At 39.1% G+C, this 72089-nt stretch overlaps 4 protein-coding genes across 14 annotated transcripts; 2 read left to right on the top strand and 2 right to left on the bottom strand.

Annotated features, from left to right (window-relative positions):
• Positions 1-1614: 1614 nt before the first annotated feature.
• Positions 1615-6925, bottom strand: LOC112920197 (olfactory receptor 10D1B). The gene has a single exon (XM_072729461.1). It carries the CDS (start codon positions 5880-5882, stop codon positions 4947-4949), a length of 936 nt encoding a protein of 311 aa, XP_072585562.1. The 5' UTR covers positions 5883-6925; the 3' UTR covers positions 1615-4946.
• An 8016-nt stretch (positions 6926-14941) lies between these two features.
• On the bottom strand, positions 14942-38608 carry VWA5A (von Willebrand factor A domain containing 5A). Of its 11 annotated transcripts, none has more exons than XM_025999007.2 (18): positions 38410-38608; positions 35127-35184; positions 34805-35007; positions 34276-34498; positions 33980-34155; positions 33578-33692; positions 29847-30019; positions 29496-29584; positions 29146-29290; positions 28626-28705; positions 24568-24682; positions 23520-23684; positions 23141-23241; positions 22649-22902; positions 20207-20335; positions 18401-18531; positions 16544-16670; positions 14942-15984 (listed from the first exon to the last, which is right to left on the bottom strand). In XM_025999007.2, the coding sequence occupies exons 2-18, from the start codon at positions 35167-35169 to the stop codon at positions 15905-15907; spliced, it is 2349 nt and encodes a 782-aa protein (XP_025854792.2). In that variant the 5' UTR covers positions 35170-35184; positions 38410-38608; the 3' UTR covers positions 14942-15904. The 11 variants fall into 11 exon arrangements, with proteins under 11 accessions (XP_025854792.2, XP_025854788.2, XP_025854789.2 ...); XM_025999003.2 differs by lacking the exon at positions 20207-20335 and adding an exon at positions 20392-20529; XM_025999004.2 differs by lacking the exon at positions 20207-20335 and adding an exon at positions 20392-20529 and having other exon boundaries at positions 35127-35181; positions 38410-38597.
• Positions 38609-50155: 11547 nt separating this feature from the next.
• Positions 50156-51088, top strand: LOC112920198 (olfactory receptor 10N1-like). Its single transcript, XM_025998850.2, has one exon. The coding sequence runs from the start codon at positions 50156-50158 to the stop codon at positions 51086-51088; it is 933 nt and encodes a 310-aa protein (XP_025854635.2).
• Positions 51089-60614: 9526 nt separating this feature from the next.
• On the top strand, positions 60615-61553 carry LOC112920199 (putative olfactory receptor 10D4). Its single transcript, XM_025998851.2, has one exon. It carries the CDS (start codon positions 60618-60620, stop codon positions 61551-61553), a length of 936 nt encoding a protein of 311 aa, XP_025854636.2. The 5' UTR covers positions 60615-60617.
• The last annotated feature ends 10536 nt before the right edge of the window (positions 61554-72089 follow it).

Genomic DNA, 72089 nt, shown 5'->3' on the forward strand with positions numbered 1-72089 from the left:
CTTACATACAACACCCAGTACTCATCATAACAAGTGTCCTTTATACCCATAAACTCTCAACTTTTTCTCTATCATTAAAAATCTATTATGGTTTGTTTCCTTCTTTCTTTTTATACTTTAATCATGTGTATAGCTGCCTCCCATGTTTAGCTATAAGCTTCTTAAGAACATGACTTACAGATATTTGTAACTCCAGTGTTTAGGATAGTGAATACTCAATACATATATGTTTGCCAAAAGAACAAGACAGTAAATAAATAGTGCAAAGAGATACCTTTAGGGAATGGCAAGGACAGTCTAGCTAGAAAGGAGAGTGTATGTAAGGGAGAGATATGTGTCGCTGGGTGAACGTATGGCTTTGAGGAGACTAAAGAGATAGGTTGGATCTGATTGTTAATTCTACAGATACTTTACTAAGTTACCAAGTTATTTTATTTTTTTAAGATTTATTTATTTATTTATTCATGAGAGACATAGAGAGAGAGAGAGAGAGAGAGAGAGAGAGGCAGAGACACAGGCAAAGGAAGAAGCAGGCTCCATGCAGGGAGCCCGATGTGGGACTCGATCCCAGGTCTCCAGGATCACACCCTAAACTGAAGGCAGGCACCAAACCACTGAGCCACCCAGGGATCCCCAAGTTATTTTAATTCAGCATATAAAGCAACAAGCAATTGTGGGAGATCCTAAAGAATCAGAGTAGCTTCTCGGCCTTTTGGCTAAGATCAAGTGTAGAATCAGAATAGTATTGTGTGGTTTGAATTTTGGAAAGATACTAGTTTAAAGATTTTATTTATTTATTCATGAGAGACACAGAGAGAGAGAGGCAGAGACACAAGCAGGGGGAGAAGCAGGCTCCCCACGGGGAGCCCGATGCCAGATTTGACCCCGGAACTCTGGGATCACGCCTTGAGCCCAAGGCCAACGCTCAACCTCTGAGCCACCCAATGTGTCCCAAGATACTAGTTTAGAAGTAAAAGAATTAGGACCATGACAGTGCTTAAGACCTTGGTCTGCATCCCCTCACCCTAATCCAAATATCACCTTCGGACAGTGTCCTTACGTCCTATGGACTACCTATGTCTTCTTCCTGGCAGTAGTCTCCTGCAAGGAAGTTTTTTCAGTCTATATTTATGGAGCAGGCCAGACATGTCTGTCAATAAATGCTCCCAAGAATATCCACCAGCCAACGTGGGTTAGGAATTGGTAAAAAAACACCCCAGATACTTTTGCAACTCACTAGGACAACTTGGAGGTTGCTATACACCATTTTTCAGAGGCTCCCAGGTGCAATTGAATCCCAGTTCCTCACAGTGGTAACCTATTCATTGACACTTGCTTAATCATCCTTTCCCTGTGCCACTTTCCCTCTTTTTTTTTTTTATCATGATTCCTGGAATAAACTTCCAAAAAATTTGTTTAGCCTCAAATCTTTGCCTTAGAGTGTGCCTATTAGAAAAATCCAAATTAAATAAAATCATCATTTTCTCTTTTTCCTATAGAAAGAGGTGTGTCTTAAAGGGAGACTGCAGATAGTATCTTTGTGCCATCTCTCTATATATTGAAAGGTTTAAAGAACCCACCAAAACACTGTGGCTGTTTAAAAGGATTCTTATATTCTGAAAATTCACATTTATTTATGAGTAAAAACAACAACAGAAAATAAACGTTAATAGAGTCACACAATTTGCACTTTGGCAGTAATGAACTAATTTCAGACACATTGCAAAATGTCATAATTGTCAAAATGTCATAAATGTCAAAAGAGTAACACAAGGGAAAATGGCAAATTTCAATAGAATTAAAATAATATAAAGTTCAAAAACTTGCAATATGGTTTTGAGAGACACAAACATATGGGGTAAAACTTAAAGAGAAATAAGAGAATAAGCATAAAATTCAAGGGAGTGATGGAAGTGAGAGTATGGAATCGAGCTGGGATGTTGGGAGGACATCCAAGCTCTCTTCCTTATACTAGGTAGTAGGACCCAGGTGTTCATTATATCAGACTTCATTATAATTTACATATTTAATTAACATATTTTCTTATGGTTTACTATTTAATAAAAACACTGTAAAATATATATCCAACAGGGTGGTGATGTCTTTTTGATGTTGTCCTTGATGATGATGTCATTTGATATTGTCATTATGTTATTTCTCACCAATTTAGCATACAAATAACCACAGGCACTGTTGTTCTTCTTACTCCAGATGAACTACAAAAACATAAAAAATGCTATTCTTTTAAGCTTGAATAATTATTTTTGTAAAGGTAAATCCAGTGTTCTTGACCTACTGAAAATTCCAAATCAAGTGATGGAAGCATTATTTTCCAACTATTTATTCATTCATTCATTCATTCATTCATTCATTCATTCCAATCAATTTAATTTAGAACAAATCAGCAGAGTGCCAGGGAGAACAAAGAGTACACAGAATGGGCCTCTACTCCTGTGAACACTCCCTTGAACACTTGTCCTCACAATCCCCCTACACTGGGTGAGAGCCATCATCTCAGCTCCACTGCTAGTGTCCGTGTCATAGGTGTCCACTTTTGATGCTCACATCATAGTTTCTCTCTCCAGGAGCTGTATGTAAAACAACATACATAGGTGAAATTGAGCACAAGTGTTGCTCATATAACAAATTTAGAGAGGGGCCAAAAGGAACAGTGACTAGAGACAGGGATGCCATTGAAGAATCTAGAATCCACCTGGAGTCAGATCTTGGATGTCACTCCTAGACCATACTTGAATCCAGTGTTTCTGGAGATGTTGCTGCTGTAGCCACTCTGCTCAAAATGTTCTCTGAACCTCTGCTTTACACTTGTTCCTCACTGGCCTCCCTGCTCTTGGATATCGAATCTCTGTCTTTGCTTTGCCCCTGTAGATTAAATACTCTGCTAAGGGGTCTACCCCATTTGGGGTTTCTCAAATTGACATTTTTTCCCCAATTCCTCTTACATTGTCCCTTTAATTATAGAATACAGAAAAGTCACATTCCACCATCAAACCCAACCTGGTCCCCCACCCCCAGGCTAGACTCCTTCTTAGGCAGAAAGATGTCAGACACTGCCCAGAGACGTGAGAGCTGCCAACATCTCTCAGAACCCCTGGGACAACTGGAGAAGTCAATTGTTTAAGGAAACAGAGATAAAGTCCTTTTGTGCAAGGCAGTCCTCCAAGCTAGGAACGGAGAGCTGAGCTCAAGAAAGAACCCTAAAAACAGGTGAAATCAATTTTATTTTTCCTGCAAGAACTCATAGATGGCAAATAGTTAAGAGATACCCACCCAAGGAATAATCTCTCACCACCACCACCCCATCCCGACACACACACACACACACACACACACACACACACACACAAAACAAAGGATTGAGAAGTGTATTGCTTCTCCTTGTAAAAATCATTGTTCATCGCAGGGGAGGTGGGAAACAAACAAACAAAAACCGCTTCGATTTCAACACCTCTTCTGTGAGGTCCCTCCCCAGTCCCCAGAAAATGTACTCATTTTCTGCCTAATTTCATACCCTGATCACAGTATTTATCATGGGATATTCTAATTAGCTGTAAGTCTGTGGATTTTCTCCAGCAGATTCTGACTTCATTCAGGTAGACTCATGTCTTGCTCAGCTCTGTATTCCATAACCCCCCCCACCACACACACACACAGAGTTATCCCGCATATGACATCTGAATGAGTGAAAATGAAAGGGAACTGGGTCTCATCTTTTATTCTTCCAAGTTATTCTACTTTGACAATCTGAGCAGCTACAACAAGGAAACTGAGGAAAGGGAAGAGATCTTCAAATGAACTCAGAAAGGCTTGAGAAGGGTTTGGGACCCACTAGATTTGAAATAACTCCAGATGTATTACTACCTTCTCTTTTAGGCTCTTGTTTACTGAGAAACAAGGGAGAAACAGCACCGGAAGGGATTCTGGGAGCTTAAGAGAAGAGAGGTGACAAGAATTTGTCCCTGCTGCAAGAACAGGTGCTGGCTCACCCCAGTGATGGAAGGCAAGACCCAGCAGCCATGGTCTGGTCTGGCAAGTTCCTTGGCTGCTCCCTCTTTCTAAGGAGTACAGACAGGAGAAGAGAGCTGGTCTCTGCCTCTGCCTCTCCTCTTCCATTACCTTGCTCCCGATGGCCTTCTCTATATATATCACTGTGAGAATAAATTTCATAGCAACTATATTCCCCAAGTGGAATATTGTGGTCATTGCATTCGGCCATGAAAACACTAGTTCACCATACAGAAATAGTACGTCCACATTCTCATCCGCATGCTGCTGTACCACCGCCAGCGTCTGCTTGCAGGTCTCAGCCCAGCAGATAGGGTTGGTAGCAGACAGGACACCGGTCAATACCTCTACTTCACTCAGACACCTGCCTCAGCCCCCAGCGAGAGGACTTTCTCTTTCCACAACTTCATTATTTTTAGGGTGTCACTTGAAGCCTTGGGCTTGCGCCTCTCTCATTTTCTTTCAACAACTCCTAGACCAATAAAAGTCGGGCTTAACCAATGCAGACATTTAAGGAGACAATCACTGCAGCAGGGATGAAGAAGTGCCAGGATGAGGGGGAAGGAAGAGGAGGAAGGGAGGTGGAGGAGACAGAAAATAAATACTGGGAAGCAGAAGGTGCAGGTCATTCTGCCTCCTAGAGGGAGATCCCTCCTTTCTTCATCATCAGTATGAGATTCTCAAGAGAGCACAAGTTCCAGAGTCAGAAAAACCACCCTAGAGTCTTCACTCTGCCGTTCACTTTTTATGTGTCCTTTGATAAGTCACTTGAAGCTCCTAGAACCTTTGTCCCCACACTGTAAAATAGAGATAATTGTAATAATACTTGTGCATTCTGATTCAAAAATATCTATGAGAACAACATAAAATTGTTATATAAGCTACAAAGTGCAGTTGATGCCTTAGCCAGTGTTCTCTCTCTACAACTGTTCAGGAAGGAAGCCCAAGTGATATAGCACCTTCCTCAGAGATGACTTTACTTCCTTATTCCTGAGGCTGTAGATCAAAGGGTTCAGCATAGGGGTGACCAGGTTATTCAGGACCTGAACAGTTGCATCCAGCCAGGGGCTTGGGGTTGGCCTCAGGTAGATGAGGACCACTGGCATGTAGAAAAGCAAGATGGCAGTGAGGTGGGCACTGCAGGTGGAGAAGGCACGGCGTCGGCCCTCTGCAGAGCGGATCTGCAGGATGGAGTAAACAATGCGACTGTAGGAGGTGAGGATGAGAAGGAAGCAACTGAGGGGCATGAGGCCCACGCTGATGAAGCCCACCATCTCCAGGGCTGAGGTATCAGCACAAGCCAGCTTCAGCATCACCGGGATATCACAGAAGAAATAGTCCACCTCATTGGCGCCACAGTAGGGCAACTGGAAGGTGAGAGCGGTTAGAAAGGTGGCCTGAATGCAGCCAAAAAAGGAGGTCCCCATGGCCAGGATGGCACACACTCTGTGGCTCATGATCACCGTGTAGCGTAGAGGGTAACATATGGCAACAAAGCGGTCATAGGCCATCACTGTGTACAGGAAGCACTCGGTACAGCCCAGGAAATGGTAGAAGAAGAGCTGGGACACGCAGCCTGCATAGGAGATGACCCGGCTGTTCCCTGAGAGGTAGAAGAGCATCTTGGGGGAACTCACAGAAGGGAAAAATATGTCGCACACAGACAGTTGACACAGGAAGAAGTACATAGGAGTGTGAAGCCGAGTGGAGGAGATAATCGCCAGTAGGATGAGCAGGTTCCCCATAAGAGTGAAGATATAGAAGCACAAAAACAGGACAAAGAGCATAGTCTCTAGATCCTCGGTGTGTGGGATGCCCAGCAGGATAAATTCAGTCACCATTGATAGATTCCTCATCGCTTTGAGAAAGTCAGACCTCAAAAAGGAACCCAAGACACCAAAGTCTGAACACCAACATCAAATTATCAAGCTTTTCACCGATGAGTGTTTGGTTCTGTTTTTAACAAGCAATAGCAGCCTTTTTATGAATGGCAAGATGTATATAAAAATATCAGATAATAAGTAATGCCAACATCAGAGCCACACTTCATCCTACTCCTGGGAGGAATGTTTTGCAAGAGGCTGATGGTTGTCGTGTGTGACACGATCAGAAGTTTAGAGATATATCCAAAATATTCTTCTGTTGAGAAATCTTTATACAGCTGTTCACTCTCTCTCTAGAATTTCCTCTCTCTAAGCATCTTTGTATTTTGAACTCTCATGAAATCTTTGAGTAACAAACTTCCATTAATTCATTTTCCTCTAGAAAAGCAGGGGAAAAAATTGCATTAGAAATCAGATCACTTCATTTGAATCCTGGCTTTGCCATTTATTGACTAAACTAGTTAAAACCACTTTTACATCTTTCCTAGATGTAGTTTCATCACTTACAAAATGAAAATCATAATTATAACAACAGTATCAACAAGAAAAATACCTTGGTATCTTAGTAAAGTTTGTGAAATGTCTGTAGGAGTCTCTGGCAAAAACGTAAATCCTAATGAAAAGTGTTCCTTTATTTTATGCATCTTAAAGTTATTTCTTTAAGTGCTTTCCTTTAATGTTGGCATTCTGCAATTATTTGTAAATAAATGCTTATTAAATAAATTATTGAATAGACTTCAATCATATCCTCTTCTGATTACATCCCTCCAGACTTAAGATGTCTTATATCCCCATCTCTGTCGGGAGATATTGCTCTGGTTCTTCTGGTGCTTTTAACCTTTTCTAAGTAGACTAGAGGCAATCCTGTAATATTAAGCAAAAGAAATAATAACAATAGGAAAGCATAAATTTCATGTAACTGTGATGAAGAAATATAGGGACCCTTATAGCAAGGAGTCAAAGAACAGCTCACACAATGCAAGAGCAGGATATGGTACCTGGAAGACACAGAGGCCTCTTCCTCCCATTATTAATATATAGATATAGATATAGATATAGATATAGATATAGATATAGATATATAGATATAGATATATAGATAGATAGATATAGATAGATATAGATATAGATATAGATATAGATATAGATATAGATATAGATAGATATAGATAGATATAGATAGATATAGATATAGATATGGATAGATACCATTTAATCAATGTTTACTATGTTCCAAGAACTGGGCTCAACACTTTCCAAAGATAATACATTTTTTAAGTAAACTTGTAAGAAGAAGCCACTACTACCATTTCCATCTACAAATTAGGAAATTGAAGCTTGGAAAAATTAAGCTAGTTGCCCAAGGTTACAAAGTTTACATGTGATAGAGCTGAGACCCAGACCCAGCAGCTGACCTCCTGCTTTGTTCCATCCAGACTTCATGTTTGTGCTTCGTACGAGTAATCATTAGGAAAACTGTCTTTGGCCTCTGTTTTCTAAGACAAGCCTGTTCCACTACTAGGCAACAACACTGTTCTAGATGGGTTCATGTCATCATTTTATATTAAGATGAGAAACGCCTTCTTGTCTTTTTCCTGGTTACTTTCAATCTTGACTTCATAGCACACCTAGTTAATATGTAATTTAGTTTTGGAAATCAGAAACAGGCTTTCTCTATCCATTTGACACTAGACCTTAATATCAACCCCAATATAGGAGCTTTCAAGTGATAGAGTCACATTCAATATGGGGATTCCAATCATAAGCTGTGGCAAGTAACACTAAAAAAAAGTCAAAGAGAATGACCAAGCCAAAATGAGTCACTGATACATCACCCTACAATTGAGCAAAATTGAAGACTGCAAAGAGAGAAGAGTCACATTCTGGGAGAGAAATGCTGCTGCTAACCTGCTCCTTGTTACTAATTCTAGTCATACCAGACTAGTGTCCCCAACCAAAGCAAATTTTTGTGAGCTCTGGATCACCTCTCCTTGATCAAAAAAGTTTCTCAGAGGTCTGTGGTCCTTTCCTACAATCAGATATTATATAATTCTGTAATCTTGTTTGGTTTATAAGTCTATTTCAGGAAAAAGAAGTTCCCAGGGACCAGAAAAACCCTTGTGTGTGGACCTGCTGGTGTGTGAGAGGCAGAGGCTAACAATGAGACACAGGCAGTAGTCTGGACGTGCACACAGTCCATCTGAGAGCACAGTCAAGTTTTCCAAAGTGTTGTAACAAGACCTCACCTTTACTGTCTCTGAGCAGAGCACAGAGTGCTCTAGCCAAAGGAGCTTCAGTTCTCCTACTTATAAAAACTGAGTCCCATAGGGTTTGTACACTCAAGACTGGTACATACTCACTCTCTCTGGATTGCTTCCTTGGAAGTTTTTTCGGACTCCCTTAAGCCCTACTTGGGACACAGAGGTAGCTCTCAGGGAGCAATTAGTTTTTCAATCTTATTTATGAAATAATAGCAATAAGATCATCGGAAAGGGATGCTTTAAAGCAGGAAATACCTGTTCCTTCAAGATCACTCACATGGTAGAATGAGCTCCAATTATATCCCTTTTTTTGGTTGCCTTATACACCTTCAAGGCTTTGCTTATAATATCATCTGTCATTTGCTTTTGAAGTCATCTATACATTCATGCGACTACATAGTTACTTCTAATAAACATCACTATTTGAGACAGAAATGTAATCAGTTAGTAATTATTTATTATACATTTCCTATCATTATGTGTCCTTCAGGTTGGTACTCCTAAAGAGAAATATTTTTATACTGGACATCTGTAGCAGATAACTGGTATAAATAAAAGAACTGGCTATAACCTTTCTCAAAATGATTGACAAAAATGATTGACTAGCTAATCTTCAGTTAATCCATAGTAAGCATTTACCATGAGCTAAGTACTACACAAAGTTTTAAATTTATTACTACATTTAATCTCCAGTAGAAACCTTATAAAGTGGTATTATTTGACAAAGAAACTGAAAAGTCGGGGTGCCTAGTTGGCGCAGTCCATTAAGCATCCATCTCTTGATTTTGGCTCAGGTCCATGACTTTGGGATTGTGAGATTGAGCCTCGCATTGCACACTACACTCAGTGCAGAGTCTGCTTGGGATTCTTTCTCTCTGGCCTCCCCCCATTTGTGCATTTTCTCTCTCTCTCTCTCCCTCTTCCTCTCTCTCTCTCTCAAATGAATAAATAAATAAATTTTAAAAAAAAAGAAACTGAAAAGTAGATGAAATAGCTTGAGGGTTACACAGCTAGAAAGAGATTGAACTGAGACTGTAATTACCATGCTAATGCCTTTAAAGCATTGTGTTATGATGAATTCCAGAGATTTGAGTTTTGTACCCAAAACTAAGATGGAGATATAATGTGGTCCTCAAGTGCTTGCACGGCTGATGGTCTTGATATGTGGCCACTCCATGTGATGACTCAGGAATTAAGGGCGGATGAGGTAGATGACAGATTTATTCTCAGAGTAGAAAGAAAGTGTTAAATTATTAGAAAGTGTACGTAGATGAAATATGCAGGCTTATGATGTGATTAGCTCCTTGTCACTGGAAATATCCAAGGTGTGGAGAGAATCACCTTGTAGGTATGCCATTAAGAATATTCTCAATTTTAATGAATAACTTGAATTAATATTCTAATTCTAAAATTATCTGGTTTTATTTATAAAATCTGCAAAACTTTTCAATGATACTGACCTGGCACAATAAAAGTGGAATTTTTCTTTAATGATGATAATTCTAATTCCTATGCAAAAGACATTATGAATATGGTTACAAAAGTAACTATTGCAAGGCTGTTGTGAAAACATTTTTAAAAAAGAGAAACAAGTCATGAAGGGAGTCCAGATGCTACTCAGACAAGGTCTCACAAGATGAGAGTGGCCTGTTGAGATGTCTTAGTGAGTAGAACACAGTTTATTTTATTTTATTACTTTTTTACTTAATTCAATTTTAATTTTTGTTTTATTATTTTATTTTATTCTCAGACCACAGTTTTAATAACAGCTAACATTTATTGTGCATTTGCTGTATGCTGGAATTGTGTTGAGTGGCCTACATATATTCTCTCTTCCGGTTCTCATCAGAAACCTATTATTTCCCCATTTCGAGTAGGAAATTCAGGTTCAAAGGGTTTAAGCAATTTAATCAAGGTAATAAAGTTGGTTAATGGTAGAACTCTATCTGAAATCCAGGATAATATGACTCTTTCCTTTGAGACATAAAGAAAAATGTTCATAACTAATTCTGACTTTCAAATACTCATTCATAACTAATATCACCTTACTTTTGTCATTGCTTCAGTTCTCTGGGGCACTTTTATGTCATCTTAATTAATTCTATCAAGAACTTTGTAAGCTTCTTGGGCCCTTATGAGACGCATTTTTAAATGAGAACATTGGAACTCAAGAGCAACTCTGATTTTCCTAAAGTTAGACAGTAGATGAGCCCAGGCATTCCCAGGATTAGCCCTCTTTCCACTACATCATTATTGCTTCCAAAAATGACTTCATACACAGCAGCTGGCCCTGTATCAGAGAGGAATTATTAGTAGATTCATCCTAGAGATTTAGGAGAGCCTTATGTATCCCTCATAGTCATTACTGTTTTTATCTTGTATTATCTGACAAGATTATGGCCTTACACTATGAAGGAGAGTGAGAGAGCAAGAGAGAGAAGTTTGCTCACTCATGTTCTGTTTCATAGGGAATAAATCCCAGAAAGTTCAGTAGGTTATTTCATAAGCAAGCTATGGCATATTTGCAGGGAAATTAGCCTTATACTGAAATCACTCTTGTTTTAATCAGAAGAAATCACCTGCCTTGTTTAACTCCTTTTCCCTCTACTCCAGGAATTTAAGTAAGTCTCTGGCATATTCCAGAAACAACTGATTTCTCAACTAAGCATTCAGCAGAGCTTTCTGATTATAAATAGCAGGGCTAAGTCTAGGTATTCTTGGTCCAGTGGCAGGTGCTTTTGTGTTTGTTGGCAGGACTGGGGGCCTGGGGGGAATGGCCAAGCCAAAGTTTCCTCCCTTACTTCAAAAACTCTGGAGAAGAATTGAACTACAGAAAACAAATTGAGAGTTGCTGGAGAGGTGGGCAGGGGATGGGGTAAATGGGTAATGGGTATTAAGGAAGGCACTTGTTGTGTTGAGCACTGTTATGAGTGATGAATCACTAAATTCTACTCATGAAGTCAATATTACATGATATGTTAACTAGAATTTAAACACAAATTTAAGAAAAGAAAAATAAATAAATAAAGGTTCTTACATCATGTGTAAAAAAAAAGAAAAAAGGGATCCCTGGGTGGCTCAGCGGTTTAGCGCCTGCCTTAGGCCTAGGACGTGATCCTGGAGTCCCGGGATTGAGTACCACGTCGGGCTTCCTGCATGGAGCCTGCTTCTCCCTCTGCCTGTGTCTCTGCTTCTCTCCCTCTCTCTGTGTCTCTCATGAATAAATAGATAAAATCTTTAAAAAGAAAAGAAAAGAATTGGACTATGTGCCAAAATGAAAAAGAGCAGGATGATGGCTAGTTAAGGGGTGATAAATTTCTTAGGCTGCTATTTCTACTCTCTCTCTCTCTTTGTTTCTTTCTCCTAGTGGGACAGTGCTCAATTTCTTTGCTTAACTTCTTGACAATTTAATTTCTATGAAAGGGACGTGATCCACCTACAGATGGAGTTAAAGTAACAAATGTAGGAATAAAACTCATATTTGCTACATTTTGGTGGCAAAGAGATGGGCATGATAAAAAAAAAATATCAGGGACTTGAACCCCTGGACCTCTCTTGAATGATTTGATGTCCTCCGTCATCACCAATTCCTAAGTGATTTCTCTTGCTCCTATCTGGTCCCCATTCCCATTATCAAAGCCTTCAGGGAGCCACAGCAGGCTAAAATATTAGAACAGCTCCTGGATCAAGGAGAGCAGACAGATGCCAGCAGAGAGATCGCGCAACTCTAGCAGGGCCTGATAGAGCCCCATCTGCCAAGCAAACTACAGTATCCAATTTCCATGGCATAAGTAGACAAATAGGTCAAGGTTCAGAAAGAGTAAAGCTTTTAGTAAGCAGCAGATATCCTAGAAGATACAGTAGAGTATCCCTACAAAAGGAGGGAAAAAACATACATAGAAAGAAAACCCAAAGATGAAGCAAAAATCTTGAAACAAGCCAGAGTGAGGGAAAACATCTTGTCCATTATAAAAAGAAGAAGAAAAAAAGACAAGAATTATAGCAGATTTCTTGTCAAAAATTATACAAGCAAGAAAAGAGTGGAGTGAAATTATTTCAAGTGTTGAAATGTTTAAAGTATAGCATATAAAATTCTTCCAGCAAAATTTTCCTTCAAGGTAAAGAAGATTTGTAAACTTTCCCAGACAAAAATTGAAGGAATCCATTTCCAGCACACCTGTTCTGCAACAAATGTTAAATGGGATCCTTCACTAAGAAGGAAAATGATATTAGGCCAGATATTAAGATTAACATAAAAGAGTATTGGAGAATAAATGAAAAAAAGTGAAATAAAACTTTTCTTTCTTAATTGATTTAAAAGATCAATTTGAAACAATAGCAATAACAAAGCATTGGATAATCATAATACATGGGTAAGAGAAACAAAGGGCAGCAATGCCATAATGAGTGGAAGGGGTAATTAGAAAAACTCAGTTATAAGGTACCTGCACTACATATCAAGTGGTACAGTGCTATTTGAAAATAGACTTCAGTCTAGTTCCAAATGTATATTGCAAATTCTAGAGCACCAATTAAAAAAATTAAGAAATGTAATTGATATGTTAAGAGTAGAGATAAAAGGAAATCATATAAAATGTTTAATTACCAGAGTAGGCAAAATAAGATGGGGAAAAAAATGCAACAAATAGAATACAGTTTAACATGGTAGAAATATACCAAATTACATTAATAATTCCTTTAAATATGAATAAGTACATCAATTAAAAGAGATTGCCAGAGCAGATAAAAAAATGAGACCTAAGTATATGCTGTCTATAGGAAACCTACTTGGAATATAAAGACATAGGTAGGCTACAAGTAAAGGGATAGAGAAACATATACCATGTTAACGCTAATCAAAAAAAGCTAGAGGGGCTATACTCATTTCAGAGAAAGTAGATTTCATAACAAAGAAAATTATCAGAGATCTAGGCACTACATAATGATGAAAGGGTGAATTCTCCAAGAATATATAATAATAATCCTAAATGTGTGTACACCTAACAAGAACACATCACAAATATGTGAGGCAAAAACCGATGAAGCGGGAAGGAGAAACAAAACCTGGGGTTTTCTCATGCATGAGGTTTCTCTTGGTTTTCTTCCAATCAGATATGAGAAACACATGGACTGTTTTTAAGGAAGCAATGGTTAGGTTGGGAGAGGAACAGGACATGCTAAGTGATCCCCAGTGTATCTGTGCTGGATCTGGGGAAAATTGGCTCCGGGTTTCATTAATAAGTGCATGTGCAGCAGGGTACCCCCGAACTGGAGGTACTGAGCCCAGCTTGAGTGGGAGCATCTCGAGGCAGTGCTATCCTGCTCATGGCCAAGTCTCTGCAGCCAGGAAAGAGCTGCAGGGTGTAGACAACCAATGGGAGCTGAGCTCAGCTCTCTCTCCTGGGCAACTTGCCCAGATCATCAGTTCCTGAAAGTACAGATGGTGCTTTATATTTTCTGAAAACATGAGGCACCAGCCTTGAAAGTGGGCTTCAATAAATGTGCCAAGACATACTTGTTGATTACGAAGACCGACACTTGTTTAAATTTGAGGGGTTTACAGTTGGCACAACATTTTATCGCACGAGCCCGAATGGAAAAAATAAAACCATGCTACTTTAAAACTGTGGTTGGTTCTGCATTTTAAAGAAGACCAGTGTAGGGTTGCTTTTGTTGTTATTTTTTGTTTTGTTTTTTTGCTCTCAAAGTCCATAAGCCCTGGCCTAGTCCGCCAGCTGAAGGATAAGAAAAAGGGAAGGAACAATGAATGTAATGAAAAATGATCCATGTAATAAATGTAAAGGACCATCTCCTTATGTGCACATGGTAGTTCTACAGGTTGCATGGTCTTTAGGGAGCTGTCTCTTGTCATAGCATCAATAGGATCTATCTAGATGGCAGCTGTGAGCACAAGACTCAAGACTGAGCCCCCAAAATTTAATGTGCACACGAACTACCTGGAAAGTGGTAATTGGCAGATTTTAAATAAGTCTAACTTCAAAGGCAGACCTTGATAGTTTTTGGGGTTGCCTAAAACTCTGCATTTCTAGCAAGCTTCCAGGTGATGCCACAGCCCTATTGCACAGGTCAGACTCAGCCATAAGCCAACTTAGAAGAAGATCCTGGGAAATCAATCTCCACTCTGCAAGTCAGGCTAATGTTCACTCAACAGCTTAACAGAACTCAGGTCTAGGCCATTCTCTACCTAAGTAAACAGATATTCAGAGGTTCCGCTCAGAATTCTTGAGTATTCAAGATGAAAGTGGTAAGGGAGTTCTAGTGTAATCCCACTTTTACAAATAGGAACACTATGCTCCCAGGGGTTAAATCATTTGTTCCTCATCAATTAACTATTTAAGAATATTGTCAGGATTCTGTTTTGTTTTGTTTTTTTTTACAAAGATTTTATTTATTTATTCATGAGAGACAGGGAGAGACACACACACACAGGCAGAGGGAGAAGCAGACTCCCTGAGGGGAGCCTGATGTGGGACTCGATCCCAGGACTCCCAGGATCACAACCTGAGCCAAAGGCAGATGCTCAACCACTGCGCCACCCAAGCATCCCTATTATCAGGATTCTAATAGTGATTTTCTGAGTCCTTTACTTGAGGACACTTAAGATAGGAAATAAGCCTACAGCAGAAGATAATGGGGACAGAACACAGTGTCTAGGGTGCAGGTGTCAGCAAAGTTGGGAAGGAAAACAAAGGATAATAAAACCAACACAAGTTCAAACATTAAATGTACAAAACCTCAGATACAAGAAAATGCAGTATAGAGACAGTCATTTTAATATTGACACAATAGTATTTTAGGGGACAGCATATGGAACAAGGTCATTTCCACGAGGATAGAGTATGTGGGACAAAGGTCAGAAACAATCACGGGGAGTTCCTTTCTTCCTCATGGGCTGAATGATCCAGGCCCAGGTCTCAGGCAAAGCTGCCTTTCAACCCACTTTTTCCTTTATTACGGATCAGAGCCAGACTTAGAGGCCTCACAGGCTCAGGCCAGGGCTAAAGATTCCATTATCACCTTCTTACTAAGAAACAATTAAGGAGAAATATCTGTCTCCAATGGGTATGATTCAATCCAGTACTGTAGGCAGTGAGAGGAAAGGCATGCAGTATTGGGGAGCAAAATCCAAGCAGGATCAACCAAGAAGTGCCACCTCTCACAGTGGACCCCTGGAGTCTCTCTCTTTGTGGTCTTGGGGTTATATCAATCCTAATGTTGACTTTCAACCTCCCCTCCAGTTCTCTGCCCCATCTTAGAATAGAAAATTGGATAGCTCACCAGTCTGGTCCCGATAAATATGTAAGATCAAAGGGAATAGACAAAATGCACAGCATTCTCTTATTCAAGTGTCCCAGTAACATCACTGTTGTACCCTATAGTGTGGAGTCTATGCCACCTGTCTTTCATGTGGTCACTCTGGAAAACCCAGGAGGAACATCACTGCCTATGAATGCTTTAAATTCCTCCAAGAAAGGGACCAGTCTCTGGGACCACTGGCACTGGGCTGAGGGTATACGCTGGAGAAGGTAGATCATCCTACCCAAAGGGAACCTGGAACAGAGAAGCGAAGTGGCGGGGGGTGGGGGAACATCCTTCACTCCTATGGCAAGAAACTGATGGGATATGGGTAAAATACAAAAACACACACAGCAGGAGAGTGTAAAGGAAAGGGCAGGAGCATGCAAGAGGCACTTGTTTTTCTGGACAGTCTCCTCAGAGGGCAAAGATGGCGGGGTCCACGGATGATTTGGTAAAAGCAATAGCAGCTTTCACAAGCTCTTGCATGATGGAGGCTGCCATGAGGAGAAAACAAGAATTAGAGTGGATGAACCATGACAAGAGTAAATATTCGTCCCCCAGCCTCCCCTACACCTGCCTGCTCATCGCCCCTGACTCCTGTTCTTGTCTTTCTTCAATACCCCTGATTCTGCTTTTCCTACCGCCTAGACTCCCTTTCATCTTCTCAGGCCCCAGAAATACTCAGCAGCTGTGAGACATAATAGACCCCCAAGGAGTGAGAGCTCCAGTCCAGCCTTGTACTCAGTATAGTAGTGAGACAGCAAGGAGAACAAAGGCCACTTAATGTCCTTCTCACAACTCACAGTCCCCATCCCATATCCCTTTGCCTCTTTACTCACCTCCGCCCTCCCTCAATTTAAGATGGCACCCTCATCCTGCCAAGGAAAGAACTATCTAGGAGATCAGAAAAGATCTGACCCAGGACTGTTGCGGGAGGGGACTTCAGGAACTCCTTCCCTGTCACCTTCTAGCAGGCCTGGGGGCTCAATGCTGGGGAAGATGGCTGACTTCCTATGGAGGGAAGGAGATGGGGTCTAACGATTGAACTCCTACCTGCGTGGATGCGGATCCACGTTCTGGCCTTCTTCTCCAGAAGTTCCCACTCGCACTTCATTTGCTTAGCATTGGAATGCAGCCAGACCATTGCCAGGACTGTGGCCCAGCTTGAGGAATTTGCATCCTGTACCATAGAGAGAGACTTCCTGAAGCATCCACGTGAGTGCTAGCAGCCCCTCAGCTGATACACTGATTATGTATCATGTCTGCTGGTTCACAGGCAGTTGACGACCACCTCAAATCTCCCTGTGCAACAGCTCTGAAGTCATTTTGCTTGTATCTCTACTTAAATAGTTGAGGCTTTAGAACCAAAAACAGCATTTTGATTCCTAGTAAGTTTTGTTTTGTTTCACAAAAAATTGCAAATCATTCATTGTTCAAGGTCTTTTAGGATGTCAATTATTCTTAATACCTCATCTCCCAGTTTTGGCAAATTTACAACCAGGAAAGCATGGGATCTGATTCTTTACTGAAAATAAAAACCTCCAGAGAATTCAGAGCCCAGTTGCTCTAAAAATCTGTTTTGAATTTGAATAAATTCATTATTCAGTGCCATGAATTTTTCAATGAGTTGGTTCTCAGTACATATACTCATCATTTACAAAATTCAAATTCCTCACTGAAATTCAGGTACAACAGGGTTTCTGAGCCCCTGGATTTATTGGCCCAGTTACCATGTCAAAGAAGGAAATGTTAGTCTGACCTGTCATTGGTTTCCCAATGAAACCAAGTTAGAATGTCATAATTTTTGTGTTTGTTGATAAATTATCCTTTTAATTATTTGGTCTAGAACAATATTTTTTAATAGAAATATAATGCTAGACATACATATAATCTTAAATGTCCTAGTAGCCACATGTAAAAAAATAAAAATGGGTACAATTATTTTACCAATATGTTTTATTTAACCTAACATATTAAAAATGTGATTTTAACATGTAATCAATATAAAATTTATTGATGAATATTTACATTTTTTACATTAGTTTTAAATCAGCATGTGTTTCAGTTATAGGATATTTGAATTCAATTAAGGATTTGGCTTCTCATTTGCATTAACCATATTTCAAGTGCTCAAGAGCCCCATGACTAGTAGACACTGTATTAGGTGATGCAGCTCTAGGATTTCTGAGGTTTATTTAAATACCTTTCACATTTTGAAAATTCAGGATGACACCCATCCTTCAGGTTTTTGGCATTTTGCCCATATTTAACAATTTCTCAAATAGAAGATTTGGTAAGTTACCTTGAAATTGTGGAGTATAACTTGTCCTCATCAGCATAGTCAAACACATTTGAAATAACTAAGTCATCACTATTAATATGTCACCTATCCTGACTTCAGAAAAATTTTGCTAGGCTGTGAACCACAACCTTTATTTTGAAGAGAAGCAATGTGGGTCCTGAAAACAGTTCTAGAATTGAATCTAGAACTGACTGGCTGGATAAACTCAGATGCATTATTAGAGTTCTCTATAAACAACAATGCAAATAGGATTTACCTTATTTAATTATGGTGATGAACAAATAAGTGGATGTTAAGTGCTTAGCACAGTGTCTGGCACAGAGTAATTGTTCAAAAAATTTAGATGATTGGCAAGGAATATAAACTTAAAGAGGATGCTTGATCTCCCTTTGTCAACCGTCGATTCCCATCAACTAGGTTATTAGTTCTTGTTCTTTCTGCTCTAACATTCCAAGAAAAAATCTTCAACCTCTATTTATGAGAAATTAATTTAGTTTATGGCCTTCTCCATTCTCCTTTCTCAGTTGAATCATGATTCACCCCAAATCTCATTACTGACTTCAACCTCTCAAAAGCATGCATATTCTTTTTTCTTATCTGAATCTTACCTTGACAGGGATTGCAGCCAGTAGGTCTTCTAAACTTCTACCTAGGATCCCAGCCAGATTTTCATCTGGATACCAGGAACCATCTGCATTCTGGAGGGAAATCAGCTGTACAAGATGATTATCCCCAAAGACTTTGGTGAAGAAAAAAAAGAAAGGATTAGAAATTAGTAGCCACTGACCCCTTAGCATACCTGAGAAAGACAGGTCTGACTTCAGAGACAGGCTATCGCAAGAGCGTAGAGCGAAGCAGATCTTACCAAGATACCTGTTATAGTCCTTCCCCTATATTTTCTCTGTGACAATGTAGGCCACCTGAGTGATATACTATCTCTAGGGGAGCTGGACTTAAATATTTAGCAACAAGGAAATGATAATGCTGCTTAAAGTTTTATCCAGTTCTATGTAAATGGGCCTTAAAACTTGACATATATTTACAAATTCTAGACCAGTATATCTCGAATGTTAATTATTAAAAAAATCAAAAGAAAGCAGATATAAAGGAGGCCTCAGCAATGTACCTCAAAGAATAGTCTAGTGTCTAATCCTGGTGGTTGGACAATTGCTTAAAGACCACACAGAAAGTATTTCACATCTGGCTGTCATATATGATGTACCTATAGCAACTTAAAAATTAGCAGGTAAGAATAACCATAACTAGAATAAACAATTCTACTCTAATGGGAACAAAAAATTTAAGGCTCTGAATTTCAATCATCTTAGTTTTAATCTCAGATTTGCTAATGCTCAAAACGCAATGGTTATATAACAAATGGGAATCTCAGTCTTCTCTGTAAACTGGAGCTAACAATGCCTATTGCATGAGGAAGAATGCAAAGTACCAAGAAGGCCCCTTGTTGGCTCCCTACAAAAAGTAGTTGCTAATTAGTTCACAAAGAAACAGAAGTTTAACACTCTTGAGTAATTTTTCTCTCTACTTGGGTAAGAGGATTCATAAGAGAGAGAGAGGTCAGAGCTGGGTTATCCTAAGCTAGGAAGGACTAGGGAACTAACATAAAGTGAGAAGCTACTCTGTGGCTAACATTCAGAATTTTCTTATGACAGCCCCGTGAGGTGGGTAGTTGTGCACCTGAGGGAACTAAGGCTCTAGAAAGTGAATTAATTTGCCTAAAACCCCACAGTAATTGGAGGACAGAGATCTGACTCCAACTGAGACCTTGATGCCCTCTCTTTAACTACCAGCCTAAAGAGAATGAACACAAAGAGGGTAAATGGCAAATAAGATGTTTAAACAATTAAACAACTGTATATGACAAATCTTGCTACAAAAACTGGAGACTAGAAAGAAGTTGCCTTTAAGACCATTTGAGTAGAAAAGGCACCTCTTGGTGGTAAAATGTACTTTGACTCAATCTGTCACATACAGGAGAAGCCCAGCTGCTTGGAACACAAGGTAATGGCCAAGGAACACCCTCTGGCAACAGAATGAGTCATTAGCCAGCATTGGAAAGATCCCTTTTCAAACCCAGTGTAGCAGGTGGCTCAAAGAAGGCAGCAGCAGAGTTCTGCAGGGGGAGGGTCCAGCTTGTAGGCCTGCTGGTTGAGCTGAGATAGTAAGGGGGGTGCATTTAAATAGGGCTTAACCCAGGCTCTGCTGGGTAGGTTTCACTGTAGACTAATGAAGGTGGGCTGACCCTGGGAAACATAGGAGCTAGACAAATCTCACCCTCTGCCTGACACTTTTCAAAGAGATTACCTCCTGGCTAGAGAAAGCCAAAGGAAGCAGAGCGTAGAAGATTGGTTCTTCAGTCCCCACAGATCAGAGAAGAGAATTGAGGCCCATCTTACCTGTTGGGTGAGTTTCCAAGTTCATCCTGTTGGTGGAAGAATGAGCCCTTTCTATCTCAGGAGAGGCCTCTTTGAGAGACATGCATTTCTTCCTTAGTGTATGATCAGGAGCAGGGGACCTGTCTAGTCCTATATATGTGACAGACAAATATGGGTGAGAAAAAAATCCCTGGAAAGATGCTCACCTAGAGCGCACATCTCCTTGCTAATCATGGGCCTACAGGGTTTGTAATCATCCCGCTGATATGACATGCTTGGGTAATGATTGATCCGCGTGGGCTGAGATGCAGGAGGAGAGTAGGAGGATGAGGGCTTTGAATGAGCTGAAAAACACCAGTACAGACATTAAGACTGAGATACCCTCTGCTCTCTGCTACAGGCAAAGGGCCCTGAGAATGTGGGCCACATGCCCTCTTATCCATGTCTGCCTCAGCTACCATCTTCACTGTGCATTTTTTTCTTCTCCCATGAGCCCACCTCCTGCACACGCCCTCACCCCCTGAGCCTTTCCTACTGCGTCCTCTGGAACCCTTGATACTTGCCAATGATCTTTCCTGCATCTTTCCTTTCATTACAGGAGTCTTTTCCAACTACTTATCTTAACAAAACTAATTTCTTCTTCTAAAAACCATTTCCCCTATATCCCTCTGTCCCTCTCATTGGGTGCTCTCTTGAGGTACCACAGCCCAAGTGCCCAGGTTTGGAAGGTAAGACGGGCAACCTCTTCAGTTCCAATTGTGGCATCCAGCTCATTACTGCTCCACCCCCATCTGGATTGCCTCCCTCACATTCATTTAGGGCTGCCTCCCACCTCTCTGTCACTTCACATTATGCACTAAAGTATCTAGATATAGTTTCTAGACTTCTACTTCATTTCAAGGCCTGCCATCATCTTGAGAGATTTCAGTACCCTTGTAGGTAACCTATCCAGCACTCTCATTCAAAGCTTCTTGACTTCCTCAAATCAAACGGTTTCAGCCTTCATTCTACTTCAGCCACTCCCTCCCAAGCCAGAATCTTGTTATCCAGCAGAATTGTTCCACCTGTAAAAAACAAACTGGGGGGAAAAAAGAGCAATCCTACTTTTTACATATAATATCCAATTTTTGCAGCCTTCTGACTCAAAGTTCTTTTACCTGGTCTTTGACTTCATCTGGACCTCTAAATCTGTGTCTCCTCTGCTTTTTCCCTACAATCCACTTCCTTCAATATTTAGTATATTTTCTATTTAGCTTCAATCCTGAGTCCAACACTTCACCATTCTCTCTCCAGTCTCTCCAATTCCAAGTACCTGATTTCCTTTTCATCACACACCAGGCAAAATCCCAACCTCAAAAAAGAGCCAACACTGTGCCCTCTTTGTTCTTACACCAAAGCTGCTGAGTCCTGCTGTAGTGAACCACATGGGCTCGGCTTCCCTTAGTTTAGTGCCACCAAAAAAGTAAAGGTACCAGAATTAAACCACATGCTCAACACTTCTTGGCAAATGCTTTATTTCTCCCTTGGAATTTCACGCTCCAATCATCCATCTTTCAAATCCTTTCCTCAAACTCTCTATTCTACAATGTCTTGTTTCATACTCATTAGTTATATTTGCTCTTTCACTAAAACTATTGAAAACTCATCAGACAGAAACTCCAAGCTCTTGCTCCTCAGCCTGTAAACTAGAATCAAACTACCACCTTTCCTCCTCTTCCTGGCAATACTGGGACAGCATCTTTAGTTACAACCTAGATGTTAAATATTGCCAAATGTGTATCTTTATCCCTCAACTCTCCTCCTCTGAGCACCAAACCCATCTATTTGTTTTCTTACTGGACATCTTCATATAGATGTTCCATAAGGATCTCAAGTTCAAAATACTCAAAAATAATTCAACATGCTACCTTCTAAACTTGACCTTGTTCTTCTCTTACCCTATTTAAATAAATGGAACCATTATACATGCAGTTGTCCAAACAAAAATCTGGGCTCACCTTGAAGCCTGTCTCTACAACAAACATTAAACATTCCCCTCCAGCCACAGAATCCTGCCCAGGAAATTTCTCTACCTTATTCTAACTAAGCCCCTCATATCTATTCTCAAGGCTGCTTGGGTTTCACTTGGGACACCCATTCCCTAACACTCCCAGACCATTACCATCAGCCACCTGTATCATCATTAATCATTTAATTATCCATAGGATAAATCAGCTTCATATTGAGACAGTTTGAATACTCAATATTTATTTACACTTTCTGTTTTAATTTTCCTTGTTTCTTTTTCCCCCTTGGATTATTTAGAATCTCCTTGGTTCCCCAGAAAGGCACCAAACCAGCCAGAAATCCTAAGTATGGAGAGACAAGGGAAAAAATTCACTGTCACACGCTTTTACTTCAAATGATGTGTTTAGATATCCAGGGCCCTTTATTTTACATGAGTTTGAATGGGGTAAAACTCACCACCTCCATAGAATCGTGGTATCATTGAAGCAGCACCAAACAGAATTGGCCTTGGAACATCCCTACGAGCCAGGGGCCCCTGAACTGGCTTGTTGAGACTTTTGTTGACGGCAATAAAGGCTGTCTGGGAGCTTATGACTCCACAGTCAATGCTGACCTTCAGCACATCTTTTTTATCTTTTGCTGGAGTGTCCCTGAAGCCCATATCCTTGGTCTGGAGAAAGGACTTAGCAGCAAGGCGGTGAATGGTGAAGCTAAAAGAAAATCATCCCGTTACTCAGGGCCCTCAAAAGTTAGCATGAGTAGAGTGAGGAAAAAGCCAGATAAAGAGATATATAAGACTTGAATGGGTTAGAAAGGCAAACTGATTGTAGGGACACAACTGAGCCCCCCAAATTAAGAGGAAGGAAACCAAGCCTTTCAAGAATAGCAGAGACCAAAACAAAACAAAAACACAAAAGAACAAAAATAACAAAGCAACTGAATTCTCACTTGTCATCGGGCTTGGGTTGCAGAGAAAATGTCACCCTATTCTCGAAACTCTTGCCCTGGAGCATGTATTTGAGGCAGACTTCTCCTGTCGCATCTGCTGGCTACAAAGTAGACAAGAATAGACACAATGGAAGGGAGAGTCACCAAGTAAAAGTCATAGCTGAGGAAACACCCCAACCCAACACATGAAAATGTCTGACTAGGAACCATGTAGCTGAGGAAATCAGAACCCTGAAATTATGGAGAACAGTGTTAGCAGGCTCTACCCGGCAAGTGTGATCTCTTGATGAGACTCCGCCAGTTTTAAGAAAATTGTCCAGAGCAGAGTTGAGGGAAGTAGCTACTCTGATGAGAGGAACAAATAAGAATAGGAACTCACCGGCATGGTCCCACTCAAAAGGGCATAGATGATTAACCTCTGACCCCTATAGAGGACAGTCTGTTCTGGTGAAAGCATTTTAGCAGACAGGCCACGAGGCAAATCCCAGCTCACAGAAATATCTTCTACTGCAGGCTGTAGAGCACGTTTTAAGGCACTAAGAGCCTGGTGGAGGAAAGAGAACAGAGTAAGCACAGAAAATAATAATAGCAATAATAACCACTATTAGCTTAACATTTATTATACATCAGATTCTATGCAACACAGTACATGCTATGTCTATTCCTTAATACTATACTAGGACATGGTAAGGGAGGATAAGGTAAAGGATGACACCACCCAAGAAAGAGGAACTAACAAGTAGCAGCAGAGGTCAAAGATGCCTTCCCTTGTGTGTACTAACCAAATGCAGTATCAATGTACCACCTCACCAATCCACCAGACATATTACATTGTTCCTTCTTGTTTTCTTTGTCTCATTTGCATGGAAGATAGGATATAGCCAACCAAAAGAGTTCCTCAAGCACACTTGTAGGATCTAAATCATGACAGTCAAAATTCTTTTTTTCTCCATTTCTGTTCTTAAACACAAAACCCTAACCTCTTCCAGTATCTTGTCTCTGGGCTTCCAACTAGTAGGATCAGAGGCCATTTCTCTAGAAACTATAGTGGGCCCCTTTTACATAAGGCCAAAAGTAGCCCCACTGTGTATTACAGCCCAAGACATTATGGATATAAGAATATGAATCGGGCAGCCCCGGTGGCTCAGCGGTTTGGCGCTGCCTTCGGCCCCAGGCATGATCCTGGAGATCCAGGATCCAGTCCCACGTCAGGCTCCCTGCATGGAGCCTGCTTCTCTCCCTCTCCCTCTGCCTGTGTCTCTGCCTCTCTCTCTCTGTCTGTCATGAATAAATAAATAATAAAATCTTAAGAAAAAAAAAGAATATAAATCCTAGTGTCAAGCTGTTGCCTCTGCTTTTGTGGAATGTCCCCTCTGCTCCACACTCCCTCTGGATCACCACCTCTGGACACAAGGCCTGCCCCTCACCTTGGACTGCATCCTGGCCTTGCCGGTGATAAATTCTGAAGTGCCGCCTGCTACACGGGCAATGCCTTTTATTAGGCTGGTAGAGGCTCCTTCTCCAATACCAAAGGAGAAACATCTGCAATTGTACAAGGATAAGAGCTTAGAGTGAAATTATAACATTAATACATACTAGTCAAGAATACCTAAAGAGATAGTCTTTTCCTTGACCAAAAGCATAATAGCTACAATTTATTGAGCAGATTCTATATTTCAGGAGACCAAATGCCTTACTGATGTGATTTAATCATTACAAGATTCCTAAAAGGCAGGCTTATGCTTCATTTTATGGATATGAAACTGAAGCCCAAAGAATTTAAGAAATATGTCCAAGATCGCACACCTACTATGGTGCAGATAACATTTGAGTACTGGTCTATCTGACCGTAAGAGCCCCCTGGTAAAAATATATATTATACTGATTCTAGAGGCAGAAAAAAAAACAAAAACAAAAACCACAAGACTATAGCCTCATCAATTATATTAATAATAAATCCAAAGAATTGGTTCATCAGACAGTGCTGAGTTAGGACAAAATAGCCCCTATCATCGATGCTTGACTAATATTGTACTGGAACCCCATCTGCCCTGGCAAGACTAGTCTTAGGGTAGGAAAGGGTTTTAACTGGAGAGTTCTCTCCCTGCCATAGTCTATGTGCACCAAATAGCTTTGTAATCACAATTTGCTTCCCAGATGGAACTGTTTATAGACAGAATGTGTTGATAATAGTAATAGAAGCATTTTTAGAAGGCATGACAAGGAGATTTCTCATTGTAAATTAATACACTGGAATTTTGGCTTCTGTATCAGTCTCTTTTGAACTGGGTTAATGTGAACCATCATCCCCAATTCTAGTGATGTCAGCAACAGGACTAATACTCTAAAATTGTAGGGCTAAGAACTGAACTTCTAATTATGGTAACCTACCTATGACAGTGCCCCCTAGAGATCACATCTTGATATTAACACCTTCAAATTTCCAACAAGATCCTACAACTGTAGCCTACATTTCTTATGGCTTCCAAAGGGCATTTATGTGTGTATTTAAGTGTTTTATTTATAAAACTAAAGCTAAGCAATGTTTATTGATTTTAACAATATTCTTAGAACTGAAGTGCTTCTTTGGATGATAATAATAAGGATGATAATTATAATAATGGCAAAAATTCATATAGCACATATTTTGTGTCCAGCACAGTTCTTAATGCTTTACGTAAGTATACCCTTTGAACCCTCACAGTAAACCCATAAGGTAAGTACTGTTATTATTCCCGTTTTCAAATGGGGAAACTAAGACTTAGGGAGTTTACTTGATGTATCCAAACAGCTAGCAAGCAGCAGAAGTGGAACTTAACTACATGATTTTTTTAAAATTTTTATTTATTTATGATAGTCACAGAGAGAGAGAGAGAGAGAGAGAGGCAGAGACACAGGCAGAGGGAGAAGCAGGCTCCATGCACCGGGAGCCCGATGTGGGATTCGAACGCGGGTCTCCAGGATCGCACCCTGGACCAAAGGCAGGCGCCAAACCGCTGCGCCACCCAGGGATCCCTGATTTTTGACTTAGAGTAGAACACCATAGGACACCAGAACACCATTCTGCTCACAGCAATGCCAAATTTCTTTCAGCCAGTAGAGAACTGGAAAAGCTGTATACAATATTCTTAATAATCTTTTTGAAAATAGCAAATGATTACCAAAACTATAGGAATCTATGGGCCATGACGTGGAGAGGAGGGAGGCCAAGAGTGATGGGCGTGGCATCTGGTATCCCATTAACCCTTGAAGCTAGTGTCAAGTACAAAATGGATGGCTCAAAGACTAAGAAGCCAAGCAGTTTCAGACTTGGACTTTCCAAAGAGAAGGTGCCCTTATAGATACCCCAGGTTTTTTAATACAGCCCTGCAGAACTACAGCCCAGAGGTAGAGAGGGGTCTGAAATAAACTAGCCATCAAATGAGCTTCAGTCATTTGACTCTAATTGGACTCAGATTATCTGCTTCTAGTCTAGCAACCCATCAGAAGCAGAGTATATCCCCACAGAGGGAGGATAACATCATCTAGAGGTTCTAAGAATTTCTATGGCTTTTCATATAAAATATCTTGACAACTAACAAGAGAATAGAAAAGTCTCCAAACGGAAATTATACACTAAACTTCTGAATAACATAGGCTTTAAAAAAATCATAATGGTAATTAGAAAATCTTAAGTGGATGTCAATGGAAAGTGACAGATCTAGAATTAAGATTCAGATGTAGATATGCTTAAATTTAAGGATCTAAATACATATATTAGAAAAGAAAAAGAAGTCTCAAAATCAACTACCTGAGTATCCATCTCCAGATATTAGAAAAAGAACAGCCAGTAAACCCAAAGAATTTAAAGGGAAATGAATATATACAGGAGTGAATTTAAAGGGAAATAATAAAGATGGAGGCAAGCATTATTGATAGAAAAAACTATCATACAATAGAGAGGATTTTAAAACCTTAAAAGTACCGGTGCTCTGAAAGGATTATTAAAATTGACAAGCATTTAGGACAAGGAGAAAAACAGGGAAAACACAAATAATCAACATCAAGAAAGAAAAGCTAATAATATATCACAGATTCTGCAAAAATTAACAACAGCATAAGATAACACAGCATAAGAGAATTTTATGAAAAGAAATTTGAAAATTTAGATAAAATATACAAACTCTCATAAAAAAAGCAAAAACGTATGGAAGTATGAATAGTCCATTTCAATGAAAGAGATTTAAAAACTTTCCCATAAGAACAGCCTCCTGGCAACTTCTAGTAAACATTTAATAAAGAAAATCTTTCAGATAATAGAAAAATAGACAACTCTTCTCAGCTTATTTTATGATGCCAGTGTAACATTGAATCAAAACCTGACAAGAATATTATAAGAAAAGAAAATACATGTTAATATTTCTCATGAAAACAGATTTAAAAATTCCAAACAGGTTTAGCCAACTGAATCCAAAAATACATAGAGAGGTTAATAGACCACAACTGATTTGGTTTTATTTCAGAAATGCAAAATTGGTCTAACACTGGTTATTAAAATTCACACAATAAAAAAAGGATAAAATCATACACTCATCTAAATATATACATAAGGATGGGATCCCTGGGTGGCGCAGCGGTTTGGCGCCTGCCTTTGGCCCAGGGCGCGATCCTGGAGACCCCGGATCGAATCCCACATCAGGCTCCTGGTACATGGAGCCTGCTTCTTCCTCCGCCTGTATCTCTGCCTCTCTCTCTCTCTCTGTGACTATCATAAATAAATAAAAATTAAAAAAAAAAAGATTTAAAAAAAAATTTCTTTAATATGATAAAAGAATCTACAAAAAAATCTATAGTCAACAATCACACTTATTGATGCAGTGTTGAACATGTTCCCTCTGAAGTATTTTAAAATACTTAAAATATAAATATTTTTCCCAAAATGTTTAATGTTATTCTCAACATGAATTTAAATAGTCAAATAAATATACATTGAGATTCTACAAAAATAACTAGCTAGTACTTTTTGAAAATATCAGTGTCATGAAAGGTAATGAAAAGCTGAGGATCTTTCCCAGAGTAAAGATTAAATAATCCATGGTGCTTTAAGTTAAGAAAGCTATTTCCTTTGGAGAGGAAAAAGTTGGTAGTGACCAACTCTAATTCATCCAGCTGTATCCTTGAGATTTGTGTAGCTTTGTGTACGCTCTACTTTGATAGAAATGTTTATGGTTAAAAAAACCCCTCATATTATTCAATTTTGGTTTCCATTGTGGTTTAGAAAGAATAAGGGACAATAACTTTGTGGCATTATTGACGTTATTTAGAAAATTACTTTTATCTTTTAGTAGAGAGGGGGAAATGGTATAGAAAAAGCTTGTTGGCTAGGAAAACCAAACTTCTAGAATCTTCTGTCCTCTGAAAGGAATGTCAACACTGGGATCTTGTGGCACTAGATTACATGTGGCACTAGATGGGTCAATTACCAGAAATCACATCCTCTTCATACCTGTGTTTCGTCCTGTTCCTCCTGACTTCATTAATTACGCTAAATGTGTCAGTAACTTCTCCATCTGTGAAGATAAAAAGCTGTCAAAAGAAAGAAGACATTCATCAAATCTCTGTGAAGACCATTTTTCAGATACCACAATATACCCTTGGGAAAAATCAACCATTTCATTCCAGAGATCGATACCTCTGCAGACTGGCATGAGGTCCCTAATTTTCCATGGTCACTTGCACCATGTTCTCACAAAATTTGTTGGGCATCTGGGATTTTCCTCACCTCTCCCTTCTCGTCTCACCGCAGGCTTCTGTGGCACTTTGCAAAAGGACCTCCATCGCCCACAGCACAGAGCTAAGGAAGAGGAATTCTATTACATGCCTCCTTTTTTCTCTTTATTATATGATAGGAGGCCCTGAATTATATGTCATATTTTAACAATCCTACAATGAAGCCCCGGAACAGATTCTTGAACAGAGATTTCATTTTCTCCACTGCCTTCTATTAGCTCTCTTCCAGGTCCTACCTGTAGGGGGTGGCCCGGTATGGAAGGTTCCCCGTAGATGATCTGGAGTGGTGTCAAGATTTCTGTGCCCCCCAGGTCAGCCCGCATAAGCTGAACTCTCCTCAGTGCTTCCTCCATGGTCTGCTGAGTGTATTCCACGCTATTCCTGAGAAAAACAAACATGCCCAGTGATGTGATAGCTGTTCAAAATCACATAGTATCGAGTCCCTGAATCAAGATGCCCCCACTGAAAACAACCTCACCTGAAATGCCCAATGCCAAAGTCGACCATGCAGTAACCCCCTTCAACAATCTAGTCCTTTCTTTAAAGTATCTTTTTTGGACTCTCTATGGACTTTCTAGAAACTTACGGAAAGAATGCCTCATAGGAAGTTCCAAATCCATAGACATTGAAATAACAGCCTATAGGCAAACTCTTCAGCAGCAAAATCAGAGTTTCCTGAAGGAAGAGAGGAGGAGATAGTGAGAGAGAATCCTCTCAGGCACAGATGCTGTCAATCTAACTCTTGAGGGGGGTGAAGGTGGGCCTTCACCCACTTCTTGAGTCCAGGCCCTTATATAACAAGGCTAGTATGTTATGGTCATGTTAGATGTAGTGCAGATGGTGAACACACTCAAAGTTCCAGATGGACCCTAACTTAACCCCAAAGATTCATCCTCATTTGTGCATGTGACCAGAAAAAGGAAGTAACTAGTTTTACCTTGGCTGCCTCTATGCGCAGCTGAGATTTATCCTGTTTACTTATGGGGCAATGCATACTTCCTGAGCGGTCCATGAGGAAGACAAATTCTCCACAGATAACTGGTGACTCAACTTCTGGGATGTTTGGATAGAAACACACCATTGCAGATGGATCCTTCATCAAACCATCTACTGTGAAAGGATAAGAACATTTTACCATGAAAAGGAACTCAAGAATACTAAAGACCTCAAGAATCAATTGTAGTGACTTATATAAGGAGTTGAAAAAATCCAAATCTATAACACTGTTTGATCTTCGTAGTGGATCTGCTGGCAAAGGATTTGAGGTGAGTTATAAACATAAAAGATATAGAAGCAGAAAAGATATGAAAGAGAAAAAAGGAGGTAGAGGTTACCAGGCACAAACAATAATTAAAAAATATAATTATATGCTAGTTTCCTAGCAGCTAGGTAAATGAGCGAAATGCATGAATTGAAAATGTTCCAGCATTTGCCAGAAGAATGAAGCTAATTTATTTGCAGAGACACCTTCCCTTAAAATCAATGAGAAATTTACTACACGAGTCCTTGTTTAAGTCTTTACACTTTTGAAAAAATGAAGCTCATAGGCAATTCATATGTTGACAGTTTGCAAGAGCGGAGAGTATAGGGTCATTCATACCAAGGAAAGTTTGCCTGCTTTGGGTATGAAATACTCACTGATACTCTCCAGAACTGGGATGTGTGTTAGACTCTAACAGCATCATCCAAACAATACTATGAAGGAAACCATGGGAGTTTGGCCTTCGTCACCGAGTTGTCAACATTTTGATTTTATTTTGAGGAATAAGTGAAAACTGATGCAGGAATTGAAATGGTAGTATTGAGATAGAGGTGAAATGAGAATGCCTAGGTTATATCCACTCGTTTTGCAGCTCAGAAAATATTAGTTGACAAAGAATTGAATTCCAATATCCTATTTTATAAAGTGGGTCCAGGACGATAGGTTTAAATTCTCAGTAGCCTTGGGATTCAGTATGATTAAACGATATGGCTCCATTTAATCTCCTGCCCCTGGGATACCCCAACAACCAAACTGGCTTCCAAATAAAATGGGTGCAGCTCAGCAAATATTTGTTTGACCACTGGTTCAAGGATAAGTTCTAAACCTTCCAGATTTCTGCATATATGGTGGAAGAGTAGCTTTTCTTAATAGGCAAGGTAAATTGCTTTCCATTTTAAGACACAGCTGATTGTAGTGGAATTGGTGCTAGACTGGTAAGTCAGAAAGGTTGCCATGACAATGAAGTGGGTACATATATCTAATGTGTTTAGGATAATCCCAGATACACAGTATGTACTATCTGGATATTTCTACTATAATTCCTTTCATATTATTCATATTCATATTATTTTCACCTTCACGAGTTTCTGCTTCCTCATTTTTAAATAAGGCACTTCAGGCCCTAGCTCCTGTGTTTGCTAACCTCAGTTTCTTCATCTTAAGAATCCAATTAGTGATACCTGCCTCATGATTATTTTAAGGGTTAAGTGATATCATACATGTAAGGAACTCAACCTAGGGCTTAGGTTAAACTTTTAATAACAATTCTAGAAAATTCTTTATAATTTTTGTTATTTTATTGAATTATACATACAATTTTTAAAAACCATGTTCTTGATATTCAGTTAAGTACATTCTAAGTACTTAACATAAATACATATTTTGTATTTTCATCACATAGTGGTATGCTTCATTGAGAACTCTCAATGGTTTTAGTGACCCCAGCTGCCAGTTGTCATTTGTTTCTTTATATGGATGGGAACAGCAGGTTGTCTTGACCAGATATATGATCTGAGTGGCCCTGCTAGAAGGGAGTCACAAGATCATAAAGGCTGCCTTTGCTCTCCCCTCTGGCCTACAGGGCTTACCACAGGAACAGATCAGGAATTCTGCATGGGGGCCAAGGGAATTTCTTGGAAGGAAAGGAATTGAAATCTCAATTCATACCTACTAAGATTCAGCATTATAAAACTTTCTCTGGTGGATTAAAATAATCCTAACTGAAGACTAGTTCTTCAGTGGGAGTATTTCATGGGCACCCAAGGGAGAACCCACAAAAGGGAAAGGACAAAAGCAGTACAAAAGGACTAAACTAATGTATAAAGACAGAGCATGGAGCTTCATGGAAGAGGAGCTGGAGTAAACCTGATTAAGATGGAGCCCAACCTCCCGGTGCATGGAGCCTGCTTCTCCCTCTGCCTGTGTCTCTGCCTCTCTCTCTCTCTTTGTGTGACTATCATAAAAAAAAAAAAAAAAAAAAAAGATGGAGCCCCACTAAGGGCTTTAGCATGGACAGCTTGCATGAAGGAAAAATGGTTGAACAAGTGAGTACAAAGTAAGGAGCTCTCAGCAATCTTGGCCAAACATTAACAATGAGAGAGGATGGTTATGAAGACCAACTACAGGAAATGGTCTTCATAGTAGTTGTAGTTACAGAAGTAAGGAACCTAATCCAAGCTATAGTATTTTGACTATGACTGTCCCCAAACATCCTTCCATTCCACCAATGTGGAAAATGCTTCAGAAGTATCTCTCTAGTGAGGCTTCATGATCCCTGAAATCCAAGGCTGGCTGCCTAGGAAGGTTTCAAGAGAGCAACAGACTGACATGGGTGATAGCAGTAATAAGGAAAAGTGCACATGTAGTCAAGAAAATTTAGAAAATAAGAGAAATTAAAGAAATTAATAAAACTAAATTATTTTTTTGATTTTTTAAATGTATTTATTCATTTGAGAGAGAAAGAAGGACAGAGTGTGAGCAGTGGGGGAGAAGCAGAGGGAAAGGGAGCAGCAGGCTCCCTGTTGAGCAGGGAGCCTGATGTGGGGCTGGATCCCAGGACCCCGGGATAATGACCTGAGCCGAAGGCAGATGCTCAACCCACTGAGCCACCCAGATGTCCCAATAAACTAAATTTATTACAAAACTAAACTTAGTCTTAGAAATTAAGATACTAGGGTGAGATGAAAAATCTCTGGAGATGGATGATGAGGCATTATCAGATTTGGAAGTCTTTGATAATTTGAAAACTGAAAATGTCACATCATTATTTTTATTTTTTCCCTGCAAATGAATATTTAATTTTTTATTGATAATAATAAACACTTGTGTATAATTAACACAAGTGTTATAGTATTTCAAATTCAACAACTCTATACATTACTCAGCACTCACCAGTAAAAGTGTGGTCAGCATCTGCCACCAAACAATATTATTGCAATCTTCCTGACTCTATTCCCTGTGCTCTACTTTTCATCTCTGTGACTTATTTATTTTGCAACTGGAAGTTTATACCTCTTAGTACAATTGATAATAGTTAAGGAGATAGAATAGAAATAGAATAGAATAGAAATAGATAAAAGGGATTTAAGAGGTACAAGCTTCCAGTTGTTTTTATTTAATTTTTATCCATACTTGCAGAGACTGATCATTGTCATTCGTGTTTGTAAACTAGTTGTGTTTTCTCTTGTGAATTATTTGTCCATGTCCTTGATCCAGTTACCTACTGATCCACTTACATTTGTCTACATGACACAATCACGTGAAACTCATTGTATCTAACCATTTGTGCACACTAAAATATAAGCTATTTGAATGCTTTACCCACTACTGGATAGAAGGGGGGAAAAACAATTCCAAGACAGGAGTTCCCTTTAAAGAGGTTAACTACAAAGGAAAAGAGAGAATACCTGGGTTGTCTTTAGCCTGCCCCATCTCTACGGCTACACTGGGGGTATGCTTCTCACTGTAGTAAATCAGGAGTTCCACATCTCGATCAAATTTGTGTCCTTCAGTCAAGGAAACCTGAGTTGAAAACAAGCAAAAGATCCATGTTAGAACTATCACTGCTTGCTGCATGGGGCTGAGGTTAGAGCTGAGCACTGTAGGCTTCTTCCACAAGAGAGCGCGTGGTCAGGAGCAGCGGCAAGAATAGAGAAGGCTCTGGAGAAGAAACAAGGATAAAGAAGGAACAAAGTGGGATTCCTTCTAGTTAATAGGGAAAATAGGGAACACTTTGGAAGGACTGAGAAACAAGATCAGAACCCAAAGAATAGAGGTGCCAGCAACAACAGTGCTTTCTTCTGAATTACCTGGGCAGAGGTCTTATCATCTCCAAGGTACTCCATAGGACTGAAGGGGCAGTTGGATTGGATCCTCTCAATGCCATGCTGGGAACGGATGGTGGCAATCATGCTGAATGTATAGGGCAGTTCCTCCAAAGGGACTACAGGAGTCTTCATATTTAGGCAACTGTCCTCAGACGATCCTACAAAGAGTTACCTTAGTTCTGTTTCCCCTTCCCACATTTCTTAGCACCTCTACACCCTTGAGGGGTTTCCCAAATTATATCACCTACCACCAGTATTCGAAAAGAAAGGATACTCACCAGGGCGACAATATCGAGGATTCAAGACAGCTGGGAGCACATAGCGCAGGGTCCCATCTGCTTCCAGAGGTAGCTCTTGCACATACTTCAGAGTGAGTGCCACCTTTGACCCAGGGTGCAGGTTCCCCACATTGCAACAGAAGACGTCCCTGGAGTACCTGTCCTCCTCCAGGAGGAAAGCTTGGCGGCGGTTGCTTAAGGCACTCTCATAGATGCTGTGGGCCTAAGGAGAATGGGGAAAGAGAGGCAATATCAAAGGTGGCTTGGATGAATGAAGAGATGAGTAGTATAGAAAACTGAAATTGATGGAGAAGGCCTATGATCAGGCCTGCCAGGTTCACAGCTAAACTTTGAATGCCTCTGATTGATGCCCCTGCTCCCCACCCCAGATGATTTTAGGAAAATATCAGCTAAAGGGGAGTAGAAGAAAGCATTCAACATCAGCATTTTTTATGAAGGTGTGTAGAGATCCTGCATATATATTAAGGAAATAAAGGGAGGGAGGAGATAATCTACTCATCCCTAGTACCTTCCTCTTATCCTTTAATTCTGCTTTAATTTTCTTCCCATCGATCTCGGCCTCAAAGCTGTAGACAGCTGAGTCTTCATCCATGGGGAACACAAAAAAGGTCTCCAAAGGAACTTCCTCCTCATTCTCATAGTTTAAGGTGGCAGACACACCAGCCACAAACTCACGAATGGACAAGGTTACACTGATGCTCTTCAGTGGTACTGGAGATAGACCAGAGTACAAGAGGTGAACAAACTTTAATAGAAGTCCTCCTGCCAGCCAGGCATGGGGCAAGATGCCAAAGGGACAGTGGCAAGTAAGGGTCATGAATCAAGCTTACCTGGTTCCTCACCGCGGGTTAGTAAACCACCAGGGAGCGCCATGGTGACGGGGGGCTACTGTGGAAAAGACACACCATGAATACAGTGATATGGTGGGGATTATCTATTCAAATACCAGACTTATGTGCTTCTCTCCAGCAGCAGAATATACTCAGGATTAATAATGGAGCTGGGAAGGAGAAAGAAGCTGTAAAGAAGGGGACAAAGATGCCAATAGTAAGGCTCCTTCTAAATGCCAGACCTAAGTGGGGAAGTCCCCACTAAACAGGAAGTCTCTGAAACACCCTGAAGCTGGTTCAAATACCAGTTCCACTTTTTCAAAGTCGAGTTTAATATACCATTCCTTAGCTACATGGAATAGGTGTAATGCACTTAACCTCTGTGAACCTCAATATTCTCTTTGTAAATGAAAACCATATACCTATCTGTCTTAGACGCATATGTAAATTTTTATATATGAAGTCCCTAGAATAGTACCTGGCTTATAGGAAGCATTTAATGAATGATAATAAACTAGTCTTGCTCCTGTTGTAAGTGCTAAAGTTGTTAAATAGACCTTGGCTATTACTTTGGATCATGCTATCCAGAGACCGGCTTGATCCAAAATGGTCCCCTGCAACTTAGATCACTTACTTTGTGACTTTCTTTGGGGGCTCATAATTGAAACCACTGTTGGCTTCCTCTGTCCAAGATACTCTTTTTTTTTAATGTTTTATTCATTAATTTTTTAAAGATTTTATTTATTTATTCATGAGAGACACAGAGAGAGAGAGAGAGAGAGAGAGAGAGGCAGACACACAGGCAGAGGGAGAAGCAGACTCCATGCAGGGAGCTTGATGTGGGACTCGATCCCAGGTCTTCAGGATCACACCCTGGGCCGAAGGCAGGCGCTAAACCGCTGAGCCCCCCAGGGATCCCTGTCCAAGATATTCTAATATGCATAAATAAATATCATATATGCAACACATCCTCTATTTTCAATCACGTCATCCTGTTATCTTCCAAATTTTATTATGATCTTAGACTACCGCTTCTTTTTTTTTTTTAAGATTTTTATTTATTTATTCATGAGAGACACACAGAGAGAGAGGCAGAGACATAGGCAGAGGGAGAAGCAGGCTCCATGCAGGGAGCCCGATGTGGGACTTGATCCCAGAACTCCTGGATCACACCCTGAGCCAAAGGCAGATGCTCAACCGCTGAGCCACCCAGGCGTCCCACTAGACAACTACTTCTTGTGATATGGTAACAAGGAGATAAATTGACATACCTAGATCATGACTTACATTATGATTCTTTCATCCAGAGAATCAACATGTAGGTCCAGTCCTAATCATTGGTCCTAGGGCCCCTGGAAGCTGCCCTCCCACCATTCTGAATAGAATCACTTGTGACCTTGCCTCTCCCTGCTCTGTCAAAGGGTGACATGATCTGCAACCCCCAGCAGCAGTTAGGGGGCTTTTCACTGAAAATACCCCTTCAGGAGCTAAAATGGAGTTGCCTGGTGCACAGAGAATGCTGAAGGAAAGTGAAAATAATGTCCTTATCCAGAATTCCAGGGGCAGATAAGTCACTGGAAAGCCCAACTTTCATTCAGGAATCCACAGGCCAGAAAAACATATAGGCTCTGGAGAGAGGCAACTTCCCCTCCTAGAGCAACGCCCCCACCCCCACTGAGGATTCCGAAAGCTTTCAGCAGGCCTTCTGTGCTCATCCCAATCACCACTTAAAACCTCGCACCCTACCCCAATCCAGAGCAATGTCCATGTTGCTCATCCGTCTGATAGCAATGGTGCTTCTTATATACCATCCCCCATCTCCACAGGTCAGCACCAATTAATCAGGTTTTTTGTCCTTGTTTGTTATTTTGAAGAACTGGATTAAAAACCAACAGTGGCAATATGGCTCGCATTTGACAGAAACAGGGTAGTCAAGCAGCTGTGGGGAGAGGAGAGAATGTTCAGGAAAAGGGTTATCATGCAGACACTTGACTGGGGTAAGATCTCTGGTGGAACAGGCTGGTGCTGGGGGAGAGAAGAATCTCCAACATCAGTAGGAAGCTGAAAAACAGAAGGCCCCAGGAGCCAGGGGTACCACAGCCAAAGCTCAAAGGGTGGCAATACTCACCCATGGTGGCTTTCAGGTAAAGACACAGAAGCAGAGGGGTGTCTCCTAACCAAGAAACAGCTCTATGTCCTGATTCTTCTTTTTTTTTTTTTTTTTAATTTTTTTCTATGTCCTGATTCTAACCCCAGCACAAACCCCTCACTTAGGGAAATTTGCTTTTCTGCAGCTTCTCCCGGACCCTTCGCAGTACAAACTATGATGGGTCACAGTCCTCTGCCCCTCGGGAGGGCATTTCAGAAATGCACCCAGCAACAGGTAGGCAAAGAGGGACCACAGGAGGTGACTTAGGTCAAAGCCTTGAATCTGAGGCAGCTGGGAGAAAGGCGGGGGGGTGGGGTGGGGTGGGGTGCTCACTGAGCCAGGGGGCTGCGTGTTAAGTGGGCCCTTCAGGGATCCAGAAGTCTCTGCACCCTGCAGTTCAGCCGCCCTCCAGGGAGAGGGAGGAGCCGAGCGCTAGTGGCGCAGTGAGCCACTCCCCCGCAGCCTGTTGCAGGGGACCCTTAGAAAACTCGTGATGCAGCCCAACAGGCGATTTGAATGCGCAGTGGGGCTTGGAGAGAAACGCAAAGTGATTGCATCTTTAAAATTTCAGCCCTAGATTTGCAGCGTCCAAGCATTAACAGAGGCATCAGAGTCAGCCCCTTGAATATCTATACGAAAGGGTGTTGCAATCCCGCTGGGGGCGCGGGAGGGGGAGGTTTTAAACTTCATTTCCACATCATTAAATTAGATAAAATTGAGGAAACAGCAATTTTCTACAAGGAAGGAAGGAAGGAAAGAAAAAGAAGGAAAGGAAAGAAAGAAAGGAAAGAAAAAGAAAGAAAGAAAGAAAGAAGAAAGAAAGAAAGAAAGAAAGAAAGAAAGAAAGAAAGAAAGAAAGAAAGAAGAAAGAGAAAGAAAGAGTAAAGAGAAGGAAAGTAAAAAAAGGGGGGGGATCTCGAGAGGATCAGGAGATGCCTAAATCCCTTTCCCAGCGCCCATAAGATTCCCCTAAACTGCAGAAAACCCCCAGGGACCGAACACCAGGACTCAATCCCCCATCCCTTCGGTTTGCAGTTCAAACAAGCCCCAGAAGCTTTGGGGCAGAGGAAGGGCAGATCTCAGCCGTCAGGGTGGAAGGTGGGATGGGGCCGAGTGGGCTGCCCGGTCACCTACCTTCTCCCGCAGGCTGAGGGCTCCGAGTCACAGCCAGAAGCAAACAGCTGCTGTCAAAATTTCCAGGAAGACCTGCCCCTTCTAGGGACCGGTTATAAAGTAGCGACCACTTGATTAAGGGATCAACGGAAAATTCTTCAACCCTAGAACGTTTGCTTGTTTTCCTTTGCCTCATTTGGGGAAGGAACAGAGGGTAGATAAAGGGAAGAGATTTTTTTTTTTTTTTTTAAACCAGTGAAATGCTTGAACGGTAACATCAACAATCACATCAAGTCACATCATATTTCTGTAACACATTCAATTATCAAGGGCTTGCTGTGCACTAGGCCCTGCTAATAATACAGTGCAGTAGGCCCAAAACTGTATGGGCATTGTATTATCATCAACTCTCCATCTCTAATTTGAGTCATTTGTCCCAAGATTGCATCCTTCCTAACAGCATGGGACTGGGGTTTGGGACAAGGAGACAGGGCAATGCTCACAGGGACCAAATCTTCCAGTCATGGGTGGTTTATGGGTTTTGCATAAGGATCATAAAATTAAGGTGTCTGGTTTTGGTTTTTTTGGGGGGACGGTTTTTGATGGTGAGGGTAACAATGTAAGTAAGTGAGAATATCTATCCTCATTTTCCTGGCTAAAGGACACTATAAGCTCAAGTTTCTTATGTCTTGTTTATTTCAAAATGATATTCAAATCTGAGACTTAAAGAAAAAATCATATTGCTATTGAGAATATGTATAGGTAAAGTTAATATGTATGAAAACTCAGGTTGATCTTGGTCTCTGCAATGTCAGTCATATTTACTCTGAGTTTGTTGTCTTATTTATAAAATAGAAATAATGGCATACCTACCTCCCTAGGTTGTTTTTACTTATTTTTAAATTTTTATTTAAATTCAATTAATTTAACATATAATTTATTATTGTATTTATTAACATATAAATTCAATTAATTTAACATACAATGCATTATTGACTCCACAGAGGTAGGAGTCAGTGATTCATCAGGCTTATTTAACACCCAGCGCTCATTACATCACGTTACCCTGTCCCCCCACCCCTCCCCTCCAGTGCCCCTCAGTCTATTTTCTATGATTAAAAGTCTCTTATGGTTTTTCTCCCTCTCTGATTTCATCTTGTTTTATTTTTTCCTCTCTTGCTCCCTGGGTTATTTTTAAAAATCCTATGGATCTTATGGATGTGATGTCTGTGTGTATGTGCGTATAAACACACGTAGTAAAGCACAATATAAGAACAGATTCTAATTTATCATTATTAGGCTTTAGGGCTATGTTCTTTACATGTACCAAACTAATTGTGAGAGAGAATGATCCTTTTCTCTCAGTAGAAATCACACCTGGTATTGTTTCTCCTGACTATAACCTCTGTTGGCTACAGTGTCTGGTCAACAACAGGGAGATGCTGGGAACATGGGCAGAGTTTATCATCTGACTAGACTAGAGTGATCAAAACTACAGGTCTGCCACAGACTATATACATGCTGGTTGGGGTGGAAGGAACTGAATCAGAAAACATACATACGATGCTGGTTTTTGGAAGGATGCTTATATGAAAAGCCTCTGAACCTGGCACAATACACATAATTTTTTTAAAGATTTATTTATTTATTCATAAGAGACACAGAGAGAGAGAGAAAGAGAGAGGCAGAGACACAAGCAGGCCCCATGCAGGGACCCCGATGCGGGACTCGATCCCAGGTCTCCAGGATCACACCCTGAGCTGAAGGCAGGCATTAAACCGTTGAGCCACCCAGGATCCCCACAATACACATAACTAAACAGACCTTTATACCTATTAAAAATATGAATGCATTTTATTTATCTGTTTATTCATAATTTGTGTAAACACAATGAATAATTTCACTCTTGGCATATACCCTGTCAAATGAATCCAATGATCAAATTTTGAAAGAGAACATGTAATTCATTCTTTCAGCCAACATAAATATCGGGCTTCCTCTGTAGGCAAGGCATTGTCCTAGACATTGGCATTGTGACAATAACAAGATACAAAGATCCTTCCCTAGCTGTAGCTTACATTGTAGGGGGAGGAAATAGTCAATAAACAAATAAGCAAGGAAATAAATAAGAAAACATCTGGTAGTATAAATGCTTAAGGAAAACAAAATGTGTAGTATAATAGAGAATAAAGACAAGCTACTTTAGATGTCCCCACCCAAAAATCTGTCCTCGTGACTGCATGTGGCTAAGTATCTTCCAATATCAATCCTCAAGCTTAGCCCAAGCTGAGCCAAGTCTCTGGCCATTCAGAATAAAGACATTTCCCAGCATCCCTTAAAACTAGATGTGACCTCAGGACTAAGGTCTGACCAATGGGAAACAAAAAATGATGTGTGTGACATCACATCACACCTTTCAAAGAAGAGTATGGCCTCGTCCTCACTTTCCCCTCTTCCTATTCACTGATGGGAATGCAGATATACTCTGAGCCATTTTAGACTATGAACATTGGGCAAAAATCCTTAAAAATGGAGAATCCATGAGACAGAAGGATCCTAAGTCCCTGAGGCTTTTTTTTTTTTTCCCTGAGGCTTTCACCGAGTAGAACCACTATAACAGCATCGACTTCTACAGGAGAAAGTCATTAATTTCTCTATGATTCATAACAGTTATTTGGGCTCTGCCACACGCTCCGTATCCTAATACCTAATTATGATCAATAAGAAGAGTAAACTTTTAAAGCCAACAATATTCTTTTGAATGTGAAAAGCATATTTACATAAAATGGAAAGAGAGGTCCGTAAGTATGAGAACAGTGTCTGACTCATTTCAGCACCTACCACGGCCACACATATGCCCTTCTTATGCCTGTGTGTGTTAAATGCTACTTATTTTCATCCAGTTCTTTTAAGGTCATTTCCCTTCCTAAAAGAAGAGCTGCTTGTGTTACTGCATAGAAATACTTAGCACAGGGCAGGTGGCTCCGTTGGCGAAGTGTCTGACTTTGGCTCAGGTTGTGATCTCATGGTCCTAGGACTGAACCCATGTCGGGCACTGTGCTGAGCAGACAGTCTGTGTGTCCCTCTCCCTCTGCCACTTCCCTTGCTCATGCAATCTCTCTCTCTCTCAAATAAATAAATAAAATCTTTAAAAAAAAAAACTTAGTACAGTTCAGAACAAGTTGTTTTGCTCATCCCCTCATTACCTGCTGTTCTTTATCTCTCCTATCATCATATGATTTCTTATAAGTCTCCTGTTCTGTTTTTCTCTCTCCTCTGATGTTTCCTTAGTGATTCATCTAAGCCCTCCTATTGTTCTTATCATACTTGAGCCCGTTATGTGTTCTTAAAACTTTCAAACCTTTAAGTAACGAAATGCCTAAAATGCATGAAATTATTAGATTCATGAATAGATACATATAAATGCTGATGGTTGTATATGCTTAGGTCTTGTGACTGCTATCCATAGTAGACATTGTAAGATAGATTTCAAAAGATCAAATGAATAAATGCTCAGAAATGTACACAAATCTTTCTTTTTAAAGATTTTATTTATTTATTTATTTATTTATTTATTTATTTACTTACTTACTTATTTATTTATTTGAGAGAGAGAGAGAGAGAGAGCACATGCAGGGCAAGGAGGCCAATACAGGGCTCCATCCCAGGACCCTGGGATCATGATATGAGCTGAAGGCAGATACTTAATCGACTGAGCCACTCAGGCACCCCTGTACACAAATCTTACTCATTTCTATATAATCACTGGTAACTTGCAAATTTATATTTGGAGAGATCACATGAAAACCGAGCCCAAAAGGAACTTACTATAGATGGATAGATAATAAATAGGATGGATTGAAAAAAATACAGATCTAGCTACTAGATATTGAATTCTTGTTAAAAACCAGTGTCAAGGGATCCCTGGGTGGCGCAGCGGTTTGGCGCCTGCCTTTGGCCCGGGGCGCGATCCTGGAGACCCGGGATCGAATCCCACGTCGGGCTCCCGGTGCATGGAGCCTGCTTCTCCCTCTGCCTATGTCTCTGCTTCTCTCTCTCTCACTGTGTGCCTATCATAAATAAATAAAATTAAAAAAAAAAAAACCAGTGTCAAGCAATTTACACAGTAAGATGAACAGCTTTCATTTCAGACAGGGATAATGGCTGTCATCACAAAACCTCTTACCTGCTTGTCAGAAACTCCTTAGAAGATGCTGACTATTGTTTAAGAGTAATAATTGCCATCAACTACAAGCAAACATACTTTGGGCAAATAAGGACAAATAAGTACAAAAGGAGAGAAGCAGAATGAAGCTCATGGGTCTGAATCCCTGAGGATCAATAGAAGGCATACCTTCCTCATCCAGAGGCTCAAAAATTGTACAGAAAATTAGGAATCAGGTTTTGATAGTTTTTTTTTAAGATTTTATTTATTTATTCATGAGAGACTCAGAGAGAGAGGCAGAGACATAGGCAGAGGGAGAAGCAGGCTCCTCACAGGGAGCCTGATCCTCAGACCCCGGGATCACACCCTGGCCAAAGGCAGATGCTCAACCACTGAGCCATCCAGGTGTCCCAGGTTCTGATGTTTTAATATCGACTTGGTTTTGCTATTGAATTCAGTCTATGAGTCTAGGCTCAATTCCTACCACTATTACTTAATATTTGTGTAATCTCGAGGAAACAACTTCTCTCGTGATCCATGTCATCATTTGTGAAGTAGACTAATAATGCCTACCCTATATATATTTTGTGAGGATTAAATAAAATAAGATTTTTAAAGACATCTGTCACAAGTAGGCACTCTTTAAATGTTAGTTCCACCTTCCCTTTCTTGGGATTTTTCTCCTTTTCTTGGATTACCCTGGTTAAATCCTGAGAGTCTGGAAATTTTATACCATTTAAATTCTCTGTTCTCTAGAGAAGGATTATTAGAAGCATTACTAGATTTCTTATATTTTTAGTGACTTTAGAAAAATTAGTTTTTGTTTTTGTTACTCACCATGTCTTTCACTGTAATTACATGTACTTAGACAAGACTAAACACAAAACGAAACAAAAAATCTAAGCCAATAAAGAAAACAAAACTTCATCCTAATATTGGGTAGGGCAGAGTAAGGGGGAGGGATTCTATTAATAAAATTAACATTCCATCCATTTTCAATAATAATCATAGGAGTGAGTAGTTTCTGTCAGGATATGTATAAGCATTATTTCATTTACTCCTCACAATCACTTTGTGAAATACTATTATAAGCCCATTTTATAAATGGGTATATTAAGATTCAGAAAGGACTACTGACCTTCTCAAGGACTTACGGCTAATGAGAAACAGGCCTGTTCTTCACACCAGAAGCTCCAAGGTGGATACTTTTTTCACTATCTTAGAATTTCTTTTACAACCAAAAGAGGTAAGGGAATAGGTAGAAATTGGAGGGGTGAGGAATGGCAGGTCTAATCCCTGAGGTTTGTAAAGAACAAATAGATTCCATGGGAAGTCTCTTCAAAGTAGAAAAAAAGGGTGGTCAAGGGGATCCACAGCTCTTGGACTCCTAATTCCTTTCAAGATTATCTTGATTACCATGTACTATTTCTTCACTCTTACATTCTCTCAGCACCCAGCATTTAATTGCTCCCTAAGCTCAGAGGGCTTCTGTTTCCCTGAGTCTTGTAATACATTATAGATAGGGTTCCAGAGGGACTATGAGATAATTTAAAATCCTAAAAGGTAGGAGATCATTCTACTTCTGCTAACTCTGAGATAATATAATCACACTAGGTAATAGGATGTTCATCAAATGTATAGCTTCCTTCCTCTGTGTGAGTCTGAATGCAAAAAGACCATTTGGGGTCTACAGTTAGAGCATCCAAGTCCAATTCCATGCCACCTAGGGAAGACAGACGTTTGAAATGGAGAGCCCCACACCTTTATAGAAGAAACTGAAAATAAAAGGAAGGAAAATTTTGTTTTCCTTACTTGAGCCAGTCATGATCATTTGACCACGTAAGTCTCAGAGCATCTTCCCATCTTTCTCAATTTTTTACTTTGACTGTCACTCTAGAGTCTTGAGTAGCAAGGACTGTTGGAAGAAATCACAGCCAAGGGCTTCCTTCTCATTTTATGCAATGACTATAATCCTTACGTCCATTCACTCCATCAAATAGCATGCAGGAATGCATTCATTTACTCTTTCTTTTGTTCATCAAGACTTAATTCTGCATCTATCATATTCCAAGCACCACATAGTTGCTTAGGATTAAAGAATTCGATGTATTCCCTGACATAGAGAAAATATATTTATTTTAGGAATTATTTATTTATTTGAGAGGGAAGGGGCAGAGGGAGAGGGAAAGACGCAAACACCCCACTGAGCACAGAGCCCAATGTGGGGTTCTATCTTATGACTCTGAGATGATGTCCTGAGACGAAATCATGAGTCTAATGCTTAAGCAACTGAGCCACCCAGGTAGTCCAAGAAAATATATTTCTATGGCATGGAGAAAATAATCCTTCTGATACAAAGATATATAAAAGACATTCTCTCAGTTATCTTCCAAATTCTTCAAAGAATGGATATATTTCTTCTTACATACTCCCTTTCCTTTTCCTTTTCCAAAAAATGTAGTATTTCTCAAGGTTTGGCCTCCACACCTCTTTTGGTCTCCTTTACTGTGTTTCCCAGAGTGACCTCCTTCAAGTTTAAGACATTGACTATCATCTTCATACAGGTAAGAACTTCCCAAATTCTTTAGCACGAGACTCTCTATAGTATATATAATAATGAACCACAATATAGCACTTTATTATGTATCAAGATCTTTCATAAACATCATCATAAACATCTTTACAAAAATTCCATGAAATAAATATTATTTTAGTTAATCAAAAACATTTAGTGAGTATACACTATATACCAAGCACAATTATAAGAATATCCCACATTTTGGGACACCTGGGTGGCTCAGTTGCTTAAGCATCTGACCCTTGATCTCAGCTCAGGTCTTAATCTCAGGGTTATGAGTTCAAGCCCCATGTTGGGCTCCACACTAGGCATGTAGCCTCCTTAAAAGAGAAAAATATCCCACATTTCAAGGAGCACAGTTTTAGTGGTGCATATCAAAATCCAGATATGTGGGACACAAATGAAGGGCATGATGCTAAGGAGATTACTCAGTGATGTGGCAGGAAGTTTCCTATGTTACTCATACTGTCTTGCTTTAATTTTTAATAATGGCCTCTTTGACTCTCAAAAATGTTCTAGTTAGAATGAGAAATTTAGGTTGAGTTTACTGGTACAGAGAATGTTTACATTCTCATTACTCTTCTTTACAGATGAGAAGACGAGGTTCAGAAATTTTAAGTTTCCTATCCATAGTCACACCACCAAAAATCAAAACTTGGACTTCGGTCTTTAGACCTCTAATCCAAGTTCTTTTAATATATCACATTTTTAGGAGTTAGTTGGACAGTTAGGCAGATTAGGTAATTAGGACCAGGATCTCTAACAAGAAAATAGAAAGCCAGACAGCCAAGATGAAACTGCACAAGCACCTGTTTTATAGCTTAGACAAGACCACAATAATATTCTGACTAGTAGCCTCTGCAGAGATAACTTTTGCAAAACACCCTGAAACAAAATAATTAATCATAAAACATTGATCACTATCACAAGTTGAGGCAATTAGTCTCCAGATGTTAGCTCAAAAGACCATCAACATGTGAGCAATAACCCAATAGGTAAACAGGTACATGATCAAAGCCCTGGTTGGCACACCTTAGTAGCCAATCTACAAAGCCCACCCTCAGATGCTCAAGATAGTTCCCCAAAAGAAATTATAAAAACCCCTAAATTTGAATACCAAAACAGCAACCCTCTTGGGCCCCTTCCCTCTCCGGGAGCTTTGTACTATTGCTCTATAAACTTTGCCTTGCTGCCCACCGCATTCATCTGGTGTCCCTCTCCATTCTTCGAAGCAGCATGACCAAGAACTGCAGGCACCAAGGGAATAAAAATCTTGTAACAATATGGCCTCCACCCTAGATAAATGTTTGCATTGAGCTGAATTGTCTAAGAAAGTTGTGTCCGTATCTACTAGGGGTGCAACTCTAAATTGCTATTTGATTTATCTTTCTTGGCTCCATGTGCATCTTTGATGCCTGTCTAATTGCAGAGCTAGAAATGGTGAGGAACTCGAATGTTTAAGATTTTAAAAAATAACATTTGAAGCTATAGGTATAAATTTTTTTAAATATGGTAAATAAAATCTCAATCTGAAATAGTGTTATTTTCAGGAGATATTTCACATAATTTTTCTTTGCTTTCAGTTTTTATGCTACAGAAATATTTAAACTGCTTTAGAATCAACAGAAACATCTCATGCTTTATCTTGCATATCACTGATATCATGAATTAGCATGATCCATATTTTACCATGTTTTGAATGGTTTAGAGAGATGGGTGTTTGCATATGAGGTATAAGGGATGAGGCAGACATTTAAGGCATGGTTCCAATTTTTTCATCACATGTTTTATTTTTGTACCTCAGCAGAATTTAGAGGAGACCACCATGGGTACCCAGGGATATTTTCTAAACACTTCCTCCAAGCCGTGAGTTCTTTGGCATTAGCTATGCTCATATTAATATTAAGTCAGTATATTACAAGAGTGTTTTTACTCTTGCCCAGATTATAGAAATCAGTAACAGTTGCTGGGTACCTACAGTATGATAAGACACCACATTAGAAGCCTCATATTGCATTATCCCACTTAATCCACCCAACAATACTTAGAATATTATACCATTCCTATTTTAGAGATTAGTAAAATGAAACATAGAAAAGTCCCAAGATCAGTAAGCAAGAGACTAGATTTATTTTTTTAAAGATTTGTTTATTTATTTATTTATTTATTTATTTATTTATTTATTTATTTGAGAGGGAGAGAGAGAGCAAGTGTGAGTAGGGGAAGGGGGAGAGGGAAAGAGAGAGAGAATCTCAAACAGACTCCATGCTAAGCATGGAGCCTGATACAGGGCTAAATCTCATGACTCAAGATCATGACCTGAGCTGAAACCAAGGATCAGATGATCAACCAGCTGAGCCACCAGGTGCCCCAAGAGACTAGATTTAAAATTAAATCTATCTGGCATAAAAGTCTTGTCTTTCTTTACCACCATTCCCTCACAGCAGCTATTCTACTAGTCCTCTCTGTTTATTGAACCTGACTGAAATTGTTCTGAAATTTACAAGGGTGCCAATGTAAAGAGATGGCCAATCCAGAGCAGGGGACCCCCGTGGCCATGCAGTCTTCCTGTAACAGCTTCAACACAAGTACAAACTGACTTCAGGTTCAGATAAGCTCTCATTGGAAGCACTCAAAAGTCATCTAGGAGAAAAGTGAGGCATACTGGCTTTCCTCCAGCAAGAAACCCAATGAATCAAAGAACTCAATACAAGTCTCTCTAGAGACTCAATACTATAAGATGGTATTAACAAAGTAAATCAGTTGCATTAATATATTATGATAATGCTGTTCTCACTCTAATTATCACATGAACTAAGATGCATAATCCAAATCTAGAACTTACGGTTGTGTGAATTATTTTTGTCCAATTTTAGTATTTTTGCACTAATTCCTTTCTATGTCCTTTTATTTTTGCTACAGAATGTTCCACCAGTCATATCTTACTCCTTTTCCTTCTTTTCAGGAAGGTCTTCTTCCTTAGCTCTCTACTTCTGTCTATCACTTATATATTTTCCCCCCAGCAAGAGACAATGATGAGTTGCCAGCAGTTATGAAGATGTTCAAGGTTCATCTTATCTTTTCTAGGTCGAGAATTAGGTACTCTACATTTCGCTGAGTACCTGAATTTCTTTCATTGGGCATGGACTCTCAAGCCAAAAGGAGGATCACTATAGCCATTGACCTCCAGGGTTAATAAAAAAGGCTCAAAGTAGTCTAAAGACAAAAGGACTCATTTCAGAGCATTCTAAAATTCTATTCAAATAAACACATTTATTGGGTACTACTATTTTCTAAGTTCTAAAGATAGAGTGCTGAACAAGAATAGACATAGTCTCTTCATTGAACTTACAACCAAATTATATTCATAAACTAATTTCCAACTTTTGTTCATCTACCTACCTAACAAATGTTTAAATGCCAACCATTTACAAGCACTGTGATAAATACTGCAGATTTACTGGCAAATTATGCTGTTTACTCTCAGAGGCTTTACAATCTAAAGGACACTGAACTCAGTACCTTTGGAATTTCTTTGATATCTTTGAATAGTACTAACCTATCTTACCACTTGTCATGTTTTTAGAAGATAAAATGATCAATTAGTAACTTAATTATAAAACAGGATCGGAGAAATCAATCAGGAATTATAATTAGAAGTTAGGAAATTATAACTGACAGTTTTCATATATTTTGGATTTCAAGGAAAAAAAAAACGAATCATGAAAGTAAAAACCGAAAGTGAAAACATCATCTCTTTTGGGACAATTCATAAATACCTTTGAATTCCGGCATTGTAACAGCTGCCCACAGCACGCCCTAGCGGCAGTTCCAGATTCTCAGCACACTGACTTTTCCCTTTAAAGCGACACTCATTCTGACTCATAGAAGCAGTCAGAATGGTGGTTGCCAGGGGCAGGAATGAGAGAGAAAATGGGAGCAGATCAAAGGGTATAAAGTTTCAGTAAGGCAAACTGAATAAAGTCTAGAGATCTGCTGCACAATATCGTGCTTATAGTTAACAATAATGTACACTTAAAAATCTGTTAAGAAAGTAGGTCTCATTGTAAATTTTCTTACCAGAATCAAAAATAAACAAATAAATAAAAAGTGGAAAACACAAAACAGTTGCAAAATTGATATATTTTTATTGCACTAAGGATCCAAAATTCTGATTGTTAGCAAATATTAAATATCCCATAACTACATCTTTATATGTGATATAACTTCACTAAAATCTACCTTCTCCATAATACAATTTAGCTGCTAATCTCTAAATAACCTAAAACCCCAAGATAACATCCAGATTCAGTTTCTTTTCAGTCAAATGAGCATCGCCAAATAAGAAAATGCCCAGATTAAGGAATATACTCAATTAAGATAATATTAATACAATCCAAACACTAATGCTCATTGCACTGAATCACAATCCATTGCTGTCATCAAAGGTGTGGGTGCCCACATTAACCTTTGATGAATACTCAGGGCATTGGATGATGTCTTTGAGTTACTGCAGGCATGTTCTGAAAAGGAATCAGGAGGATGAGGCTTCCAGGCTAGTCTATTTGGAGGCATTTATTGCTGTATAATTGGTTATGGATATTAATTAAATTACATTCATAGTTTGATATTGAGGTCTTTGTCCCCTTAGCCCATCCAGTATTTCACCATGGTGGTGTTTCATATTGCTTTGTATCCATATTTATGAAGGAAGATGATATCTTGAGATATAAAAGCATAGATTTGTTTTACCATCCCCTAAATGTCTTTGGCGGAATCCTGAATTCTTAATTTCAGCATCATATTTATATTTAAACAAAGGCTGGAGCATCTGGCTGGCTCAGTTGGCAGAGCATGGGACTCCTGATCTTGGGGTTCTAAGTTCAAGCCCTATGTTGAGTGTAGAGATTACTTAAAAATAAAATCTTAAAAAAAAAATCGATGGTGATGAATGTGTTGGTATTGTGTCTGCCATGAGTCAGCCTCCACATTCATGGTTTCACCATTTTGTCTGTTCCAGGAACATGAGGAATCACACAGAGCTCCGTGAGTTCATTCTACTGGGAATACCTCAGACAGAGGGAATGGAGACTGTGCTATTTGTCATCTTCTCACTTATTTACCTCTTCACCTTGCTGGGCAATTTACTCATCCTTACAGCAGTTGTTTCTTCCTCTACCCTTCACACTCCTATGTACTTCTTCCTGGGACTCCTATCTATTTTTGACATGTTGTTCCCATCTGTAACCTGTCCCAAGATGCTGTTCTATCTCTCTGGCCAAAGTCATGCCATTTCTTACGAGGGCTGTGTTGCACAGCTCTTTTTCTACCATTTCCTGGGGTCTACCGAAGGATGCCTCTATTCTGCGATGGCATATGACCGCTTTGTGGCTATCTGCCACCCGCTGAGGTATATGCTCATCATGAGACCTGGGGTCTGTGTCAGCTTGGTCATGGCAGCCTGCTTGGTGGGTTGTCTTCACGCCACCATCCTGACCTCCTTCACCTTTCAGTTAACATACTGTGGCTCCAACCTGGTGGACTACTTTTTCTGTGACATTCCTGCTCTCTTACCCCTGGCCTGTGCTGACAGCTCCCTGGCCCAGAGAGTGGGCTCCACTAATGTTGGGTTTCTGGCTTTAATGCTCTGGTTCAGTGTTTGTGTCTCCTACACGCGCATTGGGATTGCCATTCTGAGAATCCGCTCGGCAGAGGGCAGGCGGAAAGCTTTCTCCACCTGCAGTGCCCACCTCACTGCAATCCTCTGTGCCTATGGTCCTGTGATCATCATCTATCTGCAGCCCACACCCAACCCCTTGCTTGGGGCTATGGTGCAGATATTAAATAATATTGTGTCACCCATGCTGAACTCATTAATCTATTCCTTAAGGAACAAAGAAGTGAAAAGTTCCCTGAAAAGAGTGTTCCGCCATCTAGTATTTATTTCTCTGGAATAAATTATGGGCTTTTTAAAATGGATTTTGGACATTTATTTCTCAATATCATCCACATATTTCCTTCTCTCAAATAAATAGTAGAAAATGCTGCCTTGAAAGCATTATTTTTTTTTTGCTTAATAAAATTTTCTAGGTTTGTGTGTCTCTGCAACCCCTGGGGCCCTATAAATAGGTCTACAATCAATGTCATCCTCAGCCACTTATTCATAGATAAGGAATCCATGGGGCATAGCAAGCAGCTGGAGATAGATTTCTTATTTTTCTAATGGGCAGCCAACTTTGTCTGGTTGAGGACAGTGAGGATCTGTGGTGGTCCAAGAAACACACCTCATTAGTCCACCTCTGTGCCAGATCACTCCTCATTTCATTTCTCTTGCTGAGCTTGGAATATTCTTCTTTTATGCTTATAAACATTTAAGTTCCTCCGTGTTGCCAAGAATAGTATTAATTAACATTTATAGAGCATGATCTGCTTTCCAGGCATTATGATGATTGTAATCACTTTCATATAATAGAGTTTCCATTTTGTCAAAACAAAACAAAACAATCAAACAAAAACAGCTTTGAGGATTAAAGATTTTAAATAATGGACCCCATATTGCACAGTAAATAGTACATCAAACTTGAACTCCAGTTAACTCCCAAGGCTCTACATTTAATTCCTCATTTACATAACTCCCCTAAAAGTCCTGCTTGGCAATTTACTCAACCTCATTACCCCTTTCCAGAGCTCATGATACATAGAAGGTGTTAAATAAATAACTGGGAAAATATGCACTGACAAAGGTCGTGTTTGTATGTCAACTTCACCATTATCCATTTATTTGTAACTCCCCATTCTCCCATATGTGATTAGTGACACTGCGCTATAGTAATAATTATCTTGCCCTTTATAACACATCTAGTTATAGTCAAGCCAGGCCTAGACCAACCCTATTAATGCCTGTTGTCCTGGTTTTCCTACTACCCCATCCTGCCAATGTTACTCCTTAGAGTAAAAGGATTAGGAAAGTGGGTATGGTGTATCTTCCTGTCCTGTGCAGTGAAAGTGATCTAATCATGGGGTTCAATTACCATGATCATCTGGTTCTCCCACCAACTTACATTTTCCAACTTGATCTCCAGTAATACTGGAGTCGATAATTATTTTTCAATTTTTTTCCAGAATCTAGGGAGAAAGAAGGTATTATTTACTAGAGAGCTCATGGACATACTACCTCTTAGTTTTCATAACACTTTAGTGATTTGTAGTTTGTGCATTCCCTTTTTACTCACAAATCTTATTTGAAACCATTAAAACAAAACAAAAAAGTGAAAATCTCAAATAAAACATATTGCTGCCCTTACAAAAGGCATGAGACAAAAAGAACCCCATTTAAATGTAAATAAATGATTTAAGGTGCAATGTAAGAGTTCTATGACATCTCCTAACCTGGTTAACTAAAATTTAGATCACATGGAATTTTATTCCCACACTTTGAAAATGCCTATCCTACATAATATGCTGGATCCAAGCAATTCTAGTATTAGTGTGCTGTCCCATCAATGCTAGCTATTGGTGGAAGAACTTGCTGTGATATCTACTAAAGCCTGGTTGGTGTTGACAGAAATATATTCATCACACTAATATTGATACTCATTCAATAGATTTCTTTTGTCTTATTTACTGTTACGTATTCAGAACATAGCCCAATGACATAGTAAGCATCCAGTGTAAGTTTGTTGAATGAATGAATGAATGAAGACTATTCAAATTATGCCATTCAAATTATGACATATTACATATTTATTCACACAGAAAGAACACGAGTGAAAAAATCAGAATGCATGACAACAGGCACTAGTTTAAACATAGATCCACATTTAAGTAAAATTAAAGGTATATAATTTAAGGTGACATGTGAAAAAACTGATCACTTTTTTATCACTTCTAAATCATTGTTGTAATGACTGTTTGAAATTGGGGAAAAAAGAAACAAAACATTCAAAACAGTTTAAATCTTTCCTATATCTAAAACTTTAGCCAAGCATTCAACGTGACATTTTATTTAAAACATCTGTACACATACACATGTGCAAACCACTTCTTAAAATCTTACTCCATCAAAAAAAAATCCTATTTCATCAACAACAACAACAAAAACAAATAACTTGATCTAGAAATGGGTAGCTCCATTTTTAAATAGACACTTCTCCAAAGAAGACATACATAGGCCAATAAGCTTATCCATATCCCTAGTCATTAAGAAAATGTAAATCAAATTCACAATGAATCATCCCCTCATACCCATTAGATGACTATTACTTAAAAAGGAAAATAATAATTGTTAGCAAGGATGTGTAGAAATTGGAAACTCTGTCCCCTGTAGGTATAAACGTAAAATGGTGTGGCCAGTGTGGAAAATAGTATGGTGCTTCCTCAATAAGTTTAAAATTACCATGTGATCCAGCAATTCCATTTCTGAGTATATATCAAAAAGAATTGAAAGCAAGGTCTTGAAAAGATATTCATATTCCTTGCATGTTCATTCACAATAGCCAAAAGTAGAAGCAATCCAACTATCCATTGATGGCAAGTGGATAAACAAAACGCAGTATATACATACACGGAATATTATTCAGCCTTAAAAAAGAAGGAAATTCTGACACATATTATGACAGGGATAAACTTCAAGGATGTTAAGTGAAATACACTAGTCACAAAAAAGCAAATGCTGTGTGATTCCAGTTATATGAGGCACTTAGAGTAGTCAAATTAATAGAAAAAGAAAGTAGAATAGTGGTTGCCAAAGGCGAGGAGAGGGGAAAATGGGTAGTTGTTTAATGGGTATAGAGTTTCAGTTACACAACAAGTTTTGCAAAACATTCTGGGGATTGGTTACACAACAGTACAAATACACTCAACACTAACGAACTGTACACGTACAAATGCTGTAGGGGCACCTGGGTGGCTCAGTCGGTTAAGCCTCGACTCTTGATTTTGGCTCAGGTCATGATCTCAGGGTTGTGGGATGGAACCTTGTATTGGTTCCAGGTTCAGGATGGAATCTGCTTGAGATTCTCATCCCCTGCCTCTCCCTCTCCTCCTTTCCCTGCTCATGCCCACTCACTCTCTCTAAAATAAATAAATAAATATTTTTTAAAATGGCAAAGATAGCAAATTTTGTGCTATGTGTAATTTACCACATCTTAAAATAAATCTGCTTATCCAGTTTTCACCTATCCTACGGTTTTTGAGTTTGCTGGTTCTCTCTCTTTTCTTGCAACTACATATACTGCTGAACCCTCTCAGATCATAGTTTAATTGCTAAATACCTCAGTTTGGTGTGGGCAGAGAAGATATGTAGCCTAAGGTAGCCTTCAGGGGATCTGCCAAGAGTTGCCATTTACTGAGTCTTTACCCCCTACCAAGCTCTGTACAGTTGGTTTGTGTATATTATCTAATTTATCTATATAAGAATGTGGAGATCATTTTACAAAAGGTGAAACAAGGTTTAGGGATGTCGGGTAAACTCCCTTAAGTCACAGTTTGCTCATAGATAGAACTAGGATTTTAGCTCACATCTTCACACAGCTGTACATAGTCTATCAATTTTGCTGAAACCTTTTTTAAAGATTTTATTTATTTATTCATGAGAGACACAGAGAGGCAGAGACATAGGCAGAGGGAGAAGCAAGCTCCCCAGGTAGAGCCCGATAAGGGACTCGATCTCAGAACCCTGGGATCACAACCTGAACTGAAGATATATACGCTCAACCACTGAGCCACCTATCTGTCCCTCGCTGAAAGGTCAAATAAATATTTGACCTACACACACAGTCCAAAAAATCTTCCAGTTTTTTTTTCCTTTTACTATTTCTGATGTATGAGAGCGGTCCCACATTATTTATTATTTCTGTCTTTAAGTTCTCCAAAAATACCTTCTCTTAACCAACTGTAACTTTTCCTTTTGCTTTCCACAAGTTACTCCGGGGCTTTTCTATTTTTCATGAATCTTTTCTTTCTAGCTTCTCTAGCCCTCTCCTTACCCAGTATATTGACTCTATGAAACAAAGGCCCAGGGAATAGGGCAAAGACAAAATTCCCATGGCAGGTGGAAATCACAAAAAGATTGTGAATACATATACCTTATTTTTTATCTTCATATAAATGTATCTGTTTATAAATTGATGATTGAAAGAGTAGTCACCCAAATAATAAAAATGAATAATCCAATTTTGGGTGATTTCCACTTTCTTCTCTATGGTTCTGCATTACCCTCATGATTTTGCAATGAGATTGTAACATTTATTTTTTAAAAGAGCTATTTTCAAGAGAAAAAAGAAAAAAGACACCTTATTATGGGATCAAGTGAGGCTGATTATTTAAACCAGAAAGTTTTAAGGCAAAAAAAAAAAAAAAAAAAAAGAAGAAGAAGAAGAATTACTTTGGAGGAAAAAATGGACAGTCATTTCTAAAACCAGCGGTGTAAAGTGTATTATGTTATATTACATTGTTAAATGGTATCCAAACTAATTTTTAATAAAATATTCTAATCCCATGGATTGTGGTTCTATTTTTCCCCTCCTCATTAGTTTCTGTCCTCAGTTGGCTACAATTGTCTGAGTGTTTCCAGAAGATACGCATGTGGGTGCTTTACCTGATTATCAGAATCAAATTTTGGTTCTTGGTGTATGTTCAGGTACAGAAACTTAAAAAGCAAAAAATGAATTCTGTTCTGATGTCGTCAGATTAAACTAAAGCAAGGCATTAGTCCACACGCAATCTCAGTAAGATTCTCACTAAACTAGTTGACTATCTTTTCTCCTTTTTTCCTGACCAAGTATCTCAAATTCTGTAGTGCAAAGATCTTCCTTATTTATCGCCCTCAGTGTATTCTCGCTCACTTCAATAGCTGGGATTATCTCCTCATATTCCCTCACTCCCATAAAACACTCAAATGCAATCCTGCTGAAAACCCTCTTGCTGGTTCTTAAAGCTCCTCATAGAAACCTTCCATCGCCTTTACAGTGACGGGCCAGGCCCTGGTAATCATTTCCCATTCGGCCTCTAAAGCCTGATCTCACAGTTCTTTTCCTCTCTTTCCTTGAGTTTCTCAAATGGGCTCAAAGCCTTTGCATGTGCTTTGCCCCCACCTAGAATGGGCTGTGCTTTCCCCTTCCTGCACCTTTACTCACTCTTCAGGTCTTGGCTCAGATAACATTTTCCCAAGGAAGTCCTCCCCAACCTTCAGGGAGCACCACCTCGCTACAAATCCTAATGTGCACACATGTTTACTGACAGGAAGGAGGAACATGAGCGAACACAAATACTCTCCCATTAGCACTTTTCAATCCGTCGAACTTTTCTTCCTAGCATTTGCCGTATTAAATAATTATAAGTTATGTATGATTAGTTGGTTAATGTCTTTCTTCTTTTACTAGACTGTAAGGTCTCTGAGGGCAGAAGACCAAGGACAATCCCAGTTCACCAGGAAATAGTAGTTTTACTTTTTATTTTTATTTTTTTCATTCATTTGAGAGAGAGAGAGAGAGAGTAAATGAGTGGGGGGGAGGGGCAGAGGGAAAACAGACTCCCTGCTGAGCAGGTGGCAGGACACGAGATTTGATCTCAGGACTCGATATGGGATCGAATGAGGATCATGACTTGAGCCAAAATCAGATGCTTAACCATCTGAGCCACCCAGGTGCCCCAGAACTTAGCAGTTTTAGCACATCACTGCAGCTGCTACTAAATTTGGGGGGAATTAATAAATGACGTCATTGAAACTTCTCATTTGTTTACATCACTTTCTTTCCTCTTGTCAACATTTCTTGTCTTAGCTTATTAGTTTAGATTTATTATTATTATTATAAATAGTTCCAAAGTACTCAAACCCTTCCCTCCACCATGTCTTCCTACCCAGTCTTCAGTGATCCCACCTACTTGCTCCATTCCTAAAACCATCCTGTTAGGCTTTCTTAGAGAAAAATCACAAACCAGGCAGTTTAGCAATACTATACATTCATGGTTACCTATCTCAAGTGTTTGCTAGCAATCCTATTAAAATTCTTTATTGGGGTTGCTCTCATGCCCTATTGGAATGACTGTTTTTATAAGCTTAACACCTAGACTACTACCCAGCTGCTAGGTTCTATCCTAGAGAGAGGGAGAAGCAAACCAAGAAACAGACTCATAATTATAGAGAATAACCTGATGATTACCAGAGGGAGTGGGGTGAGGGGATGAGCAAAATCGGTGATGGGGATTAAGGAGGGCACTTGTGATGAGAACCAGGTGATGTATGCCCACTATTTTGGACACCTGAAACTAATACTACACTGTATATTACCTAACTGGAATTCAAACAAAAAAATGTTTTAAAAGCAAACAACAAAATAAACAAGCAAAGAAAAATAAAAGCTGCCTTTACAGGTGCAGCCTCAAGGCCAAGAATTAATGTTATTTATTGCTACGCAAAATGCAACCACAAAACTTAGCAGCTTAAGTAACAATCTATTAAAATAAAAACCAAATAGAAATTTTGCTTAACAATGCAGATAAAAAGGCAGCCCCAGTGGCGCAGCGGTTTGGCCCAGCCTGGGGTGTGATCCTATAGACTCCGGATGGAGTCCCACATTAGGCTCCTTGCATGGAGCCTGCTTATCCCTCTGCCTGTGTCTCTGCCTCTCTCTCTGTGTCTATGAATAAATAAATAAAATCTTTAAAACAAAACAATGCAGATGAAATACAACTTGCAATTATACTTTTGTTGCTTATGATAATTCTAGAACATCTTTACACTTTCTAGAGGAAAAATAAGAAAACTTCCTGAGTTATTCTATGAAAGTCTGTCCTATTGATCACCATTCTGTAATAGGTATCATCACTGAAAGCAGCTGACCTTTTGGGAATGTAGACTATTTGTGTTTTCACTGTGATTGTGACATTAATTTAGCACAAGATCATCTTGATTCTCAATGTTTGGGTTGGACATCTATGACAGTCCATTGCATATGTCTTCCCTAAATAAATTATTACCAGACCAAGACAAATTTAATGGTATTTCACTTCCTACTCAAAGGCATATTTACCATCTTTTTTTTGAACCATCTTTTCTATTTGTACACATTACTTTTTCAAGGCAGTCGTCATGCCTCAAAACATCAAAGACAAGAATAAACAGAATAGTAGAATTATGAACTTTTACATCCTTTTTACCATTAGGTAGATGTGCAAAAAAAGACATTAAGTTTACTTTTCACATCAAAATTTCAGAAGTATGTGGAATACTGTACCTACCTAAACACTTCTTAAACACTGAATCTTGAAGATCAAAAATTATATGGTGAGCTCCATGATTTGTTTTTTTTTTTTCATGATTTGTTTTTTGATCCTAACTTTCCTCATCTGTAGAAGACTCATCAGAGTTTTAGGAGGTTTAAATAAAACACTGTCTCTCAGATGCTTAAGTTTTTTGAGCAGAGGGTCTATATCTGACCACTCCTTCCCTGACCTTTCTGGATTTCCAATAATTGATGCCCTGCCTGTCATAACTGGTATTTGTTGGAATAAATGAATCATGTATGCGCAAATAAGCAAATGAATGAAAGCATTTAATGAGGAATTTGGTAAGCCACCCCCTACCCCCGCCAAAAAAAAATACTTCTAGCATATAAAGGCATTTAACTTGGAAGCTTGAACAGATGCCAAGTGGTACGAGACAAATGCTCCGAGTGATAGCTAAACTTTCTCTTAGCCTCTTAGCATACTTCTTCCCCCTATTTCCTGGCAATAAGCCTTTCCACTACCCTTTGGAGAACTGCTCATCTCCATTTCACTGTACTCTGTACCCTGGCCACAGAGGTAAGCATGTGACCCAGCCAAGGAAATCAGATTTGAATCTGGAGCTGAAGCATGTGCAAGCAAAAGGCAGCTGAGGTTGAATCATCTGGTGGTGATTCCCCCGGGGCTGCTCCACAAATTCCTACTGCTAAGGGCCCTGGAGCTACCCTAGTTCCACACTTCCATGAGCCTAGTTTTTCACTCATTTATCTCATTCTCTGGGTTACCCCAGCTGCTGTTGTTTGCACTCAGTCAATCCTATCATACAGTGCAAGAAAATAACATAATTTGTTTATTAAAATAACACATACACATGAAAGAGTAGGAAATAAATAATGTAAGTGTAAAACGTGTAATACATGCACCAAATGAATTTTTTATAATTCTGATTCCACTGAAGTATACTTTACAATGGAAATCATGAAAGATTTCACCTTTAGTAACTTTTCTTCCCTGCCCCACCCCATCTCTAAGGTCCAATTAGTCTAAGTAGCTAATTGCTCTCTTGTTCAAGTCCCAGACTTGAGGGATTAATACCCAAAGGAAGACAAAGTTATTTAAAATCGCCTGTATTTGGGAATGATAGCAATTCCTAGAGTCAGAGAGAAGTCAATGAGGGAGTTAAAGCACATTTAGGTCTGTGACATTCTCTATTGGAAGTGACTGAGAAGAATTCAGGATATCCACCTGCAAACTCTAAGCAGATGGCGGTTTAGCAGAGGAGGGCTCCTTCCTTCACTGGAGTGCATTCAGTAGCACCAGCCAGTTACATTCCCCATTTGCCATGTAAGTGCCCAGAGTTTTCCCTTTAATTCTCTTATTTTGCTCTCACTCTTTCTCTCCCCTCACAATCACCAAAAAATTAAAAAGTAGATGATAGATAGGTAGGTAAAGGGCTTAGGCAACAGCCTTCACGAGTTGATCTATAACTTAAAGATCTCACTGTATTGGAAAAGTTAAAACAAGTTGAAAAAGATATCAGAATTTTTTAAAATATGGAAATTGGACAGGAACTTCTAACCATCACCCCTGTGCCTTCTGCTGCCATAAAATTAGGCTATTCCTTAACTGGGGTCTGATTAGACAATTATAGACTCTGGAGACTGGATTGGAGACTACCAGTTACGTGCTCTAAAACCTAGAGCACATGGACCCTGTTCATATAATCTTGGCTTCATGAAGAGCTATCTGAGACCTTTTTTTGGATAGTTTCCCATTGTTGACCTCATACCTAAGGAAACGATGTGGGAAAAATTCTGTATCTTTTGTACGTATGACTTATCGTTTCATAAATGATTTTTGGAGAGCTAATGTGACCAAATTGTCTTAGATGAATATAAGAAACTTGGATGGGACCTCGTTTGTGACAAAGACATTGAGTCTTAGCTGTCCTCTTAGAATCACAAAGTAGCACTGGGAATCAAAGCAATTGGGTAGCGTACATGAGTAATGGAAGATAGGAGACTGGTCAGATAGGGCTTCTTGGTGAGACTGTAGTAAGGGGCATCCAAATAGAAACTGCACCTGCAGAAAGATACCCAATATGGAGAGAGAAGCAGGCAGATCAAGCACTACTCTGTAAACATCTGGATCCTTTGGCTCCTTTTCCACTTCACTGAATTAAACACGGTTAATTTACATACATATTAAATTTAACCACAGATTTCTTTCCACAGACACCCAAGAGTTGATTCCTCCATAAAAATGAGAAATCACACATTGGTGACTGAATTCATCCTGTTGGGAATCCCTGAGACAGAGGGCCTAGAGACTGTCCTCTTTTTCCTGTTCTCCTCATTATACTTATGCACTCTCTTGGGAAATGTGCTCATCCTTACAGCTATCCTCTCTTCCTCTCGGCTGCACACTCCTATGTATTTTTTCTTGGGAAATCTTTCCATGTTTGACCTGGGTTTCTCTTCAACAACTGTTCCCAAGATGCTGTTATACCTTTCAGGGCAGAGTCAAGGTATCTCTTTTCAGGGCTGCGTGTCCCAGCTCTTCTTCTATCATTTCCTGGGCTGCACTGAGTGTTTCTTGTACACAGTGATGGCCTATGACCGCTTTGTTGCCATATGTTATCCTTTGAGATACATGGTCATCATGAACCACAGGGTCTGCTCCATCTTGGCCACAGGGACCTGGATGGGTGGTTGTGTTCACGCCATTATTCTAACCTCCCTCACTTTCCAGTTGACCTACTGTGCCTCTAATGAGGTAGACTACTACTTCTGTGACATACCTGTAGTCCTACCTCTAGCTTGTGGTGATACATCTCTAGCCCAGAGTGTAGGTTTCACAAATGTTGGTCTTCTGTCTCTCATTTGCTTTTTTCTCATCCTTGTTTCCTACACTCGCATTGGGATCTCCATATCAAAAATCCGTTCGGCAGAAGGCAGGCAGAGAGCCTTCTCCACTTGCAGTGCCCACATCACTGCAATTCTTTGTGCTTATGGACCAGTAATCATCATCTATCTCCAGCCCAATCCCAGTGCCTTGCTCGGTGCAATAATTCAGATATTGAATAATCTTGTAACCCCCATGCTGAACCCACTCATCTACAGCCTGAGGAATAAGGATGTAAAATCAGCCCTGAGGAATGTACTTCATAAGAGAGGCTTTGCTGTGGAGAATAAGTGAGAAAAACCTAAAGCTTTGCTGGGCAAAGTTTCATTCTCCATTTCTTAGGACAAATTCCCATTTGCAGGTTCCAAGGTATTTAAATTAAATATACTGAGTCAATCTACTAATTAACTTCACTAAGTTTTAAAATATGTGCCTGTTTCCTGTTTCTCTCTATTTTATAATGAAAGATGATTAATAGGGTCACTTTACATAGAATGAGCTGATTCTTACGCTTCATGGAATTCTTTCCCAGAACCACCATCATCCCTAAAGCATTTCTTAGTTGTTTAAATCTCTGAAAATTAAGAGAACATATTTTCTTTCTCATAATCTCAGTTAAAAGCACATTCGCAAAAATCTAGAGAGAGGGAAGTTTGGAAAGAAAGTCAAGAAAGCTCAGAATAAAACGTAATATCAGAACTCAATATCCTTCCTTTTTGTAGAGTATAACCTCCAATTTTCGGCCAATCAACACCAAAACTCAAACGAAATTATCATTTAAAGTAAGATCTTTCCCTTGCACAGTGTTTTTTTTTTAAGATTATTTTTATTTATTTATTCATAGAGACACAGAGAGAGAGAGGCAGAGACAGGCAGAGGGAGAAGCAGGCTCCATGCAGGGAGCCTGACGCAGGACTCGATCCAGGGTCTACCAGGATCACACCCTGGGCTCCTGGGCTGCAGGCAGCGCCAAACCGCTGCGCCACCAAGGCTGCCTCCATGCATAGTGGTTTAAAGATTTTTCTAGTGTTCACATTCTTCCAGGATCTGAATAGTCTTGCATTATTAGCTGCCTGGAAGGTTATGAACTTGAATCATTTTTATTAGCTCCTAAAAGAATCAGCTTTAGTTTTGTAAAAGATAGTAAAAAACAAACAACCCAAACAAGTTTAAATATGTTACTACATGTTTTTCCAAACCAAGGAACACTGATTTAACTTTGTCTGTTACAGAAAGCCCATGTTAGAGTTTTCACTCAAATTCAAGTAGTAGTAATAAATTTCCCTCTCCAGGGCACCTGGGTGGCCCAGTTGGTTACGTGACAGGCTCTTGATTTCGGCTCAGGTTATGATATCGGGGTCCTAAGGTGCACCCATGCTGGGCTCTGCACTGGATGTAGAGCCTACTTAAGATTCTCTCGCGCGGGGGGATGGGGTGACTGGGTGATGGGCACTGAGGGGGGCACTTGATGGGATGAGCACTGGGTGTTACACTATATGTTGGCAAATCGAACTCCAATAAAAAAATATACAAAAAAAAAAAATTCTCTCTCTTCTTCCTCTGCCCCTTGCCCCATTCATGCTCTCTCTCTCTCTCTCTATCTCAAAAATAAATAGGTAAATAATGTTAAAAATGTTTTAAATAAATAAATTTCCCTCTCCATTGAAAGGAGCATATTTCTTCTTTCTCACAATAAGATCAATGTAATTTATTTTGACTCTTTTAATCTCTATTGTCCATAATGATAAAAGAGAAAAATAGATACATTTTATTTATGGAAACAATGTTAAATTTTATAACTAATATGTTCTTTTCTTGATTTTTTTCTTTGCATATTTCATCTACCAGTTGTTTATGGTTTTTCTTGTAAGCCACTTTAAATACATATTGGAAGGAAGTAGAGAATAAATAATGCACTAAAACAAAAAGAAAGAAGAAAAGGAAAGAAGAAAGAAAGAAAGAAAGAAAGAAAGAAAGAAAGAAAGAAAGAAAGAGAGAGAGAAAGGAAGGAATAAAGAAAGAGAGAATGAAAGAAATAGAAAAAGGGAGAGAGGGAAAGCAAACAAGCTGTATTTTAGGAGTAAAACAGTATTCTTCATAATAGAATGATTATTTTCTTCCTTTCCTTATCTTCAGTTCCTGTCTATCAGCAAATGCTTGAAAATAAGTTCTCCAGGTAGAAGCTATAGCCATCACACTGTGGCGTGAGCTGTTAGAAGATATTGAATGGACTCCAGTGACAGAAATGCCAATCACCAGTGCTTTGTGGTTTGCTATATAAAATTCTCTAGTGTGAGATATTGTAATTGTACCTTACAAACAATTAAGTGGTCACTCTGGCTAAAAATCAAAGGGACACTAATTCAATTTCAAGCAACCTTTGTTACACTCACGGAAGGCCTATCCAGATAAGGAACAATTGAATTGAAATAATAAACATGTCAAATGCTAAACGATAAAACGTAAACCATGGTTCAATTTTCCCTTATCACTTTATTATAAATATCACCAAAATTAATAACTTCCATTATAGGAAGGTTGCTATCATTTAAAATATTCTGTTAATTGGAAAACACAAGAGTTAACCCAGTTCTTTAAGCCCTGCCATCATGCTGTCAGTAGCATTCAGACTCCTTCACCTCTCTCTTCCTCCAGACTCCAAGGATTTGTGCTCCTCGCTTTCCATCTTCCTAAATGTGAACACTCTCATTTTCTTCCCAGAACTCCCCCCTGGGCAGGCAAGTGCTGAAATAAGCATATGTTTTAAAACCTCTACTCATGTTCTTTAAACACACACACACACAGAGAGAAACACACGTTTTAAGCATTTTATCACTTGTCACTGTGAAGAAACACATGGCAATACTAAAAGATAATGAACACTTGTAAAGTTACAGTGGTTGAATTTTAACAGTTTTCTTACAATGTGTATTAAAATGTAATACCAGCCAGTCCTGTATCTCTTCTTTCTTCAAATTTCTTCACCTTCTGTTGAAGGGCCAGGTTTATAGGCTAAAGAGCCTGGGTTGAGATATTTCTTTGGCAAAACCAAAGGTAGAATCCAGGTTTTTTGATTTGCAGGTCAGTTCTTTTTCATCTCACAAACTTATAAATGCTAACTGAGAAATCTATGGATGATCTCGATGCTACAGAACTTTGGTTAATTTCTAGGCAAGTCATCAGCACAATTAAACTACTAAAATAAAAAATAATTCATCATTTTGTTGTAGGAGGCATCTCCAGTGAATCTGAACCTTTATTTCTCCTAACATAAAACATACAAAGGTTTTAACCTTTGTTAAAGGTTTGTATATAAACCTTTAAACCTTTGTATATAAAGGTTTTTTAAAATTAAAAAATTCTAAAAAAACAATTCTAATATAAAAGATGTCTAGTTTTCCTGTTGTGATGAAGCACCCATAGAATCTCCTTTAAATTGACTTTTTAAATTTAGACATAATTGGAATTTAACAAAAAGTTGAATTAGTACAGAAAAGTCCATGTATACTCCACACTCAGATTCCCAAAACTGTTTTCATTATATTTGCCTTATTCTCCCTATTTATAAGTACAAATATACATATATATATATATCATACACACACATAGGTGTATATATTCATTTTTTTCTGAGCTATTTCATTGTAGATATGATGAGTTACAGACATAATGCCTCTTTTTCCTACATACCTTATTTAGAGTGTGTTTTCTAAAACTCAGGACACCCCCTTACAGAACTATAATACAGTTATTAAAACTAGGAAATTAACGTTAATAGAATACTGCTATCTAATCTATAGACATTCTTTAGATTTTACTAATTATTCCAATAGTGGCCTGTATAGTTTTAAAAATTCCAGGAATTATGCATTGCATAAAGTTATTTCTGTCTGGTTTCCTTTCATCAAGAATAGTTCCTGTGTCATGCTTTATATTCCAAGATATTCATGTTTTTGAAAATTTTATGCCTGGCATTTTGTAGGACATCCATCAATTTTGAGTTCGTCTGATGCTTCCTCCTCATTAGGTTCAGGTTATGTATTTGGGGAGGGACTAACTCAGAAATGATGCTTTGTTCTTCCCAACATATCATACCAGGAGGCTTTTGCTTTGGCTTAGGCTCTTTGTCTTATAACTAATAAGGTTAATTTTGAACATTTGATTAAGGTAGTATCTGCCAGATGACTTAAGTACAAAGTTATTATTTTACTTGCCTAATCAATAGTGATCTTTCATGGGGAAGAAGTGGACTTTGAGATTATGTAAATATTCTGTTACTCCTTAAATTTTTACCTGCTAGTTTTAGCATCCATATGTGGTTCTTGCCTGAATCAAGTATTATGATGGCTGCCAAATAATGATTTTCCAATATAATCATTCCTATTATTCTTACTAATTGGCTCTCTACCATAAGGAAGAGCTTTCTCATCCTCCTTATTTATGTAAGAATGACATTCTCACAAACTGAATAAAGCATATAGCATCTATCTTGTTGAGAATATGACAAAGGATAGGACCATAGGATAAAATGATCATACTAGGACCATATCTTATTGAGGAGCCGCATCCCTTTTTAAGAAAGGAGATATAAAAGATATCAAAATAAGGTTCTCCCATTGGGCTAAATGACTTCCATGTTCTTTCCAACTCTGAAATACGAATTCTGTGATTTCATAAAGCTATCTTGTGGAGCAGCCCGGGTGGCTCAGCGGCTTAGCACCGCCTTCAACCCAGGGCATGATCCTGGAAACCCAGGATGGAGTCCCAGGTCAGGTTCCCTGCATGGAACCTGCTTCTCATTCTGCCTGTGTCTCTGCCTCTCTCTCTCTCTCTCTCTCATTAATAAATAAATAAAATCTTAAAAAAAAAAAGCTATCTTGTAACCGTGGACCACCTTCTTTGGTTGAGTAAATGGGAGTATGGATAGAGAAAGGAATGCAAATGAGAGATGACAAAGGAACATAAATAAGTATTTCTTCATATGAATCTTTACTGAATTATCCAACAACAACAACAACAATAAAAATTCCTCTTTCACTTGTTTGGTGCTAGCTAGTTGAAATACTAGCTACTAGGGCGGTCCGGGTGGCTCAGCGGTTTAGCACTGCCTTCAGCCTAGGGCGTGATCCTGGAGACCCTGGATCAAGTCCCACATCGCGTTCCCTGCATGGAGCCTGCTTCTCCCTCTGCCTGTGTCTCTGCCCCTCTCTCTGTGTGTCTCTCATAAATAATAAACAAAATATCTAAAAAATATATTAAAAAATTGAAATACTAGCTACTAAACACAAGTCAAGGATACCAGTCAACCAAATAATTGGATTTATTTATTTTAAGGATATAGAAGACAAGTGGCATAATGAGGATACATTACAGAGACAATGACAACATTTTGCAAGACAGAAGATGCAAGGTTCTTGGAACTAAATACCGCCACTAAATATCATTAAATATCACCACTGTTCATGATAACATAAGAATGAGTAAGTTTACCTCTGGGAAACTGCTGAAAGACCTGGAAATTAGGGGTCATCAGTGTACATTTTTATAATATTGCAATAAACAGGAATACCTGAAAATCCTCTATTAAAGAAGAAGTATCTCTCTGTGAATTCTTCCCCAGGATATGGCAGCCCAATGCCATAATAAACCTTGCAGTAAGATACTTCTCACAATTGAATATGAAGTCCAAATCCACAGTTTATGGGCTCCAGGCAACCTACACAGGCTGACTGGCATTCTGATAGCTAATGTGAAGATTTACTTCTTTCACATTTCTCTGCCTGCACTCTAACCCCAGAACCTCCTTCTCTTACATAGTTTTTGTTTAGAATAGCAGTTGGGTTGAAGTTATATCATGTAATGAGTCCTGGGAATATTATTTTGCTTGGCATATTACTCTATGGCTAGGAATGCTTTTGTTTTTAACGTTTTAGTTACTAGGCTGGTTTTGTGAAAATGATAAATTTCCAAGTGGGAAAATAGAAATTAATTGAGAGCCTCCATGGTAGGGAAATTCAAATTGGAAAGCACTAACGGAGGCTCATCCCACCTCATCAGGAAAGAACCCAGAAATTAGCCACAGAAGAAGGAACCATGACCTGAGGCTCCTCTACCTTAGAATAAGATGAATATGAAATTGTGAAGAGAATTTTGAACTCTTATGTCTTTGTACTTTAATCTACAACCAAAGGGCCTTTCATATTTATATTTTAATTTCTTTCTGAAATTTTAATAAGAAGATTCATATTCAGAACTGACATCCATACGTAGTTTAATTTGTTAGCATTATATTATTTGGCATATTTTCACACTGTGAAGAGTGCTCATTTTACAGCTTCTTCTCTTGAGCTATATTGGAAAACGTGGCTAGACATAATTTTTGATGAGAAATAGATTAGAAAATGCTTTTTTTTGGCTGAGGGTGCAGTGTGTCCTTGATATTAAATCAATTTCTGTTCTGTTGTGAAGAGACCAGCAGGATAGTCTGCTGGATGATCCAGGCAGATCTCTCTAGGTTGCCAGGCAACCAGCGGGCTGAAGTAGGTGTGCTGCTTGCCCCCAGAGAAGGGAGAGGGCAAATCAAAGATGCTGCTGGTCCGAAGGTTTTAGAGGCAGATAAGCTATTGTCTTGCATTATCGATCCACTTTTACTAGTAATAAAATCAACTTTTTATTTTGACCATCAAATGGATCCTTAGATGTATCCATCAATTTTAGCACTCAGACATGAGGAAGTAGGCAGAAAGGTGATTGATAGATTCCCTCAATATATATTATTACATTATTTTATCCTCGGGTTGTTGTGATACTTCACATAGCCCAACTTGCTTGCAGGTGAATCCATGAACTTGTGAAGTGTGGTTCAATATTTAAAATTCTAACTTTGGCCTGATATGTATAAAGAAGCATCTTCAAATGTTTTCCAAGTGCATGGCGAGCTAAGCTTTATACTGAGAACAAGACAAAGAAAGTAATTCTTTATTAATCATCAGTACCAGGGCACCTGAGTGGCTCAGTGGTTGAGCATCTGCCTTTGGCTCAAGTCATAATCCCGGGGCCCTAGGATCGAGTCCCACATCACGCTTCCTGTGGGGAGCCTGCTTCTCCCTCTTCCTATGTCTCTGTCTCTCTCTCTGTGTCTCTCATGAATAAATAAATAATATATCAAAAAAAATCAATGCCTTTTTAAGTGATTAAAATAGCACACAAGAGAAATTAACAGCTCCTTTCTTCCCTTCAAATCTTTTGAGTAATGACTTTATAACATGCCCAAATCCCCAAGTCAGAGAGAACACACTTTACCTTCTCACACTCTCACTCAGAATCACCCATGAAGTTCCACTATTCAAAATAACTATTTTCCACTAATTATCATTCACTCTCCTTCCAAATGGCCACCACCTCTTTTCACACCTCCATCACACTCTGATGGCCTCCCAAATGGAATGCTGAGTGCTACCATGACCTGAGTCCAGCTGCCTGTCCTTGCTGATTCATATTCCCTTCTTATAACTCCATCAGGTCATCTCACTCACCAACAGTACTCTATAGTCTACAATAGAAAGTACAGACTTTCTAGCACATCCTAGAAGGCCTTACACAGCCTTATGCCCACAGAACTATTCACATGACCATATACAAAACTGAGTTGTGATTTTCTCAAACACATCATGCTGTGGGTCCATCTAGGAATGTTTGATGAACCACCATTAACCTGTTCAATCTAGACTTCTCTCAAATAGTATCTCTCCCATGATGCAACCTGGAGAAGATGATTTCTCCTCTGTCTACATGCATGCACTTTTACTGACAGGCTTCCTTCAGCATCATGCTTTAGGGGTAGTGAGAAATACAGACCTGGGTTCAATTCTCACACTTACTGCATGATATTGGCCTTATTAAAATTTACAGGCCTTAGTTTCTTTCCCTTCAGTTCTGAATAATAACACCTCCCTCGTGTGGACTTTGGCAGGATTATATAATATTCTAAGCACCTATCATTATCCTGGATCATAGAGCTAACAGGTTTTTTTTTTTAAGGTTTTTTTTTATTTACTGATGAGAGACACACAGAGAGAGGCAGAGACACAGGCAGAGGGAGAAGCAGACTCCCTGCAGGGAGTTTGATGTGGGACTCGATCCCAGGATCCTGGGATCACAACCTGAGTCAAATGCAGATGCTCAACCACTGAGCCACCCAGGTGCCACTAGCACAGTCATTTTTAATTCTTTTTTCCCCTTTCATCTCCTCACCTAAGTTGTAAAGATTCCTTGATATGATTATAAATCTTAAGCGCTTAATACAATGCTTTCACATATGGATGTTCAGTAAATGTTCAGTAATGAAATATGTCAATAAATACATTTATAAACCAGAGTCAATGACCAAACACTTATTAACTATGATATCCAACTAATTAATTTGTGTGATTTTAGAGATACAAAGTAACTTAAAATTAGCCTTAGAGAAACAAGAATCATGTAAAATGATTATACATGTCATATTATGACACACACCAACTAAATTGTTCTAACAGCAGTCACGATTCTTTAATTAAAACTGGTTCTACAAGGAAATTATTAACAGTTTTCAACCCAGAATTAAGTGTTTTATCATTACCAAAGTCTACAATAAGAACTAATTAATCAATATTTTCCTAACAACAACTATGACTATACATAGAAAAAAAAAATCTCAAAGTAAGATCAAGACTGAGTAAATTTTCAGGGACTAGGAGAGGTTTGTTTCTTTCAAAGCAAGATAAGTAGAAACTGGGATACCTATCAAAATCTGGATGAGATGTTTTGTGAGAGACTTTCTGCTGTGTGGATCCTAAAAATGACACTTTCTGGCCACTCTATAATTTGTTAGAGACAGTGTTCTTGTCTCCATCTTTGATACTCCCATGTAATGAGATGAGTTTTGAGGTAGGATAAAATAGGCCTCTTGTCCTTATGTGAAGACTTTTTAATTATTCTTAGAGAAGGGTCTATAATTTTAATGAATTCAGATAAGCACAGAGATGAGAGCAATGCTGGAGTGGAGGCAGGAGATAATGGGCATAGACCATGCTGGTCCAGAGTGGTCAAAGGAGGGAGAACAGGGAAGAATGTTATATGTTGGTTCTATGAAGATTTATAAGATGAAAACACATGGAAAAAAAAGGAATCCAAGACTCTTCAGTTCCTCTTTAGGAAAAGGCAAGTGAAGATTTTCTGAAATTAGTCACCTTAACTTTAAGATAGACATGGTAAAAAAGAATGGCCTACAGATCCAAAATGTAAATTTACAGTGCCTTGTATGGCTTTTCTATCTCTTATGCCTAAAAATGGTTTCTTCAACAGGATCTTATATATTATATGTTAATAAATTTATATTAAGCAAAACTTTTTTTTCATTGGCATTCTTCTGTTGACTCTTCCCTAAAATACAAAGTCACAGAGTAAAGTCTGAGTTTATCCTACTGCAAATAGCTAAGGGTTGGCAACTGTATTTTATTATCCTGCCTTTATCTTTTTAGGTACGTATCCTCTTGGGAAATGTTATATTCTGAGTTAGAGTTTGTTCCTTTGGGCTTCACACCACCCCCTTTACTTGGCCTTGAAAAATGTCTCTAATGTTTGACAAGAGTTTGTCTTCAGTGACTGGCTTGCCTTGCAAGCAGAGACAGGTCATGCACTTTAGGAGTTCTGTGGCCCGTCTTTTCTTTTCTCATGTACAGAGATTTTTCTGTCCACAGTGATGCAGTGCCCCCAGATTGCCATCATTGGCTACCCACTGCAATATATGATCCCCAGGAGGCATGAGATATACATGCTACTTGTCACAGGGACCTGGGTAGAAGGCTGGTTATGTGTGAATCTCCTCACTCATCACCTTACAGTTACCCTAATCCAGTGCCAAAGAGATGGGCTGTCATTGCTGGAACATTCTTGAAGCTAATCTGTGACCCATGCAAACAACCCGAGAGGGTACATTTTCCTAATGTTGGTCTTCCCCACCCCCCTCCTATTTCCATTATTTTCATGTTTGCAATAGAACTGTAATACCAAAAATTCTCTCTCAGCTGAGGGGACATGCATGATGCTTTCTCAACCCATCAACCTGCAATTCTTTGTGGCCATGGACAAAAGCCCAGAACCAGAGCCTTCCTTTATTCTGTGATTTGGCTACTCAATTTGTGTGACTGCCTCATCGAACTCAGGTTCCAAATAAAATAGTTAAAAGACAAACTTTATTCACAAAAATAAATGAGAAGACTCAAAACTTCTAGAGGAATCTTTATTTTTTCTTAGCCACATTTAAGGAACTATGCTTTAACCAATACTGTCTTTAACTTCATTCCTAAATCCTATTTTATGCTGTGGGTATTTACTGGCATATAGTTCAGTATAAGAATGTCAGGTATTCAACGGCTATCCCCCTTTTGCTGTTCTCTCCTCAAAACCAAACAATTTTCTTTATTATTTTCTCATTTCTGTGGAGAAAGCACAAGAAGGGAGACTATGTTACTGCAAAACATTCACTAAATTGCATCTCTCCCTTATCTAAGAATGTTGGTTTTCAAATGTTTTTTAGAGGAACATTACTAAAAATTAAATCTTTTCCAGTTCCTATATATGAAACAAAAATAGATAAGGTAATTCTTTTTTTTTTTATAAAGCCACCTTTATCTAGAGAAAATATCACCTCAGTGGGCACAATAGGATAGTATCTCATTATGTTCGTGTGGGTGGGAATTATATTATCTTCTATCCAGTTCTTTTCTATTAAATAGAGCAAAATTCAAGGACTCTTGATTATTTAAAGAAAATGGTATTTTTTTCATG

Source organism: Vulpes vulpes, chromosome 12 (genome assembly GCF_048418805.1).
Source record: "Vulpes vulpes isolate BD-2025 chromosome 12, VulVul3, whole genome shotgun sequence".
Taxonomy (NCBI): domain Eukaryota; kingdom Metazoa; phylum Chordata; class Mammalia; order Carnivora; family Canidae; genus Vulpes; species Vulpes vulpes.

Coding starts and splice junctions, on each gene's coding strand:
- LOC112920197 (XM_072729461.1), bottom strand. CDS start 5,882: ATGAGGAATCTATCAATGGTGACTGAATTTATCCTGCTGGGCATCCCA.
- VWA5A (XM_025999003.2), bottom strand. CDS start 35,169: ATGGCGCTCCCTGGTGGTTTACTAACCCGCGGTGAGGAACCAG. Junction 35,008..35,126: donor AACCCGCGGTGAGGAACCAG/GTAAGCTTGATT, acceptor GTCTATCTCCAG/TACCACTGAAGAGCATCAGT. Junction 16,671..18,400: donor TGGCTGCAATCCCTGTCAAG/GTAAGATTCAGA, acceptor TCTATGGTACAG/GATGCAAATTCCTCAAGCTG.
- LOC112920198 (XM_025998850.2), top strand. CDS start 50,156: ATGAGGAATCACACAGAGCTCCGTGAGTTCATTCTACTGGGAATACCT.
- LOC112920199 (XM_025998851.2), top strand. CDS start 60,618: ATGAGAAATCACACATTGGTGACTGAATTCATCCTGTTGGGAATCCCT.